This window comes from Erpetoichthys calabaricus, chromosome 5 (genome assembly GCF_900747795.2).
Source record: "Erpetoichthys calabaricus chromosome 5, fErpCal1.3, whole genome shotgun sequence".
Classification (NCBI taxonomy): domain Eukaryota; kingdom Metazoa; phylum Chordata; class Cladistia; order Polypteriformes; family Polypteridae; genus Erpetoichthys; species Erpetoichthys calabaricus.
This window is the reverse complement of record NC_041398.2, coordinates 100,382,137-100,454,225: the sequence shown is the minus strand read 5'-3', so window position 1 is coordinate 100,454,225 and position 72,089 is coordinate 100,382,137. Positions and strand designations below refer to the sequence as shown.

Below are 72,089 nucleotides of genomic sequence, written 5' to 3'. Positions count from 1 at the left end.
TGCATAACAATGTATTTGAGGTTACTTGAACAATATTTATACATGCAATCTAAACAGAAGTTTGATGTCCTCAGTGCATTTGTCTCAAGAAGATGATGGATTTTATATACTGATGATATCAGAAAAGCATAGAACAAATATCATTCCATGCCATATCACACACAGCCATGAAAAATAGAGGCTGCGGAGACTGAAATTGGTGCCTTAGTTTTTAATCCCTTTTCCTTTTCACATAGTATTTTTCCCTCTGTTTTCCTGTTCTTTTCCTCTTACCTTTCCCAATCTTAAGTGCCTTTCTTTTCTTATCCTTATCTTGGTTCTGTAGATTAGATGCCCTTGCCCCGTCCCCCATCCCCATTATTATCATTACTAAAGTTGCAAGCACATACCACATATTGTGTATATAACATATTTTATCAGCGCAGTTGCACATTTTATACATAAGGACATAGACCCAACCTGCATGAAAAATACATCTTACAAACAGAGACTAGCTTTTTGCAGTGCTTTTACCATGTACCATGTTGTGACCTGCAGAGGGCGCTCCTGCTGCCCAAACCAAACACAGACAGACGCAGGACACAAGTGCAACGCATATGCTTTTATTTTTTTTCTTTTACCCATGGGAAACTGGGGAAGGCGTACAGCACAGTAGCAAGCACAGTCTAGCATGACACACTCTTTTTTCTCTCTTTTTTTATTCTCTTTCTTTTTCTCCACTCCCCTGGCAAGCTTCATCTTCTCCCACCTGAGTCTGGCTCCCTGAGTAGTGGCCGCTGACTCCTTTTATAAAGCACCCGGAAGTGCTCCAGATGCTCGTTGACCCTTCTTCCGGCAGCACTTCCAGGTGAGTTGGAAGTGCTGCAACCAAGGACTTAGCAGTAGCTGCAGCACACCCTGGCCATGCCCACGGAACCCAACAGGGCTGCGCCAAACTCCAACTCCCATGGAGACATGCGGGAGTCCGAGGCACCACTGCAACCCAGGCTGGATGCCACCTAGCACACCAGGGGAGGTAATGCTCTTGGTATACTACCTCCTTTGCACAGAGGCATCCCAGCTGGTACATCATAATGCATATACAGTAAGCAGAGGCAAAGGCAGAATTTAGTGAAACTAATCATTGGAAATAGGTATTGCTAACTAGCAAATCACAAAACATATGTTTCTCTGTTTGTATCCTAACATAAAGTCTTAATTTTACTAAATTGCTCAACATTGGCATATAGTTTCAGGATAAAATCCTGCTGAAACTGTTTGAATGTGACACACCCTTGCAACATGTGTTATAATCTTACAGAATGTATCACTTGTATATTCTTTTATTTCACAGTTGTTAGTCTGTTAACTCACAAATGTTAGTCCACAAACACTCAACCACACCTTGAAATTGATGATGAAGGACAAAACAACTGAGTATTAGAGAACAAATACCACTTAACGTTTAATTCTAGTTCAACTTCAGGCATCAAAACAAGCAGTCATATAGACATGAAACCTTCACTATCATCATTATTATCATTATCAAAACAAACTTCTCTGGTACAACAGAAACATTTTAAGGCAATTGTTTTTTCTGTTGATATCTGAAGGCTAGAAGGAATTTTCTAAATAGCATGTTTAAATATGGTGTCAGACTACAGCAGGGATTAAAGCTAGACATTTGTATCTCATATCTTTCATATTATTTGCAAAATTAGCCAAATAAACAATTTGTTTCCATACATGCTCCTTCTTCTACTGCTTTATTTCTGATAGCAGAATAGTACAGCCAGTTCTTCATTATATAAAAGACTAGCTGAAATACCCAGCATTTCCCAGCATTTTAATTGTTTGATAAAAATACAATTTTAAAAAAACACAACTTTAAAAATAAAAATAAATTAACAAACAATGAAGAACCCCTATATGTGCTTGTCTTGCGGTCTTGTATGTATTTTATCATCCAGTTGACACTCGGAACTGGCCAACTCCATTTAATTTCAAAAGGGGCGTGGCGGTGGTCAAACATAAAGAATGCTGGCAGTCACCTCTAGTTCGCCCTCTGGTGGTCATTCTGAGTTTCAACTGGATGATAACGTGCATACAAGACCGCAAGATCCCCAAACGGGGTGGGTTAGGGTTGATATCACCCTTTTTAGTCGACCAATGAGAAACATGTGTACCAAGGTTCATGAAAATCTCTCCAGCCGTTCAGAAGTGATGCTGGAACATACAGTACATACATACACACAAACATACATTGACTTTTATATATATAGATGCTGAACTTAACCTACAGTTATACCCTTTTTTTCTAGTTTGTCTGTGAGTGTTAATATTGTGAATGGACCTCATTTCACACCTGGATTTTACAGACTTTTCAATCTTCAGGCCATTCTCCAAGTTGCCTTTTTGTTCTAAAATTTTGGGGAAGGTTGCTTTTCTACAACTGCAAACCTTTTTAAATGAAAATGGCATTTTTAAAGTATTTCAGTTTGGTTTTAAGGCCCACCACAGTCTGTACTTTTAAGGGTTCTATACAATCTCTTATTAATAAATGACTCTGGGGATACTGCTGTCTTGTTGGTTTTATACCTAACTGCAGCATTTGATACAGTTGATCATGACATCCTTATTACCTGTCTTGAGCAGTATGGGGGGTATTGAAGGAACTTCTTGGGAATGGTTCAAGGCATCCCCTCCTTTAACCGCCACCTTATCGTGGTGGAGGGGTTTGCGTGTCCCAATGATCCTAGGAGCTCTGTTGTCCGGGGCTTTATGCCCCTGGTAGGGCCACCCAAGGCAAACTGGTCCTAGGTGAGGGATGAGGCAAAGAGTGGTTCAAACCTTCTATGATGAATGAAAACTTTGGATGGTGTTTTCCCTTGCCCGGATGCGGGTCTCCGGGGCCCCCCTCTGAAGCCAGGCATAGAGGTGGGGCCCGATGGCGAGCACCTGGTGGCCGGGCCTGCACCCATGGGGCTCAGCCGGGCACAGCCCGAAGAGGCAACGTGGGTCCCCCTTCCCATGGGCTCACCACCTATGGGAGGGGCCAAGGAGGTCGGGTGCAGTGTGAGTTGGGTGGCGGCCAAAGGTGGGGACCTTGGCGGTCCGATCCTCGGCTACAGAAGCTGGCTCTTGGGACGTGGAATGTCACCTCTCTGAAGGGGAAGGAGCCTGAGCTAGTGCGCGAGGTTGAGAGGTTCCGGCTAGATATAGTCGGACTCACCTCGACGCACAGCTTGGACTCTGGAATCAATTTCCTTGAGAGGGGCTGGACTCTATACCACTCTGGAGTTGCCCCCAGTGAGAGGCGCCGAACGGGTGTGGGTATACTTATTGCCCCCTGACTTGGAGCCTGTTCATTGGGGTTTACCCCAGTAGACGAGAGGGTAGCCTCCCTCCGCCTTCGGGTGGGGGGACGGGTCCTAACTGTTGTTTGTGCGTATGCACCGAACAGCAGTTCGGAGTACCCACCCTTTTTGGAGTCCCTGGAGGGGGTGCTAGAGGGCATACCTTCTGGGGACTCCCTCATTCTGCTGGGAGACTTCAATGCTCACGTGGGCAATGACAGTGAGAACTGAAAGGGCGTGTTTGGGAGGAATGCCCCCCCCCCCCTCCCGATCTGAACCCGAGCGGTGTTTTGTTATTGGACTTCTGTGCTCGTCACGGATTGTCCATAACGAACACCATGTTCAAGCATAGGGGTGTTCATATGTGCATTTGGCACCAGGACACCCTAGGCCTCAGTTTGATGATCAACTTTGTGGTTGTGTCATCGGACTTGCAGCCACATGTCTTGGACACTCGGGTGAAGAGAAGGGCGGAGCTGTCAACTGATCACCACCTGGTGGTGAGTTGGCTTCGATGGTGGGGGAGGATGCTGGTCAGGCCTGGTAGGCCCAAACATGTTGTGAGGGTCTGCTGGGAACATCTGGCAGAGCCCCCTGTCAGAAGTAGCTTCAACACCCACCTCCGGCAGAACTTCGACCACATCCCGAGGGAGGTGGGGGACATTGAGTCCGAATGGGCCATGTTCCATGCCTCTATTGTTGAGGCAGCTGACCGGAGCTGTGGCCATAAGGTGGTCGGTGCCTGTTGTGGCGGCAATCCCCGAACCCATTGGTGGACACCGGCGGTGAGGATGCCATCAAGCTGAAGAAGGAGTCCTACAGGACCCTTTTGTCCTGTGGGACTCTGGAGGCAGCTGATAGGTACCGGCAGGCCAAGCGGAATGCGGCTTTGGTGGTTGCTGAGGCAAAAACTCGGGCATGGGAGGAGTTTGGGGAGGCCATGGAGAACGACTTTCGGACGGTTTCGAGGAGATTCTGGTCCACCGTCCAGTGTCTCAGGAGGGGGAAACAGTGCAGTGTCAACACTGTATATGGTGGTGATGGTGCGCTGCTGACCTCGACTCAGGACGTTGTGGGTCGGTGGGGGGAGTACTTCGAAGACCTCCTCAATCCCACTAACATGCCTTCCAATGAGGAAGCAGAGCCTGGGGACTCAGGGGTGGGCTCCCCCATCTCTGGGACTGAGGTCACCGAGGTGGTCAAAAAACTCCTTGGTGGCAGGGCCCCGGAGGTCAATGAGATACACCCAGAGTTCCTCAAGGCTCTGGATGTTGTAGGACTGTCTTGGTTGACACGCCTCTGCAACATCGCATGGACATCAGGGACAGTGCCTCTGGATTGGCAGACCGGGGTGGTGGTCCCCCTCTTTAAGAAAGGGGACTGGAGGGTGTGTTCCAACTACAGAGGGATCACACTCCTCATCCTCCCTGGAAAACTCTATTCGGGGGTCCTGGAGAGGAGCTTCCATCGGATAGTCGAGCCTCGGATTCAGGAGGAACAGTGTGGTTTTCATCCTGGTCGCGGAACAGTGGACCAGATCTACACCCTTAGCAGGGTCCTGGTGGGTGCATGGGAGTTTGCCCAACCAGTCTACATGTGTTTTGTGGACTTGGAAAAGGCATTCGACCGTGTCCCTTGGGGAATCCTGTGGGGGGTACTCCGAGAATATGGGGTACTGGACCCCCTGATAAGGGCTGTTCGGTGCCTGTACGATCGGTGCCAGAGCTTGGTCCGCATTGCCGGCAGTAAGTCGAACCCGTTTCCAGTGAGAGTTGGACTCCGCCAGGGCTGCCCTTTGTCACCGATTCTGTTCATAACTTTTATGGACAGAAATTCTAGGTGCAGCCAGGGCGTTGAGGGGGTCCGGTTTGGTGGACTCAGGATTGGGTCACTGCTTTTTGCAGATGATGTTGTCCTGTTTGCTTCATCAGGCCGTGATCTTCAGCTCTCTCTGGATCGGTTCGCAGCCGAGTGTTAAGCGGCGGGGATGGGAATCAGCACCTCCAAATCCGGACCATGGTAGCGAGATCCTGCCCCAAGTGGAGGAGTTCAAGTATCTTGGGGTTTTGTTCACGAGTGAGGAAAGAATGGAGCGTGTGGTCGACAGGCGGATTGGTGCGGCATCCGCAGTAATGTGGGCTCTGCATCGGTCTGTCATGGCGAATACAAGCGGCTGAAATGAGTTTCCTCCGCAGGGTGTCTGGGCTTTCCCTTAGAGATAGGGTGAGAAGCTCAGTCATCCGGGAGGGGCTCAGAGTACAGCCGCTGCTCCTTCGCATCAAGAGGAGTCAGATGAGGTGGCTCGGGCATCTGATCAGGATGCCTCCTGGACGCCTCCCTGGTGAGGTGTTCCGGGCACGTCTAACCGGGAGAAGGCCCCGGGGAAGACCCAGGACATGCTGGAGGGACTATGTCTCTCGGCTGGCCTGGGAACGCCTTGGGATTCTCCCAGAAGAGCTAGAAGAAGTGGCCGGGGAGAGGGAAGTCTGGGCGTCTCTGCTCAAGCTGCTGCCCCCGCGACCCAACCTCGGATAAGCGGAAGAGAATGGATGGATGGATGGATGGTTCAAGGCATACCTCACAGGCAGAAGCTTTTCAGTCAGCTTGGGCAATTTCTCCTCTTCCTTGACGCTTCTCACCTGTGGGGTCCCTCAAGGATCTATTCTTCTTCCTTTTTTCATTGTACACGTTGCCCTTAGGATCCATTTAAAAAAGAAAAACAATGTTTCTTTTCATTGCTATGCAGGTGATACATAGATATATCTTCCACTAAAACAGAGCAAAAACATTTACTTGAACCCTTATTGGAAAGTCTGAAAGAAATTAAAATATGGATGTCACTAGTTTTTCTTAGTTTAAATGACAAAAAAAAAGAGATTATGTGTTTTGGATCTTCGGTTCTTACTTGTGCTCCTGCAAGTAATCTTAGTCCTTTGACATACCACTGTAAATCCCTCGCAAAAAATCTTTGCATGATTTTTGATAATGCCCACTCTAATTTGATAAACAAGTTAACATTATTGTTAAAACCTGTTTCTATCAGCTCAGGATACTAGCTAAAGTCAAGCCTGTTCTTTCTGCAGATGATTTTGAAAAAGTAATTCATTCTTTTGTCCCTTCTCAGCTTGACTACTCCAATTCATTATACACTGGAGTTAAACAGTCATTGTTTGCTGGTCTTTAGCTAGTCCAGAACGCTGTGGCCAGGCTCCTAACAAGTACATGAAAACAGAATCATGTCTCACCAATTTTAGCTTCTCTTCACTGGTATTCTGTTTGCTACCAGATTGAGTTTAAAACTTATTGTATGTTTTTAAGTCTATGAATGGTTTGGCCCTCCCTTGTCTTACTGACCTCTTGCACTCTTATTCCAAAGTTTCGACTTAAGCTCAGAGGGAACCATTCTTTTACAGTAGATGCCCCTAGGCTTTGGAATAGTCTACCTTTTTATATTAGGTCTGCATCATATATTTATATTTTGGGTTTACAATGGATAGAAGAACTACAGTATGTCCAAACAGGGTACTTATGTGTTCTGATTCTTTTGCTGTCTTATAGAACATTATAATGGGTAATTTCTTTACCAAGCCCAGACTTGCTACTGGAAGTGAATAAGACATTGTACCGGTTGCAGAATATGGGTCTATGTGTTAGTTTTTTATGGGTCTCAGCACATAAAGTGGTCAAAGGAAATTAAATAGTTAATTTGGCAAAAAAAAGCCACTAAACATCCTTTTGTTCATTTGAAGGTGACATTTAGTAAATCAGAAAGAAAAAGTCAGGTGAGATTAAAAAATCAATAAAATGTGACAAAAAAATGTGAGACATTGATGGTATGGGAAGATATATGTATAGGATACAAAGCAGAGTTGGATCCATGGGAAAGATGGGCAAAACGGGAAGGGAAAAAATTAAATTAACACACCTGAGAATTGGATACACTAGAGGACAGAAAGATATGGAAGAAGATGATCCGCTGTGGCGACCCCTAACGAGAGCAGCCGAAAGAAGAAGAAAAAGAAGATTAAATTTTACACTACCAGTAACGGCATACTGCACGAATACACTTGACCATACTCCACTGACCCTTGACCTTGACCTTCACTGACTGTATATGTGTACAATGATTTAAGATATGAAGAGGTAGGGGAAGTGATGGCGAAGGTGGTAGGGATGAGAATGGTGCCCGTTCGCATGCGCCGCACAGCGGCCCTGCTGGCCACTGCCGAGAGTTGATTCTACAATAAAATAAAAATGAAGAGAGTAATAATTCCAAAACTCTTCGCTTTTAATATAAAGCTATAGTGCAGCGTTTCAGCGTAGTATATGTGTACCAAATTTCAGGCTACGGGTTATTTCATTTTTGACCTTGACCTTCCTGGATTGACCATTTGACCTTAGAGGTCAATCATCACCCCGAATGTGAATAGTAGACATCACATAGTATATGTGTACCAAATTTCAGGTCAATAGGTCAAATGATTTGCGAGCTACAGGTGATTTAAAATCAGGGACAAATGGACAGCCATGGTAGTGTATTATATAGGGAGATTCAAGACAGGACAGCATCAGTCTGAAGTATGCAGATCATGTAATCAATTAGAGACAATACAGCATATTTTATTAGGGTGTGTGGTATATAAACTGCAATGAGTTTAATATTTTAAATCCCTGGGAATGGATAATTTGATATTAGAACAAATATTAAATTATGGAGATCAGATTCATAGATTCAATTCAATTGAATTGAGATTCAGTTGATTCATAGATCCTTATTCTGTTATTTGAAAACTATAGAGTTATTAGAAAACATTTAATTAGAAAATATAGGCATTTCTAGTTATATTTTTTATTTTCCTATTTCTGCATCACACTCCAGTCCAGTTGGTGGCAGTAATGCACCTTAAATTGGTTTGCCAACTGCTATTAATCAAAAGAAGAAGAAGAAGGTCTGCACCAACTTTGGACACTTTTAAAGCCAGTTCAAAAACGCATCTTTATGCCTTAGTTTTTCAAACTTACTTGAGAATACTGTTTTTTAAATTTATTTATATATTTTGGTATATTTATTTACTGTCTATATACAACTATTTATTGGTGTACTGTATTTATGGAAACTGTATAGTACTTTGGTCAGCTTATGTTGTTTTAAATGTGCTCTATAAATAAAACAAAATTTACTTGACTTGATTAGTAGTAATGTTGTCCCATGGACAGTTTATAGAGAAACTGTTATGTTCATGTCCAGCCAACATGCAACACATTGACACTCTGCTACTATCCATCCATTTGCCAACCCGCTGAATCCGAACACAGGGTCACGGGGGTCTGCTGGAGCCAATCCCAGCCAACACAGGGCACAAGGCAGGAACCAATCCTGGGCAGGGTGCCAACCCACCGCAGGACACACACAAACACACCCACACACCAAGCACACACTAGGGCCAATTTAGAATCGCCAATCCACCTAACCTGCATGTCTGTGGACTGTGGGAGGAAACCGGAGCGCCCGGAGGAAACCCATGCAGACACAGGGAGAACATGCAAACTCCATGCAGGGAGGACCCGGGAAGCGAACCCAGGTCCCCAGGTCTCCCAACTGCGAGGCAGCAGCGCTACCCACTGCGCCACCGTGCCGCCCACTCTGCTACTATGATAAACTAAAAGATTTTAAAATATAGAAGTTCATTTTAATTATTGGAAAGTACATATCAGCTTACCTGATTTGCTCCTTTCCTTTGTTTCTGTGTGTGGATAAATGGAAGATCGATCTATTTATAAATATTTACATAAGGCAAATTTATGTTCTTATGACCATCTTTAAGCATAAATCACAGTGACCTATGAATTATTGATTATATTTTCTGTACACAACAGTTGATACAATAAATGATTTTTAAATATGTTGTACATAACTAACAGCATCATTATGAATGAAAAAGCCAAGTCTTGCTTGAGAGAAATGTTGGCACAGCAACTAATATAATTCAAATTACTATTTACAAAGGATCAAATTACAAAATTAGATCCTCTATGATCAGGAACCTTTGTAACAGTATTTCACTGGTTTCAGCTTAATGCCAACTGAGGTGGTGCACATTTTGTTATAAGACTTCATCCTGTATCAGGCTTTGAAATGCCTTTGGTGATTTTTTTCTTCCTTATCATACGAATTCCTTTTCATGAGAAAACCATAAAAGGCTTAAGTTGCAGAATGCAATACCACAGCAAAGGTTAAGCCTTGTACACAGAACTCTGGTTATACTGTAGTACGAATGTCAGGAAATGTAAATGTTTTGGAAGTATTCTGCATAATACAAAAAAGAAAATGGTAAAATTATGAAATTAAAAGACTTTTTGCTCTGTAGACAGGTATAGTGTTTCTTATTCAGAGTCGGCTGAATTTCATGTGCTTCTTGTTCAACCACTGAAAGGCCCTTTCTAAATGCATAGCAAGATGTCATGCATGGGGGTCTGAGGAATCACTTTACAGACTCTGATGAGGTCCGCAGCACCATGCTGGGATGAGAAAGGGCACTGTGGCTAACAGTTTCATCTCTTTTCTTCCCTGTAGTGCCAACAAGACTCCCAGTGAGAGCAATTATTCTCCACCCACTGCATCTTAAGAAGCCCCACCTTTTCTGGTCGAGACGATATAAGACCAGTAGCTCCCAGAAGATGGTAACTCATTTTTGGGAAAGCATTCCTGAATGATGAATCTCCTCAACAGTGACTTGCTCGAGAGAGCCAATCCTTCTGACAAGCCTAGTAGGTTATGTCGGCAGTTATTCCGCCTGTTTTCTGTTGCACCACAACAAGCTCATTTGTGTTCTGTTTTTTTACTTTGGCAGAAGACGAGGAGGCCCGCCTGTCACTCCAACTCCAACTTTTCTTCGGGTCTCCTCTTGTTTCTGACAAGACCCTGCTCACTGTGGTATTATTGACCATGTGTTGCATGTACTTTTAAAATTAAACAGGCACTTATTTATTAAACATACTTCTTACCTGATGGGATTGAGAGGCTTGGAGTAATAAGATAACCTGTGAAAGCAGTTGAAGAAAACTTGTTAAAGAGATCAAAAAAGTCAGTTGCAGTTGCAAGGCATTTATATGTTCTATTTTATCTCAGTTGCTATTAAAATGGGGTTAGGACAAATGTCAGTACTACCTCTTAGCTCCAGAGTCCTGTGTTAGAAAACCAATATAATCATTATATATTAATCAGTCTTCTGTCAAATGTGAAAGCTCTGCTCATGCGTGTTGGGTGCTTGTGTGTTGTGTTGTGTTGTGTTCTGTACTTTACCATTCCTCCTACTTCACAAAAACATACAGGTTAGGATAATTGCGAGTTTGAGCACATGTGTCCTGCAGTGAAGTTGAACAATATCTGGTGCTGGTTCCTGGCTTGTGTCTTATACTTCCACAGTGAGGCTTAAGCAAGATTTATAATTTTTGTGTGGATTGCTTTTAAACAACATATATACATTTTATTTTGATATTTTGCTATCTGCATGGTGGTATGGTATGTCACATGGATAGCTCATGGATCCAGTGCCCCAGATTTGAATTCTACACCTGTCATTGTCTGGGCTGTTTATCCTTTGGGTACTCCATTTTTTTCACCTAGATCTCCAAAGACATGATTGATAAGGTGTCTGGCAATTGCTATTTGGTCTGAGTGTGGGTTCTGCAATGACGTAGCACTCTGTCCAGAGGGCTGGGATAGGTTCAGGGCCTACCCCGAACCTGAATTACTTTAAGCGGACACAAGAGTGATGCGTGAGGAGAACTGATTATCTGTGAGTTCTTTACATAACTATGGTAATAGTAAGAACATGAAATTATTTGAATTCTATCAGACTGAACCTATTTAAATGCAATGAAATTTAATTTGGAAATTTTAGGCAGTTATAGATAAGCCACTAACAGTTTTTAAGTCAGTTTTTAAGTTTTTATAATAGGTTTTAAACACTGAGATGTTTCTTGTCACCCTTTGTAAAGAAAACTGTTTCTTTTATATGCATTCTACAGATGTTAGCTATCTTAATTTTATGTAACCTGAATTCGTATTTCAAAAACAATAAAACAGGGAAAATGAAGAAAGCTGAGAAGTAAAAGAAAAAAATAATAAAACACCTATTAAAATGTCAAATAGCCTGTTAAATTCTATTTTTTTAAACTAAACCCCTGCGTACAGGTTGTTATTAAAGCAATTATTAAGACTTGTTTCAAACTGGTAGTGAAATTATCCCCGTGAGGTATTTTCCTAATGGTTCTATGTCAAAGACAAATAATAACACTTACTGCTGCAGTTGGACTGCATGCTTGATTCACTGCAATGAAAAAAAATACAAATGACTGAGTAATTTACGCCCTATACGTTTCATCAGCTTTTGCCAATTATTTGTGTAGTTAGTCATCTTTGTGTTCTATTTTTAAGTATAGTCAAACACTTTTCTAATTATTTTACAAGTCATTCAAGTATGTATATCACACTATTGCTTACAGTATTTACAATTTAAAATGGCTTAAGATTTTTTTTCCCTTGCATCCATATCAGAGCTAAACAGTAGACACAATTTTACAAAATGAGTGTGTGACCCATATCTTTTACATTACCTTTTTATCATATGGAAGCAAGCATAAAGCAGGAAAAACAAATGTTTACCCAGGTTTTGACAAATTTAAGCCACCCCTTGCCATAGGCTGTATCTGCTTATAGTTGGCAGGCAGGATGGGCATTGAGGTAGTGCAGTCACAGTTTGATGTGAGAGAGAATATGAATGACTTGGAAGTCAAATGGGAGAATGGCTTTATACTTTTGGCATAAATCTGGTTAGAGGGCAGCTGATTGAGACACTTCAATAGGCAGAAAGGGAGTCAAACCTTATTAGCCAGGCCCTGAGAGGCAGCAGAGAATTGTTTGCTGTTTGTTCCTTTGTTACTTTGACTTCTTTCAATGATTATCTGTCCATTGTGTATATCTTTATTCTGTAGATTTGACAAGAAACTTGACTTTGTACTTCAATGTTTATATAATGAACAACCATTTTTGATGAAGAATAATGTTTTGATGTTTTTGTTCCAGACATGAGCGGCATACATATTCTAAATTCTTACTTGTTTAATTGCACATATGCAAAAATCTTAATTCTGTGCTTGACCATACTTAACACAATGGACACATATCTTTTTGATAAACTTAATTATCTGCATCAATCTAGTTGAACATTATTAAGTAATTACACATTGCACCCTCTAAGCTGCATCAGTCATCACTCTGGCACAGGGCTGTTAAGGGACCTCTATAAAATTGACTTTGATAAGTTAAAATGCAGTTGGTCTAAAACTAACAATGCAGTGCTTAGATAGTGCAGACTCTATAAAAAGTTACTCTTATGATTAATTAATTACATTTACATAGTGCTGTTCTAACCTATTAAAAGTGCTTTACATTGACAGTGGGAAGCCTCTTCATCCACCACCAACATATAGCATCCACCTGGATGATACAACAGCAGCCATTTCTGTGCCTGTATGCTCACCACACATTAGCTATTAGCTGGTGAAGGGGTGAGACAGATAGCCAATTAGAGACAGAGGATGATTAGGTGGCCAAAATGAGAAGGCTGTGGTGGGCAATTTACACAAGATATCGGAGAACACCATTTTTTTTTTTAAAGACGCACAAGGATCTTTAATGACCACAGACAATCAGGACCTTGGTTTTATATCTTATCCAAAGGATCTCACTAATTTTTACAGCACAGTGTCCCCGTCAGTGCATTGTGGCATTGGGATCCATACAGACCATGGGGTAAGCGCCCCATGATGACCTCACCAACATCACTACCAGCAGCAATGCAAGCTTTTCTAAGAGTCTTCCGTCCAACTGGCTGGGCCCAAATGTGGTAGATTCCTATTCTTAAGTGCAGGTGGTATGGCTGCTATAGACAGAGTGTGTCCTTTATTAGGTACATTTGCTCATACTCTAACTCGCAGATCATGTGGTTGTACTATATATACAACATTTTTAGTTTATTGATATTTGTCCAAACATTAGAGTGGAAACAGTGCTTGCAGCAGCAGAAAGACTGGGTCAGGTATCACTTCTGTTAAATAAGAACAGGAACATAAGACTACAGTCAGCATTAAGTCAAGAAAAAGTGGATGACTGAAGATTGACAAAAATGTTGCTTAGTCAAATAAATCTTGATTTCTGATATGCAGATTATATTGTGAATATTTGGCGTAAACAGCATGAAAGAATGTAATCTTTCTGGTTTGTATCAACAGTGCAGACTAGTGGTAGTAATGAAATGGCATAAATGCCAAGAGAGCATCATTTAAATAACACAGCACATTTTTGTTCCCGACCATACACATACCTTTATGGATAGTCTACACATTTTTAGATGGAGTTTTTCAAAGGGATAAATCACTGTGTCTTCAAGGATAAATTATCTCAGGCTGGTAAATTCTTCTTACTCCAGTGGGCTGCACAGTCTCCAAATCTCAATCCAGTTGAGCACCTATGGGATGAGGAGACACAAGGAGCAATGGGTGATTCTCAGTATGTACGTCTATTCAAAAATTCTGAAGGTATTGTGTGATGCTATTGAGTCAACATAGATCAAAATCCAATGGAGTATTTATAGTACCTTACTAAATCTATTTATAAAAAAATCATGCTCCTTTGAAGGCAAAAAGGGGGTTCTAACCAGTAGTAGACAGAAGTACCTAATAATGTGATCAAAGAGTGTGTTAACAGAGATTATATCATAATGCAATCCCAACTCTAGATCTATGAAGATTAGTACCTACTTTTTATAACAGCAAAAGCTGTTTTCAATTTGTGTATCACAGTTAAACTGCTTAAAAGCTAATCAAATTCAAAATACCTGCAGTATGATACTATATAGTCTGTATTATTCCAGATGAGCTCATCTGTTGCCACCAGTCAAAACATAATGCCCTGAGCCATCTATTTACATTTTTTATCCTAGTAAAAGGTATAAACATGTTACAGTATCTCTCCTCTATGTGAGGTGGGAATATTGTTCTGCATATCTGAAGGTGATGCAGGTAATTTTTGACAGTTTGTTTCTATGGCTCCAAAATGCTAAACTCTAATTGCACTTTATCCTTTTCTCTCACCATCCTTTCTATGTGGTTTCTCCAAGGTTATATGAGCTTCACATCATTTTAAGACTCTGATGAGATTGTTTATACATTATGTAGATGTCAATCACTGAAAGGCAGCTATTAACAATACTAAGTAAGTAACAATAAGTAACAATAATTTCAAAAAAAACATTCTCTTGGTCTGATAATATATTTTAGGTATGTGTGCAATTGTAGTAAATAGAGAGATAGGACTTTATTTGTCCCATAAGGGAATTTATCTTTTACAGAAGTTCAACAAATATAAAAAATATCATAACAAACAATAACCACCCTCAAACACATATAATTACAAAAAGACAAAAAGAAAACTGCTGACTTTGCTTAAGAGCATGTCTTGACACACTTTGCTGAGTAATTTATTAGCTAAAAATACTCAATGATAGTGTGGCAGAGAATGATGTGCAGCATTGTTGATAATGCTGCACATTCTCTCATCAGTTTTGGTCATCAGGTTGTCTTCATTCTCTCCTTCACTGGTACCTCCAGCCGGTTGAGAGTGCATCCCATAACTGAGCCTGCCTTCTTAATCAGCTTGTTGGTTCGTTGGGCTTCTCTTGAAGTGATGCTGACAACCTAGACAAGTACAGCATAGAAAATAGCACTTGCTATCACACAGAGTTATAAAACGTGTGAAGTTATGGGTATTCTACTCTTGTCCTGGAGGTCCACAGTGGTTATAGGTTTTCATTCTAGCTAGTTTCATAATTAGAAGTCAGGCCTAGCAGATGATGACACTTGGTGTTTAATTATATGGCACGTTAGTGCTTTCATTCTTCCAAGACAAATCTTTATTACATTGTAGATTTTTCATTTTCTGAAAACATATCCTTAGGTTTTGTGGTTCGAAGCAGATTTGTACCTATTGGTCCTTCCATTCTCTTTCATTTATTTCAAAACACTGTATTAACACTGATGCTTCATGATGCATATATGCAGGATTAAATGGAAGCATGATAGCTAGAGAGCCAGTGGTTTCTTTGTCATGTGCACCTCATTATTAACTGATAGATGGGTAAGGAAACAGGAAACAATTAAAACCTTAATACAGCTGTTTAAAACTAAAATTAAGGGTTCTGAATAGTAACAAATGATTTAATTAAAACTAAGCCCAAAAAAACATAATGCTTTACTAGGAAATAAATGAGCTCTAATCAAAAGTTTGGCTAAGTCAAAAACCTGCAACCACTGTGAACCTCCAGAACTGGAGTTGGGTACTCCTTGTGTAGTGTATGTCACTACCCTCAGTATATGATCGTGAAATTGTACCTCTTGAACTCAAGTATCATTCTCTTTAAACTTGGTGGTACTCCTGCAAGCAGTTTGAAAGTGATGAACTCAGGGGGTATATGGTTGCTATCCACAGCATGAAGTCCATGGTGATACTGGTGAAAATCATTGGACTTTTAACAACATAATATATACTTGGAATTCTTTTAAAATCTGAGCATCATTTATTTCACTGTGAACAATTTAAATATGTAGCCAATTGGCTTAACCCCCTGCAATTTAGAGCATCTAGCCTCGTTTATGATGCTTTTAAAATACCAGGAATCTTATTTCCTGAGGTAAAAATATGCTAGAACATATTTTTCAGTTTGTTATTCATCTCTGTTGTGCAAATCACATTGCCATCGATGTGAAAGTCACTTTAATTATTTTAGATGCAACCAGAAACCACTGGCTTCGTAAAATCTGAACTCAAACTCTGTAAAGTAGTTTACCACTCCTAGACTAGCACTGTTGTCAAGGACTTTTTGTCTTTAGATGGCTCCATGTTCTTGACATGTTCTGGCTTAAGGTGAGATTATATTATATGACTTCTGCTTGGAGTTGATGTTGTCAAATTTGATAGCAGTTTCTGATCTTGTCACTGGAGTAATTAAATCCACAAGACTGGAAATCACTGGGGATGTCAAATTAGATGTCTACATGATAGCTTTCCAGAACAGTTTGACATTTCCGAAGTGTTTTGCATTGGCTGCTTTTTCTGACAACAAATGACATACTGCCTGCCAATCCCAACTGCAAAGGATTTACAGGTAAGGCAAGTTCTGACACAATAACAGCTCTATTTTTATTTTTTCTGTTCTACTGGGGTATGTAAAACACAACACATCACACAAACAAGCCTCTATTCTGTCTTCAAGGTTCAAAATACCTGTGTTCCTTATTCCTTGTCACTGCATTACCTGCTGAGAGCTCATTGGTTGTCAGGTGTTATGCACACATAGCCCACCCCTATGACTTCAGTCAAAACTTTGTCAGGGTGAGGAGCAGACTAGTTGGACTAGTTGCCAGGAATGTTACATTACGGGATTGCAGGTCATGGAACATGCCATGACTTCTTCTGGGTCATGAAAGATTATGTAAATGAAGTTTACAACTGAAAAGTCTTGGGAAAATGGTAAAATGATGTTTAACATACCATTGTGATGGTCGTTTCCAGGACTTACTTGTATTTTGTGGCCCAATAATAATAATAATAATAATGCATTTTATTTATAGGATCCAATATCCTTACTAGTATGCATGTCTGTGATATTTTACTCACTCTATCTTAAATGTGCCATTATCAGATATTTATAGAGGGTAACGTGGCTACGTGATTGTTTTATTAAACAATTTCCCTGCTTGTCTTGCACAATTTCTCCACTGCATTAATAGCATAAATCCAGTCCTTGTGTCGTGTATCTAGGTGAACGGACCTTGTGCTTGACATTAAGGTCTAGGTAGATTATCCAGTCATCATGAAATAGTGCAACATCCAAGAAAGCATTTAAAAACTCTCCCTTAATTAAATTTGGATACAGTGTATTTAATGATCATATCTAAACATGCATTCTGTGGAGGTGCAATATTATCTTCAAAGTAGACATTCACGAATATTTACTGACTATATTTTGCATTGTAACATGATTGCACATTTAATAGCCATCCATCCATCCATTTTCCAACCCGCTGAATCCGAACACAGGGTCACGGGGGTCTGCTGGAGCCAATCCCAGCCAACACAGGGCACAAGGCAGGAAACAATCCCGGGCAGGGTGCCAACCCACCGCAGGACACACACAAACACACCCACACACCAAGCACACACTAAGGCCAATTTAGAATCACCAATCCACCTAACCTGCATGTCTTTGGACTGTGGGAGGAAACCCACGCAGACACGGGGAGAACATGCAAACTCCACGCAGGGAGGACCCGGGAAGTGAACCCAGGTCCCCAGATCACCCAACTGCGAGGCAGCAGCGCTACCCACTGCGCCACCGTGCCTCCCCATTTAATAGCCAGCTATTCTAAAATGGAATATGAAACTTTTAATGCCATATTGTAATTTACTCCTTATGCTTTAAGTGGACTGTAGGGGGCATCACCGAGCCCCAAACCACAGACCTAACCTCACAGACACAAATCCCAGGTCCAAATATGAATTTATTTTTAACAGAATACCTCAACAAAGGATTCTTTACATAGCTCTCACAACCACAATACTATTTGTTTTTTTGGTTTTTTTTTTCTTCTCTGCTCCTCTTCAATAATTTTTTCCTTCCCTCACACCTGACTCCAACTCCCTGGGTAAGGGCAATAAGGGGAGGTTCAAGTACATCCAGTGCCACCACATTGCACCAAGGAAGCACTTTCGGATAAGGATGAATATCCTTAAAATAAGGAATCATCCTCACTGGTATCATCCTCTTCTGTTACCTCCCAAAAGCAGTACAGCCACCCACCGAGACTAAAACTCTCATGGAGACCTGTGGATGTGTACATGAGAAATACACCAGAGAGATGCTGCACTTTATTGTGCTGGGGGAGCTCCCAGGCCCTGGAGGCATTCTTCCTTTATAAAACCCTCCTGGCCAGGTAAATTACCAACTACACTGGCCAAGATGTCAGCAAACCCATGTTCTCTATGACACTTTGTATATCATGGAAGGAAATTACGTCAGTCATTGTATCATCAAAAAGAAGATTTTCATTACTCAAGTGGAAAAAGTGGCCTTAAACAGCCTTTGAAGTCTAGAACCTGAGCCTCAAATATTTCAAAATTCAACATCTAGGATCTCAGTCCTAATCAGTTCCTTGAGTCTCCCAGACCCTTTTCAGTAAGGAGCATAGTAGTTTCTTTTAATGCAAAGTTGAAACACGTAACAAGGTAAAGTTCTGTCTGTCTCACTTGCTACATGTGAACTGCAGGTAGAACTGCCAGTAATCATTTTTATCTGCTCTGCCCAGGCCATTTGTCTAGAAGAGGTTAGGCTACTCATCATTTTGTTCATCCTCACTGAGCACTTCTGGTGGCCTTGACTTCTGGTGTCTCTCCTAAGTGTATTCTTTAGCAGCTGATTTCTGATTCTTACCTTGGAAAAGAGAAGCACATATTCTGAATTCTTTGTCTCTTTCTCCAGGCACTCCCTCTGCTCATAGCCATTATGTCAAGGGTTGCAGGACTGAAAAATAATAATACTTTTAAACTAATGATTCTTATTCCTTGAGCAACCATATCTAATTTTAATTTAAATCCAATTTGAAGTATTTTTTACAATATTAAAAATTTGTCAAAGTTTTTGTATCAGAAATGTTTCTCAGTCATAAATAAATTTTATGACTGCTCCACGATGCAGCTACAGCATATATAGACTCTTCCTTCTGTACTGTCATGGGTGTTCATACCTTATGCATATATTCATTCATAATAGACAGATCTTGCAAAAATCCATGTATATGGTTGAACAGAGCTAGAGTTTTTATTGCCAATAGTGAACTATCTTAGAAAAAGCAATAGAATCTGTGATGCAAGTTATTTATGAGTCACACTCAAGCACAACTGTTAACCACAAAGATTTAGAGTTAACAGTCAACCTTTATTGACTGTGAAAAGTAACGTGAAGTAGATGTACCTGAACAAAAGGGAGAATATCACAGCTACATAACGTACAACACTGTCCACAATAGGGTAGCTATAGCTATATGTAATGTTATGAGCCTTTCTAAAAAAGCAGGGACACATTAGAAAATGGTGTTCCAGACATAGTACACATCACCACCCCAAGTCCCATTGTGATGTCCAAACAATGTGCATATTGTTGAACACCCAAAAAACATTATGCTATCAAGATGGACAAGGTTTTTTCAGTGGTTCATCTGAAGGAGTTGGGGCTCTATACATTTGATGGTTTATTGATATTAGAGATGCCTGCTGACCTTGCTGCACTGTGTTATACTTTGGCTTGCCTATTGGAAAATGAGTGCACCCTCTGTAATTAATTGGCTATTTGAATGATCAATGAAGGGGATATCGACAGTATTTTCAGAGTCCAGCAGGAGTAGACTGACTTTCTCACATTTATTTTATCTACTGTGTCAGGAGAGGGTGACATTGCTGCATCACTCTAACACCTGGAATAATTTGAAGGGTGCCATAATTATCAAAAATTCTGATCTTATTATTTTAATCAAAACACAAAGGGAGGGTAAATACAAAGGAGAATTCAAACTGAAATGTCAGCCAAAATAATAAACTTGGTGCCTCACAGAGTGTTTCTCAGCAGTCTTAAACTCTCAGCTACTTCATTCTTTTCTCTCTCTCTCTCTCTTTTGCTTTCTCATAAACTTGGCAGCAGTTTATCTTTCACTATGTCTTGGCTTCCACAGTCCTCCTGACTTTCTCTCACTTGGGTAATGTTTAAATCCCATAAAAGGATTACTTTCAGCCATGGTTCCGAAATACCTGAGTAGTGTGCCTTCTTTGGCTACAGAGACACCAAACTAGAAATGACTCTAGTGATTTATGGGGTTCTTGTATCCCTGAGCCCTGTGGCGTAGCCTTAAAGATCATGGTCTCCAAGTTAGCTAGCATATTGCTCATCAAAGGGAAACTTGCCCCCCCCCCCCCCCACTTAAAACAAAGATTATGTACTACCTCTTAAGGATTTTGCAAGTTACATCAGATTTTGTACTTAATTGGGCAAACGTAACCCCAGCTTTCCCTTTTTACACCAACTACTGTCCAAGAACAAGCCCTGTCTCATGTCTTTCTTCTCCCTATGAGGTACAGTGTAAGGTGCCGTAGGTATACCAGAACAATGAAGAAATGTCATAAGCTGTTTCTCTAGTTGCAACTGTTGCCAATACTTTCACAATCACTTACAATCCAAGCACACCATTTATTAGTATTTTATTAATTTTTAAGCTCACACCTTTTATTTTCTCCCTTCTTTATCTTTTCCACCCTCATAAATTTATTCATTCACTTTGTACACATGCTCACCCTAAGGATGCTTTATACCTTTGGGGAAAGGAAGAGTGTCCAAAGAAATTCATATCTATGACTATTTTAAACTTTAGAGACAGAACAACTTCTTAATTTGTAGATTGTCAGCAAAATGTTGGCATTGTTATTTAGCTTTGCCATTCATACTGAATAGTGAAATGATTCATATGAAATGTAATTTATGGCAAAACTTAGAGTTTAGTTACTCAAATAAATCTGCAAAACAAATTGTTTTTCACAATCAGCAAAAATTGTGCTGTCACCACATACATTTTCATCTGATGTGCAAACTTTTTTAACTTGTGCAAGGAAATTTTATTTTGGTACAAAGGGTGGAAAAAACACATGTCAGTTGCAATAATCCAGTATCTATAACACTGGGTTATCTATAACCAGTAACGGCACACTGCAGAATACCCTTGACTTGAGCATTCATAGTTTTCATACTCTTTCTCTGTACATTTAGCATTCGTTTGCTCAGAAGATGATGCGCCTGCTGCTTCTTGAGCAGCTCTTCTTTTCTCCACTCTAGCGGCCTGCTTCTTCTCTTCTTTCGTTGGCATCTTTTTGCATTAAAACTGATTAAGTCAGTGTTTGTGTTGCAACTACTTAGTATATTTTCTTTAATTTTTCACTTAACCTGGCACTTAAGTCTTCAATCTGCTTCAAGAATGATTTAAGATATGAAGAGGTAGGGGAAGTGATGGTGAATGTAGTAGGGTTGAGAACGGCGTCCGTATGTATGCGCCATACGGCCACCCTGCTGGCCGCTGCCGAGAGTTGATTCTACAATAAAATAAAAATAAAAAGAAGGATAACCTTGGAGGTCAATCATCACCCCAAAATGCTGATAGTAGATGTCACATAGTATACTGTATGTGTACCAAATTTCAGGTCAATAGTTCAAACGGTTTGCAAGCTACAGGTGATTTAAAATCATGTACAGACAAATGGACAGCCATGGTAGCATATAATATACTGTATAAAGAAAATGACGCTTGGGTGCTGCCTCTGACCCCCAAATGAGAGGTGTAAAGCAGAAGGCAGGCAGTGTTCAAGGCAGATGATCATGCATAGAAACACATGGATGGAGCCTTGGAAGTGGCAACAACATTTGGGGACAGCCAAGGGAGAAAACAGTGTTTTTTTTTTGTGGAATAACTCTTAGTGAGCAACAATCCTTGCTTTCCTCACCAAATGACTTTAAAAATCCCTAAAAATCATTTTAGTAAGGTTCATGTTTTGCAATTGCAAAACTACATGCAAAATGAATCACTTTCACAAAATGGTATGCAAAATGAAACTCTGCTGTTTCAGTCCTCACTAGTCATTGCCAAGCTAGAGATCACATTATGAATCACATACCACCACCAGGTATATGCACTGCCAATCTTGAATTCAAGAAGAGAGTTCAAATCTTTTGACTATTGTGAGTTAAAGGTGAGTTAAAATTATATTACACTGAAAGTTCATCCAAACATATAGTACGAAGGTCAAAGTAGAAAAAGATCATATTAGACCGGCGGTTCTCAACCTGTGGGGCACGCCGTAACAAAAAAGGGGGTGCGAACATGTGAAAAAAGAAAACAAGTGGTGTATCAGCAGCAAAAAATATAGGAATAAATTTTATTAGGGTTTCAAAAAAATGTTAGGGGGGCACGATTAAAACTGTAATGAAAACTCGGGTTGCAAATACTTAAAGGTTGAGACACGCTATATTAGACATAAAGGCTCACTTAATATTATTCTTAACTGAAATAAGCATGGTGCATACTGTATTTTAACAGTCATAGCCACTTCTGAATCGAATAAACGTTAATTATTCCAATCTGATTACCCCAACTTGGCACAAGACTATCCAAAAATCTGGCTTATCATACAGTCTGGTATGTTAGAACTGAGATGTTAGAAACCTCATATATAAACCACAACTAAATAAGCCATCATTAACACTTAAATTTAAGATGAGCTAAGTGCTTTAAGCTATGATTTTTTTTATAATCATTACCCATATTTTGGTAGTCCCTTTTATCGAAGGTGACCTACAACATTTGAGACAAAATTAGCTGCATTTGTGTGTGTGTGTGTGTGTTTTTTTGTGCTTTTCCAATCGAAGCACAGGCAGGTGAAATGACTTGCTTATGATCACTGCATCAGTAATGGGATTTGAACTCGCAGCATCAGGGTTTGAAGTCCAAAGCCATAACCAATGTGCCACTTTCACTTTACTATAAAAGTCCCTATTTCCTTAAAGAGAAAAAAAATTCTTTTGTTTTTAATTAATTTTATTATATTACATTTTTGCATCTAACTGAATTAAACGCAAACAAATTAAAAATATAATTTTTGGGTTACTAAATATCCTTATTTTTTATATACAGCTAAAAAGTTGAAATTATTTAGTAGAAGACTTTGGTAAATTTGAAAAAAAAATGTTTAAGTATATGCAACTGTTTTTTTTTTTTATTTCATGCGGTTTAATGTTTTGTATATTACTGTCTTAGATTTTCATTAAGTGCACCTAAAATGTAATCTTAGGTTTGAATACAAAAAGTTGCTTTTATGATTTTGGCCATGTGACAAATTTGTCACTTTATCAAAAACTAATTAGCATAAAGCAGCTTTCACAACCACACAAAAGCCATCACACTCAGAAAGTTTACTAACTTTAACTTTCTTTTCCACTACACCATGGTGTGAGAATCGCTTCAGATACCCTGCAACATGTTGCCAGCAAAAGATATGGTCTGTTATGCATAATACCCTACTTAATACAAGTATAACTTGTCGGGACAATTACTCCAAAGAATTTCAAAACATTTTCTAAGAAACAAAATTGCTCACAGATAGAAAACCACCCCAACTTATTTATCATTAAAATTCAAAAATAAACAGCCTGGATAAGAAAAGTCTTCCCCCTCGCAACATATTGCACAAAGTCATCATGTCAATTAAACATAAAAACCCATTCATTTTAAGTTAAATCAACTCAATTCAATGCCTTTTGGGAATAAGGGCATGCCATTTGTAAATATAAAAAGATGTTCATTTTGACTAAGATTGACAAAAGATAGAGGAGTACTGTCAACAGTCCTGAGACTGATTAAAAGAACAAAACCTGATGTCTTTGTTTTAGTGTCAACTAATTGTGGGACAACAACAAGACTTTTGTCTGTATTGCTAGGGAAAACTATGTAATGCCAGCAAATATGCAATAATTCAATGCAGATATTTAAAGAACACATCCCCATAAGTTTTTTTATTGATATTAAATCTAATTATTTAAAAAATTGTATTTAATTTAATGCTATTTTTAACATGGTTATGGGAGTACAAAACAGCTTCTTAATAAATACTTCGACCAAACAAAATGCAGAAATGGTAATGAAATTATTTACATACTTTCTTGATTAGATACAAAACAGCACATAGATGGGACTCCTTTCCATTCCATTGAAAATGCAAATTCAGGGACAGGAATGTTAATCAATTTAAACATGAATTTGGAGTACTGTGCCAGACACAGCTTACTGACCCTGAGCAAATATACACTTCAACTAACATCTAGCTCCTCTCATACTAGCTTTTCATACTAATACTTCCAGGATGGCAATTTGCACAGTCAACCCATTTTGAAATATGGTTTGAACCAATAGGTCATTTGCATAACAGTGTGGGGGACATGATTAAGATAAAGTTATGGCAAAGCCACTCAGGTTGAGTGATTGGTTATTACATATTACAACAACAATGTTTATTTATATACCACATTTTCATACAAACAATGTAGCTCAAAGTGCTTTACAAGGTGAAATATAAAGGAAGTTAAAATATAAACAAATAAGCTTATAATATTATACAGTATACAGCGTGGTCCAGATCTAACTATGCAGCTTTTAATGCAATGCATTAGAATAATTGCATAGTTATATCTGGACCACCCTATATAACAAAGAAACAGGTTAGATGGCCAGGAGGACAGAAAAAAAAAAACTCCAGTTAGACTGGAAAAATAAATAAAAACTAAATCTGCAGGGGTTCCAAGGCCAAGAGACCACCGAGCCCCAACTGGGCATTCTAACTAACATAAATGATCTAAATCAGTCTTCATGGTTTTCAGGCTTTACATAGAAGAATTTGATGCTGATGCTCATGTGGACATCTGGGTCACCCGCCATTCAATGTACAATGGCAGGGGGCAGCATAGTGCCTTGATCAGGTGGTGGTTGTGGCACAGATCGCCACAGCAGAAGAACTGGAAAAAACAGCAGAGAATAGTACAGATTAGTACAGAACTGCAGAACCCAGAGGAAAACGATCATTCAATGCCAATAAAGACTAATAGAGTTACAACTAAAGTGTAGCTATGAAAAAGCCATTTAAAAATGATGGGTGTTTCGCAGTTTTTAAAATTGCATTAGCCTGGTGAATTTCTATTGGTAAAGTATTCCATATTTTAGATGCGTAACAGCAAAAGGCTGCCTCACCCCTTCTTTTGAACTTAGCTCTTGGAATTATAAGCAGACCTCTATTTGAAGATCTGAGGTTACAACTTGGAGTGTACGGGGACGGGCATTCCAAAAAGGTTATTTATAAACCATTGGTAGCATTTTAAAGTTAATTCTGAATGACGCAGGTAATCAATGTAACGACGCTAAAACTGCTGAAATGTGCTCAGAATTTACCAAGCATTCAAGCATTTGCATACAGTTTATCCAGGCGAGTCATCTCCAATAACTACAAAAGTTAGTGGTGGAGCATGGAGTGAAATCCTAGTGCTAGTACTTTAGCAAAATATTTAGTTTTTGGGTCATTCTGCACACATTATGTTAACTATATACGTTTTGAAGAATTTTGCATATGATTTATTGCTTGGAAATAAGTTTATCACCACTACTATTCTCCCAGTACACCACTCCTACTTTGCACATTCATTCAAATAAATGTTCAAAATATTGGAAATAGATAGATAGATAGATAGATAGATAGATAGATAGATAGATAGATAGATAGATAGATAGATAGATAGATAGATAGATAGATAGATAGATAGATAGATCTTCTTGAAGTTGACCCTGCATCATATTCTCAGATCATTTTCTGAAGACAACCAAAACCTCACAGTGTCCTGTTAGAAGTTCAGTTCACTTCTTTATTTTGGTACATGCCATGTAGTTTATTTAACTTTTTTCCTGTTCATTTTTATGAAGGCAAAAATCTGTTTTAAATTTAAATCTTGCCCTACTAGATTCAAAGAGAAAATAAGTTAATTTATCGCTTTATTTTAAAGTCTTTGAGAGCAACTTTAGTTCTTATGTAGTGACATCTGATATAGATAAGTTATTAACTTGGTCCAAACCCAAGCCATTTCAGATCTCAGCAAGATGCATATTGTACGCTAAAAAGATTCAAAGTGAAAGAGTACATTTGATACTTTCATGTGTGAACCTTTCTAATGAAGAAACTTTGGAAACAGCAGGTAACGTACCCTGTGGAATAAGAAGTTTGGCTAAGAACCAGGAGGGAACCATTTCAACGCCTGCCATTAACTTACTTTACTACCCTGAGAAAGTTACCAAACTTCAGCAGTGAACATAAATATCGGATATTAACTGTGAAGTACCAAGCATGGAACATTCAAAATGTATCAATTAATTAATCAATTAATTATTATCTATTAATTTGTGAACAGGGGACATTTTCTAACATGGAAGTATGCATCAACTTTTTTGCACAAATTTCACCAACAGGTAAAATAACATGGCACTTCAATCCACCACTTTTCATTTTCTGTCCCTCACAGGTGGCGCAGGTATTGCTGCTTTGCAGTAAGGAGATTGTGGGTTTGCTTCCCGGGTCCTCCCTGTGTGGAGAGCGCTTTGAGTAGTGAGAAAAGCGCTTTATAAATGTAAAGAATTATTGTTATTACTGTACGTTTCCTCCTTTTCTTTTTTGTCTAGTGCTTGGTGTCATTAAGGTTGCAAAAATTGTGAAAAAAAACAATTAAGGCATTTGTACTGTTTAGGTATAGGTGATTTTGTACCCTAGTGTAATATATTAGGATATTGGGTGAGTGAGAGAAATGTTTATTGCATGCTATTCTCACCAAGCTCATTCATCACTTTCCAGAAACCTTGCAACAAGTGAGAAACTCATACTGGCGTTAATGACATCAGTTTTGGGAGGGGGTGAGAGACCTTGCATTAAAGGGCTGGGTCTTTTGTAAACTGAATGTCAATAAGCTCAAAGAAAAACAATAATAACACGAAAAAAAAAATGTAAAAAGGCAAATACTCAACATCAATCAATCATTTTCTGAATCTGCCTATTCCAGGTCAAGATTTCAAAGAGTCAGTGCAGTGGCATGAATGTCTCAGCATATAAATATTTAAAGAACAACAAATAAATACGATATTAGGCACACGATAAAGTAAAAGAAATACACCTGTTTTTGTATATAACTGACACACGGTAACACATGTATGTGGATGTGCAAAGGCAGACTGCTGCATGGAGAAAACTGTAAGGACCCATTGTTCAACTTGCGTGTCAGAATTAATATTTTCAGGGAACGCTCATTCATGCTTCAAAACCAAGGGGTAAATTTCCTTTTTTCTTGCTAGGCAGTTGTGTTTAAATATGATGTCCATTTATTATTAAGGCACATCAGCTCCAACTCTTTGTGGTCTTGAAATGGAATAAGTGGGTTTAAGTGATAGATCACATTTAGGCACACCACTAATATAATTTATATGTGTAGTTCTTATTTATGTATATGTTAGCGCTACCGTTTTGTTGGTATTTACTGTATACGAATACTTTAAAGTCTATGGAGTGTTTAAGGTAAGTAAAAAAAACGGAAATGGATATAAAAGTTTTTAATTGTTTTGAGGGTCGTTGTAAGCCTCAGGAGATATGTGTTGAAAGCAGGAGGCTGCTCTGGACAGGGACCCAGCTTTATCGCAAGGGGCATTGAAGCACACGCATATTATTTAATACTTTTGAAAACGACTTTATCTATATTTCTAAAACCTTCTTCTCTTGAACATATATTTTGCCAGTGATTTCTTTTTGATATATTTGAGTCGGCATCGAACATCTGGCAACTGTAACCTTGTATAGACAGACGTGTGTCATGCAATGTAGACCCTCGGCTCCCGACGCGGTGACAAGATGCCTGCGCTAGTTTCTTCGGTCCTCAGTGTGTGGATAGTCACGGCAGACTCTGTCAAACTCTTCTCACCGGAGCAGAACGCCATGGAAACACGCCTATTGTCTCACTTAAGCTGCATTTTAAAACTCTGTTCATATTAAAATCATTACCATGTCTAACTCAAGAGTGCGAAGAGAAGCGAGAATAAAGTTGAGGAAATGTCACTTACATAAAATCATTACGTGAAAAGAGTACGTATTTTACAAACCAAGTGGGAAGTCTCTCGGTGGAGTTCATGATGTAATATGGGTGTGTTAAGGTCGAGATAATGGTGTCATTACTGCAGTTTACTGCACAGGGTGTGACACTTCGCACCCACACTGTGCTCTTAGTAAGCCTTTAAGGTAATGGACTAATCATCGTGGCTTCCAAGCATACAAAAGACATCTAATTTGTTTCCTTGTTCATTTTTAAATAGTAACATTCCTACGGGCTGTTTCAAAAACACAGATTTTCATTGTTTAGATATTATAATTTGTCCATCATACGTGCGCATTTAAGAAAGGTATTCAGAAACATTGCATTTTAGCAATGATAAAGTAAACCCACACTCCATTTTAATCCACTGGCTGCTATAAAAAATATTGTTGCATTTCTTTTATATAAAGCGTTTCATTTATAAAATAAGCATATTGATGTAGAACTTTAAAGCTGCATTTCGGAAGGAACTGAGTGCGCACTGTCACATGAAATAAAACTTCATTCGCTAGAAAGTTTCAGGGTTTTCCTGTGTTCTTAAAAATATACATTAAAACTACAAAATGCGCAACTAATGCATAACAATAATTCAAAATAAGTTTTATTGAAAAAAAACGCACTTTTCTGTTCAAGCTTTGCAAGTCTGTATCAGATTATTACATTTCGAAAATTAAATAAACACGTTACATAAATTAAGAGTGTGATCTGGCACTTTTGCAAGTATTTTTTTATTCAAGATCTTCATTTTAACTAGCGTGTACCATTTTTTTTTCTCGTTGTACTTGTTACATAAAATCGATGGCTTTTCTTGACATTTTTGTCCAAAATTGTGCTGCGGGTCCTCAGATCGAATCCGCTTGGACTTGTGGTGAATTCGTTCTTACACCCCAAATATTACTTTAATCGATGTTACTAAATTGATATCGCATGAATGCGTGGGTATATGTGTATGGTGCGTGAGTGTTCCCCGCAATGGGCCAGGGCCTCGCCCCGGGTTTGTGTCTGTCTTGCATCTCTCGCTGCAACAGAGTGTTCCAGCCCGTATGATTCTAAACAGGATTAATCGCTTTAGTGTAAGTGGATGTTTGATTCTATGAGATAAGTGATTTTCTTTATAGATGAGTGAACGCTTTATTATTATTTAGTAATTATTTATTCGACATTACGCAATGCGCAGGTAACAGTCGTTAGTACAAATATGTAAGGTCACCTTGAATGAGATACAGTCGGTTTCAAAAACAAACGTAAAAACAAAGCAGTTTCAGAAGAGATCGTTGCATCAGGTTAATTAAACGGGTGATGTATACATGTGCACTATCTATAAAATTACCTCATTACTTTCCCAGTAGTACTTCAAATTAAATAGATATAGTTATGTTTTGAAGTTATAATTAAATAGTTTACAGCATTATGGAACCTACACTGTGACTCATATGGATTTGCTTTTGGGTCAACATAGACGTTACCGTACATAATGACGCGAATAAGCACATTGGGATAGGATTCAGGTTTTGATAGTTGTTTAAAATCGGCATGCAACTATATAAATGTACCTTAAAAATAAATTTCCGTTTTATGGTCTCATGTTTCGGGTATGGTTTAAGTAATTTATTTAAAATTCATCCTCGTCCAAGAATTCCCCTCAAAAATTAAACAGAACGCGGCACTGATTTCAGTAATTGTAGTTCCATTTCAATTGCATGCCGTTAAAAACATTATTTCTAATATATTTCAAATGGCAAATATACCAAATATTATTAAACGCTGTTTTATTGGATATGATCCCCTATTTCAAGTTCTTTAGTAATTACTCATTTTTTGTTTGTTTTCTTTCATCTTCGATTACTTTTGTATCAAAAATGATGGTGAAGATAGCGACGACAATATTGATAATAAGTAGTAATAGTAGCGCACCTGACGAAAGCAGAAACAGCCGAAACGTTGCGTCTTTCACCTTCTTTGCCTTTCAGCGTGAAAATAAGCTCATTTTGCGCAGCTGCACGCTGACGCAGTCCTGCACTAACTCTTATAGATAAATAACACCAAAGCAAACACATCACTGTAGGCATCGAATCACCTAACGCAGTAGATCATTCTGGTCCCGTTTTAAAAGGTTAATGGCACTATACAGTGTGCATCACGAAACATCCTCTGCTAAGATAGATAGATAGATAGATAGATAGATAGATAGATAGATAGATAGATAGATAGATAGATAGATAGATAGATAGATAGATAGATAGATAGATAGATAGATTTATGTAAAAGCAACACAAGTATTGTTTAGTAAAGATAAAACATACTAAACTCGAATTGTCCATTCCAAAAAATCATAGTTATCTCGCATGTCTGTGAATTGCCAATAATTCGGCTAACCTCTGTGGACCTACATAGCAGTAAAATTATTTGAACTGAACAGGTACGCAGGAAAAAAATGCACTGGAAAATATCAGAATTAGACCTATGATTTGGAATCACGGTTAGTAAACCAACACAACCGTTTGATTGGATACTTTGCTTATATTTACACACATTGGTTTATCCGCTGATTTTTAACTTTTACTTCTGAACACACGGGGTCGCCCTCATTGTTTGTTTTACTTTTGGCAGTACAGAAATTCAACGTTAAGAGACCCAAAGTTTACAGTGCCAGTTATTCACGATTAGATAAACTAACACCTAAAGAAAAACTTTAGAAAGTGACACATTTTTTTCTCATTTAATATTCCAAAACATTATGTTTTATATGAATCTCCGCAGTTAAACATTGCAAGACACGTTTTATATGACGTGAAACAGCATGCAATTTTGTTTACATTAAAGACCCCGTTAAAAGAAACATTTGAACAGTAAATTAAATGGCGTGTACTGCTTCACATCCTGTAATCTTAAAACAAACCTCTCACATAAATAAAGCATAAAATAGAACACATCTTATAATTAATATCTTATGATGACAACAGTTTGAAGAAACATTGCATATCCAATACCATTGTGAACACGGAATGGTAAAACAGTTTATAAAGAATATTCCATTCATCTATCTTCTCATAAAAAGGATTTAACTGATGACGGGGTGCCGGGGCCTATCGCAGCGCTATTCAGTGTTAGGCAGGAACCGAACTTGGACGGGGCGCTGCTTGTACAGGACGGGGCCTCCATTTGTTTTCTCTATGATACGGTGGCACGTCAGAGGTAAGCAAAGTACATAAGCTCTTTTCATTAATTTTCTTTGGGTCAAAATGTTAATCGATTTTATTATTACATTCCTAAAAATGTGCAGCTCTGTAACAGGATTAAATCTACATTCACATATGTTTTGTTTTAATCTTCGAACAAATGTATTCAATGTTAAGAGAAGTTGCATAAAAACCCAAGATGCATGTGTTATTAAATGATATTCGTTTATATATTTTAGTTTCAGATTAGAGTTCTTATCTATAAGAATGACATATTTGTGTAAACGAGTTCAAATGCTTCTTATAGACATCTTATAATATTGGATACTTGCATTAACACATAATTTCAAAATGCTAAGAAGTTTCATAATTATTGATAAGAATGATTTTAGGCAGATACAGCACCTTAATGATGCATAGTGAGAGAAAAATATATTCCTGCAAATTCCTATTATTTATCAATTCGCAATTTCATACACTATTACACAGCATGTACTTCTTATTATCATCAATTTTATCCAAGAAATACACTGTGTCAATTATAATCAACATTTCTCCTCATCATGGTTCTGGTTTTGATCGTTTTTAATAATAAATACTTAAAAACTTGTAAAAACAGCATTTTAAATGTAGCCAGACTGAAGGGTTTACACACTTAAAACACAGATTAATTAAAAAGTGCGCAGAATAGAAAAGACACTTTGACTCGATTAGTTTAGGTATCCCGTGTATTTCAAAGGCTACATTTAAATACCTTTGAAACGTACATTTAATAGAGATGGCCAATAAAACCGAACACATTCTCACATTCAAAAGCTTTAGTTAAAATCCATTTTTTAAACTCTCGGTATGAGATATTATGCATAAGTAAGATGCTCACATTCTTATTCTTATGATGTTATAATTTTACTGTAAATGTTTTTGGTTTTTTTGTCTCTGAAATAAACGAGTAAAGCGAAAGAAGAAAACGAGCATTTTGACTGTTTTAAATTAAGAATGATAAATGCATCCTTTAAAAGTTCTACTTGCTGAATGCACTCTCTGACACGGAATAATTTAACTGTTGTGGTAAATTTTCCACTTGTAGAGCATATCAAGAGTATGAAGGAAATAAAGCTTCTGGGTGAATATCTTGGTGCGCAAAAAGCAAGTGTTGCCGAGCGGATGTCATTCACCAAGATTTAACGTTTTGAGCGAGAAAAAGGAGGGGAATTTAGTCATTCTAGTTTGTTGTGGCTCTCACCGTCCGTGGGGCTACATGGCGCCGTCGACCTGCAGTTAAAAAGAAAACAGTGATTCTCACCGCTAACTACCCGTTGTGATCCTTAAGATGGTAAAAACAAAAGTGAGTTTTGTTTGCTCTCCAGCCTCAGGCAAGAAAAAGAAAGGGTGATCCGTTCTTGAAAAGAACCGACAAATCCTTTTTTGCTCCTTTGTGTGAACTTTTCCTATTCAGCTAGGGCGTTCATCCGTGTGATTCTCAGCTTATTGTCATTACTTATTTATTAATTGTTCTCATCTGTGTGTAATTGAGCAACGCAGGGCATAAAGACGAAGGAAGGGCAAGCGGATGGAGGGAAACGGGAGTCACTTCAGAAATCGTTGTGACAGTTACGCGTGACTGATAACAGCCTCTTCCAGGAACCAGAGAAGAAACGAAATGTCCCGTGCAAGCCGTGGATGATGATGATGATGCGCTTTCTGTCTTTCTGATTTCTTCCTGGTTTTGGTACTGTCGGCTTGCAGCTATGGCGGGGTATCTCCCAGACATGGATCAGAATACGTTTTCTTTTTCAATAAATAAACATAATCAAGTCAAACTCCTCGCTATTAATCGTTGAACTATTTATCACAGCGCATTTCACTTTGCTCCTTATAGAATGAAAAAGCTGGTCAAATCTTCTCAATAACTTAAGTGTGCACTCATTTTTTATTGCATTCAAAGTAACACAAAGGCAAAGAAAGCAGCAATGAAAAAGTAATCGTCTGCATGTGTATTCAGGGTTAAGTATGCCTGCATTATAAGAAGATAAAGAAGATATTAAAAAGGGTTACTTCAAAAGGTAGTCAATCAGGAACTGTCCGAGTGTTTATGAATTTAGTTTATTGAATTTGCTTTACCTATAAGTCACATAACAAGACAAAAAAAAATGAAGACATCTATGACGTATTTAAAGCTTTCTTTTTCCTTTTTGTAATGTTTCATATGCAGTATACCTCTATCTGTTCCCCCACTCCTACACTCGGACTTAATATGGTTTACGCTGATAGCGTGAAGTCATTAAGATGCGATCGTTATGAGTATATAGATAAATTTTAAGTATTTTTAAAATGTGTTGTGCTTGGCGTGTAATTATAAAGCAGCATGTTGTTGCTTGATATTGTATTTTTGTGTGATGCATGAAAGGCACTTTCTTACCGCTGGAAGGACAGATTAAAGTTTCACAGTACAGAACTGAACATAAAAATGTATCAAGCTAATTAATGCTCAAAATGTGAAACAGACATCATGAACAGGGCTGACTAGAAATCATTCATTGAGCATCTAAGGGTAGTTCTAAGCCTAACGCGTGGGTCAGTATTGGACGTTGATGACCGACAAAAGAAAGGGCGCAGTTTCTTGATTTGGATTACACAGTAATAATACTCAGGAGTGATAGATATACTGTAGCTGAAAAAAAGAAAAGCTTATAGGTATAGCTGCGTTAATTGAGCACTGAAGCCCTCATTGACATTTTAGGAATGATAGAAGTTCCGCTTTGCCCCTAGCTACAGTCTAAGTGGAGCCACAGCGCGTCTGCAGAAGATTGCCTTTGCTCATTACAGCAATTATTTTCCTCTAACTTAGCCTCAGCCTAAAAGTTTAAATTGCTGGAAATTAAACCACCAAAAGAAAGAAGAAGAGGGGGAAAAAAACTTTGTAATTAGTTTGTGTGATGCTGCTATTAAGGCTCCGAGGGCTAAATTACGCTGTATTTTAAAGTATTTTTACCCATAAAAGTAATAATTACCCGAAAGCAAACCACCTAGTTTATGTTGAATATACATTAATTAAAACGTGTCCCAATCTCAACGTAATGAATATCTGTAGCCCGCATTCCTTAGTGAAGAATTACAACACCAAAATGTATCCGTCCTCTGATTAAAGTATAGTTTTAAATACTAAGCTATAAACAGTTTACTTCTCAAAGAAAGATGGAGAGCATTTCCTCGACGTCAAAGTGACACTTTTTGAACCGTTTCCTGAGGATTGGTCAGGTCTCATAAGCGCAGGGGTTCAAGCGAGGCTCTGCCCCCCGGCACTATTATCTATACCAGAGCAGACAGGGTTATGGAGTCCAGAGGCTGCGCGCAATTCGAAGTCGTCGGTCCCCGGGAGCTCGTCAGGCGCCAGTACCAAACCTGAGTGAGGGGGGGTGGGCCTTCAAAGCAATAGGCACCAGCTGTAGAAATACTTCAGTTATGTTCCGTCAAATTAGAAATGACAGAGTAAATACACAGTGCAACACCTAAGCATTGCAATTAGAAGCTCAATGGGCGTCACTTAAAACTTTTTGTATTCCTGGACTGTTTCATTACCTTTTTTGTCAGCTTTCAAACAATACCTTTAGCTGCATATTAAATTAATTTGCTGTGTCAAAGACATCCAATTGCGTGTTTAAAAATAAGCAAATAGTTGGATCAGTGTACTTACACCGTGTTTTTTTTTTTTGAGTGAAGATAACAAAAATACAATGTAACGTTCAGTATGACAGTATCATTGCAATTACACACACACACACACACACACACACACACATTCTATATATATATATGGTTGAAATAGTTTACATGCCGTGAATATATATATATTTATATATATATATATATATATAGAGAGAGAGAGAGAAAATCACAATATTCATACAAAGAGCAAAAGGTAATAAGAAATGCAAATTCTAGAACTCTTTCTTTAAAAGCCATGGGTACATAAGGAGCCTTCGTTTCCAGGAAACGTGTAAACAAGAATCTATAACCTGTTGCATAGCATATTGCTACTTGAACGTTACTTTTAGAATTTGTGTTTGTGTTTATGAACTGTTAGAAATTAACAACGAAAATTTATAAAAGTTACTCCTGCCGCCCCACCCCCAAAAAAGGAAAATGACAATGCATAATATTAATAAAATTTCCTTTATTGTTAATTTATTTAACAAATATAGTCAATATAAATGATAATAAAAATTTCAAATATACATTATATTATAGTACACAAATCCCTTCCAAAGGAAGCAGTGAAATACATACATAACAGACTGTGCTGTTAAATATACTTTTTTTTTCTTTTAAACAAAGAGCATTGGATTATTTCTGGTGTATTGTCTGTCAAATTAAACAAAAAAATAATGAAGCCTCCTCGTTGTTTTATGCATTGAAGGAAAGCCCCGACATTTTAACAGACTAGTTGTTTCCAAAACATGTTTTTCATATAAAAATGCAGATGCCGCAGATACACTGTTTATTTTCCATGTTCAGCTGTGAATGTGTGGTGTGGATCCAGATGAAGACAACCGAATAAAAGTATTGGGAGTTGGAAGCACAAAAGTTACGGCAATCAACAGAAAAGGTGTATAAAGTGTAACAGGACATTTATCGGTTGATACTTCAGACTTAATTATCAGTCTTAATATTCAGTATCTCGCGTTAAATACGTATCTGATCTCAATAACAGAGTCAACAATGAATTCCAGGATCAGGAAAACGTTTCGAGAAGATATGCATTGGAGGTATTTTCGTCTTCAATGGCTAGCCTTTTCCTTTAGGCCAGGTGATACATGCTGTATCCAACGTGAGCAGCATAAAGTCCCATGGGAGACACGGGGAGGGAATGTCTCTGGAATGCATGTGATGCTCCGTAAAGTGAAGTTGCTGGCACTGGGGTACCAAGAGGAAAGGAAATTCCAAAGGCTGGTGGTAACATAGGCTTGGCTGCCATTTTTAGTTTCTCCAGTTCTGCTTCTTGCAGCCTTTTAGCTTTTGCCCTCCGGTTTTGAAACCAGATTTTCACCTGCGTTTCTGTCAGATTCAGAGAGCTGGAAAACTCGGCCCTCTCCGCAATGGACAGGTACTGTTTTTGTCGGAACTTCCTCTCCAATGCCAACAGCTGGGAAGTGGTGAAAGGAGTCCGTGGCTTCCTGTTTGTTTTATGCTTTCTCAGTGGACATGCTGGGGGGCTCAGGCGTCCTGAAAATAACAATAATAAATCGCATATGATTAGATGTTGAGATCACAATAACGACGTACGAAATGTATTTTTGTCCTAATGATGATTAAGAGAAAGGGCTGTGCACTTTGGTAATCAAAAACTAACAATTGTCTGGCTAAACATCACATGTTCAAAAAATATTCCACAAAATATGATTACTAATTTGTGAATAAGTAAGACTTTCATTCATCCATCCATCCATTTTGTTAACTGATACTAATATATAAGAAGAAGAAAATGATTTAACTCTTTTTACTTTTATTTGCCTTATTCCCTTCACTTACTTTGGCCTGGTCATACAGTTTATCCCCAACAAAACAAAAATGTACAGTATATGAACATCTTAATAAAGTTGTCAATGTAAATGGAGGCTCATATTTATCACATTGGGACTTTTTTGATTGATTTACAATGGCTACTTTATTAGCAGGCTGAAACAGTCATTCACGTTTATAACGTGATTAACTGGACTGCTCAAATGTTTTAACTTTTTTGTTTCGATATCATTAATTGATGAAGAAAACCAGAAAGACGTTAGATCCTACAGTACTTCATTGTAATACAACGCAGCTAATTTCTTTACACAACCGTCGTCCCATTAATATCCTAGGACTACAAACTGGCCCTCTTTATACTAACATATGTAAGGTAAATAACAAACAAATGTTAAATTTTGTGAAACTTACTAGGAGGCGGTGGCGAGAAACGAGAGCTCTGTATCCACGCATTTCGTTCTTGACTTTCCGGGCTTTCGGATTTGACAAGTGCGTCCTCGGGCATTTTGATTAGTCCTCCGACAGAAAACGGCGAGTTGATAGTTAAGGGGGACACCGGGGTCTCTGTGCAGCTCCGAGTACCCGTCCTGGGACTGAGAGAGTGCGAAGTTCCTGCGACAGTTGCGCCATCGGTGCATGACAAGTCTCTGGAAGGTTTTTTATCTGCCATCAGCGCCTCGACGCTGAAGGGAAGTATAGAAACTTTCGGCTTTTCAAGCTCCTCGTCTCCTGCCATGTGTAGATTAGTCTGCATATCGTTTCTGTTCAAGACAACGCAAGAAGAGTCTTCTCCCTTACGACAAATTGGTAGAGAAGTCATTGTAATACTAGGGGCCATGCAGAGTCAATCCTTTCCGTTTGTGGAGGTCAGCAGTTCACAAGAAGCTTAGGTCTGATCGAGTATAGCAAAATCCTTACCGTTTCAGAACATTATCATGTTTAGTCAACACGGCGCCCAGAACTCGCTAATAAGGCAGATGTCTGAGAGGCGCTGTCCAATGAGCTTTCAGTGGGCGGGAGAAAGGTCCTGCCAGTCATGTTCCGCTCCCCACGAGCTGTCACAGTAAGACTGGCGTCTTGAGAAAGGCTCCGGACCAGCTATCGATTAATTGCGTGTTTTCATGTTTACTTTAATAACAGCGCAAGGCTGGCAAATAGCAATTGCCTGATGTAAACGTATGTGTAATGCATAGGTCAATGCTAATAAAAGACGGTTACGCGTAAGTAGCATTATTATTATTATTATTATTATTATTATTATTATTATTATTATTTGCAAGTTCAGTGAGTGTGACTCTGATTGTGTGCGCAAAAAGCGTGCCTTGTCATTTACCGGGCATCTTGTCCAGTGCTGATTTCTGCCTTTAGTTAATTGTTTACGGGACATACTTCCAGGAACCCATGCAATCTTTTTATTATTATTATTATTATTATTATTGCGCATTTGACGGAGTCCTTTATTCAAAATAACCTACAAGTTTATGATGCACGACAACTGTTATTAGATTTTATATATAAATTTAGAGCACAGAGAGATTAAGTGATCTGCTCAGGGTCACACAGAGACTCAAAGACAGGAACAGAACCAGTAACCTTAGGGTGTAATCCAGTGCTTTTTGTTGTTATACTATTATTATTATTATTATTATTATTATTATTATTATTATTTGACGAATGAATAGATAGATGAATAGTTTTTTTAAAGGTCACGCAAGCCTGTTCGCTGGACTAGGTTACGCAATGGCAGGTCTATTAGCCTGCTGTTCTTTAATGCGATTGGCCCCTTGCTGACTAACGTTTATTGATAGCTGCGGGGCTCTAATCTCATAGAAACACACAAGCCCTCGCTGTCATTTAAGGGTAATTATCTGGTTTGGAGGAGGGACTGCGGAATATTATTTTTCCTTTGATTAGTTTACATTAAAATGATGTGCATTTCAATAGGTAAAAGAATAGTCACTGAACAGAGGTAATGAAGCTGGTAACACGCATTTAGTCTCCTGTAAACATTGGCAGGCTAGACCAATAAACTTAAAACGTAACAAAAGCTAATTTGTGGCATTCAAGTATATGTCCAACCATGTGAATCTACTTTCCTTCCTATCTGAAGTGTTCTATGAATGTTCGCATCGCCTTGCAATCAAATATCCTTAAAATGCAAATGAATTCCGAAGAGGGAGGTGTATTTTGTTTAGTAGGAGCCTTTCAATACTTTGCAATCATTACAATCTTAAACACGTCTAATGTGTTTTATTTGCGCGTATAAATTAAGTACATAAAGAGAAATGACTAAATTGTCTTCTTGGAGGATTTAGTACCTTCTCAGGGAAGCGCCTGCATTGCTAATTGCTAAGTATAAACAATCTGTCACGATTAGTCAGTGCCTCTAATAGGCAGACAAGTTATGTTGTTTTTAGGCGCCAGCAGCGGTCTGATCAAAGGATTCAACTTCAGGGAGACTATTGAAAAACTTTAACCCGCATCAAGAGAGCAACCCGCCTTCTTCTGCCCGCCCTAGCCTTGGGACATTAGGCTATTCAGCCTGAAAAATTAGCTTTCTCAGCCGATCGCACGCCATTTTCTAAGTCTTTCTAGGCTCCAGTTAAATAATTGTAATGGGAAAAAAGTCATCCCCGTGTAAATACAGACACTAGTGACCACGAGGGCCCGTCGATGAAACACGTTTAGAAATGCAGTCTACATATCTCTGCAAATAAAGTCAGCTGATTATAGACTATAATAGCAGCACCGTAACAACAAAAGCAGCAATAATAATACTAATTATGATAATGGTGATGATTATTTAGTTATAATGCAGTCTGTATATTATTACAGACAGTGGGTAAATATACCTCACAAACGAACAAACATGTCATGTTCTACTTGTTCTGTAACAAAAACACTTCACATGTAACGCCGCATTATTTGTAAAGCGTAAGGAGGTGTAGTTATTTTTAAAATAGTAAATTTATGACAGAGGGCTTAACTAATAAAAGTAATTTCACTAAAATACCCAACCCACATTAATATTACGTCACCAATGTCACTGCGTTAAGTGATCATTGCAAATAGCTGCAGGAAATAGCAAACGCATTCGTAGCAAGACTAAAATGTGTGCTTTTAATGGTTGCTTTTTGAATCAGAACAGTGCTAACTGCAAATGCATGAAGCAGTTTGATTAATTCAGTGCAGTTTTATAGAAAGACAACTCCTTCATTCTTAATGAACAGTGAAACTTTATCCATCCTTCCATCTACCCATTCTGCGAATTGTGATTTTTAATTTCTCATTCTTTATTTTATTGTGCTCTGCCATCCTGTAAGGACATAGAGATACGACTTTAAAAATCTTTTAATTGAAACACTTTTTTTGTGCTCACTTTGTATCGTTCATTTTATAATATTTTCACTGCGAGGGATATGAGCGTTGTAAAGTGTTATTGATTTATAATATTTTAACGGAATGACTGTACAGTCAGTACAGTGAAGCATTACCACACATTAGCTAATTACAGGAAACGCTGTAGACGGTATAATGCAGTGCGGCTCAGTTCTACAATAAAGTATTTAAAAGGTATAGGTTTCTCTTGAGTCACTACACCGCTAATTCCTGCAGTGTGTGGCAACTGGAAATTTAATTCTGACGTGTAGATATAGTAAGTTATCTACTATACTAGTGTTTGCGCAAGTGCCCTGTTTGTATTGGGTAATGTGAAGCCCAGTAGGGCACTGGCGCTGCAGAACAATATTGGGCAATTAGCATCCCAAACAGTTCCTTTTAATGCAATGAAAGCGCCACGCAAAGCCGATTACCATAGCGTTTTATTTCAATTTCAATACAACAAATGAGGGTTGGAGTGAAATAGAAAAGGAATGTATGCCACTTGAGAGCTTTGTTTGACTTTATAAACTTTAGCTTTGATTTGGTGTGAAGAGGCAGCGAAAGGGGACAATATCCTTTTGTTCAGTTGGCACTGAAAGTTGTCCTAAGTCTTTTCATGCAGCCTGTCAGGTTTAACTTTAAAGGCTTAAAGGACCACGTAAAGCATTCAGAGTCAATGAAGAAGGCTAAGAAGAAAAGTTATGTTTAGACAATTAATAGTATCATGACACTGACGGGAGAAAATATATTTCTGAAACAAATTTACAGCACGTTCTCTTGTTAATAAATATACGCGACGACCACTCAATAAAAATATCAAAGCACGTAATTTATTCAGGCTGGCCACTATTGGTCATTCATTTTCCTTCAACACTGCTGACCCAAAAGTATGATAGCTCTAAAGTATTTCTGTTAAAATCTTTGTCTCCATGGGACCCTATCTCTTTAAGCCAACAGATATGCGCCGCTTTCAGAGGAATGCGCTATTTCAAGTGGCCGAAATTAATTTGAACGCGACATTATGATGCACTTGGAAAAGATGAAAGAAAGGGCTGGCCGTCTCCTCCAAGATCTCTATAATTATAGATAATATATCCTATTTCAAAGCAATTAGCTCAATCAGGCGTAACGAGGCACTTTGCTGCCAGGGAGTAACAATGCCTTACGGTTATTTAAGCCTCAAGATGTCAAGCTGACTCCAAGGCCCTCTGGCTTGCCTAAAAGTCTTGGCTCGGCTGGTATTTCCATGGCAAGCAGACGCTTTTCTTTGGCAGTACTCGGTATCATTAATAATGGGACTTATTATGTAGCTAAGTCGTTAATAAATGGGTTTCAAAACGCTTGTAGGATTTTCGGGGAAAAGAAACTTACACGACATCGATATCGGTATTGGTTGATTTGCTGTGCGCGGGGCTGCTTGGTGCTGCTTGGTGCAGCGTTTCGGGCTCGCTTAACTATATCCGGGCCTATGTGATGCGAGAAAAGGGGCCAGGGTGACCATCGTGACGTGCGAGGAGCTTAGCTTAGTTAAACAGGGGGAGACCAGGGGCTGTTGTTCGTTGTATTCTGTATGTATGGCGTTATACATGATTTTTTGGTTGGTTATGCTTTATTTGTAATAGCATAGATTATAAAAAGATTCCTTTTATTTATTTTTTTTTGCTCGTTTAAACTTTTTAAATAATCTTTATTAATGGTTAAAAGGTCTGCTCTATATAAATACCATATATTTTTTTTTTTATTTGTATTTTCATTTTCTGAGTCTACCGATTGCAATACAGAATTACAGGATCTTGTGGAGTAAATGGATGGTGGAACCTACCCCAACAGCATCAGCTGCAAGGCAGGATTTGAACCTAGGACCACTGGAGCATTACATTTGGGCTAACCAATACACCACTATGCCAGAAAAATGTTTTATTGAAATGAAGCCTCTTCGTGTTTATGTAAAATTTAGGATATCAAATAAATTTTTTTTTCAGATCATAATTATTTAGCACCTAGGAGAGTGTGACATCTAAGACACAAAAGTCTTGCACATAAAGCATATTTTTTCTATTTAGCTGTGCTATTCTCAAAGACCATGAAGGCAAAAAATACGATTTAACTGTATTGTCTTATGTCATTCTGTATTTCGTGCATGCACTCTTAAACAGAAAGGTGCCAGAGTGGTTCTTCAGAGGAATGCCATTTTTGGTTCTCATCCACATGAAGGTTCAGGAAAGGACCATTATTATTTAGATCTGTAACAGGTAGCATAAATAAACATGAAAAGATGGTAACAGATTTGTGAAACAGAAAAGCGTTCGTGATTAAAATAAATAAATAAATTGCTGCGTACAATACCACAGATTAAGTTCAGGTTCTCCTGATCGGTTAGTATCCAGGTAGTCTACCATACATTAAATATTTTTGTCTTGTCCAAATACTAGGAAGCTTTTAAAAATCACATGCAAAGAATTTTTCCTAGAATTAAATGGGTCTTTTTTCCGACAATACTGGCTGTGTGATTACTCGTAGAACTAAAGTGCAGTTTTAAAACCGTTATTTTGTAGAGTGTGGTGTGCAGTTCAGTCTGAATAAAAAGTTGGAAAAACAATTTCACTAAATCTTCAGACTTCTCGCTCCTCTTTTCTCTAGATAAAATTATAATGTTGCTGTTATTTTTTTACCTGTAGATTCTTTTTGTGTCTAAATTTTGCTTAAACTTTGTAACTCAAGTGAAGTTTCACAGTTATTACTCTTGTCCGTTTTCCTAATTATTCAGGTTCATTGAGAGAAACTGGCTAAAAGTAACATTTTGTACTGGATATTTCAAACACTATATTTCAATTTTGATCATGCATTATAGAGTTTAGTTTATATGCAAATTCCATATAACATATTTATAATAAAAAAATAAAAAATTGGCGTTTAAACTGTTAATTCGTCATAAACGTCAGAACCAGTTACTGTGTTTATAGTTGTAAAAAACAATAAATGTTGCGCCCAAATATTTGTTGAAGCATTTTAAATCACTTGACATATGGGTCACGGCTACCAAATTGCCAGGGTGCAATCTGCAAAATTGAATACATTTCGTTTTATTTGTTTTAGTATTTTTAGTCACAAACATCCAGAAAAAAAGTTAATTAAACAATATGAGTGTTAAATGCGAGATGATTTAATTGCACGGTTCTTTCTTTCTTTCTTTCTTTCTTTCTTTCTTTCTTTCTTTCTTTCTTTCTGTCACACTTCCATTATGTGTATCGTTCTGTCCAGTATTTATAAGACACGCTTATCATACATTTCGTTAATTCATTGATAGGAGATGATTGTTTTGATGTTTTTTCAGTATTTAATACTACAGAAGCATTTTGCACACACTAAATTATTTTTTTTTGCGATAATGGTGAGTATCAATTTTTCTCTTAACACTTTATGGTAATATCTTCAATCTATAAAGTGTAATCTAATTGTTTTTGATGATTTATGCTAAGCTTAAGTTAATAAATAATAATATATTTTATTTATATAGCGCCTTTAACCCCTTGAGTGAATCTGCGCTTTGTAATAAGTTTTGTGACATTTTATAAACTTTTTTTTTTTTTTTCATCCTTTGCGAAGATCGCATTCATAAAAATCACCTGAATATTTTAACTAAGCCTACGTAGTCCGTTTAAAATGTGCCCCGGATCTTGATAGTTCTACGAATTGTGGTTTGTCATTCTGCTTTCCTGCCTAGAACATGTAGGCTGTGACCAGTACGAGTGTCCCACACTGCAGATTTCACACATCGGCAAATGTATTCCAGTTCATCGTCCTCACAAATAACTGGGACAAAGAGAAGTCAGCGTTGCCTCTGATTCTCATTGTAAAACTATTTTTTTCTTAAAAAAAAATTATATAATATATAATAATATATTTACATTTACTAGAGGTATTTTCCCTAAAATAATTGGGATTTAAGATCTAATTTTAAGTTCTGATGAGTTATTTATATGACCAATAGTTTGATTTCGTGTCTGAAGTGACCTCATCAACATATTCAAATTAATTGCTTCGGTCGAAATGTGATTTACACATTTAAGTATCTGTAATAAAATACACTTAGCAGATTGTGTTCTTACACGTTTATGAGTAGCACGTTGACTATTACACCTCAGATCGGTATGTTGTGCATTAATGATTTTTATTTGTCCTTTTTTTTTAGGGAGATATTGGTACAAATAAACCTGTAAAAAGTAGAGGTTTATGAAAAAGTGAATTGGACGAATTTAGTTCAGATGTTATTGGCAATCACAAAACTAAAGGCACGCTCCACTGTGGTTCGAGTATCGCGTTAAAATTAAAGATGTGTTTATGAAGCTCTTATAAATTTTTAAAAAGTAAGATTAATGCGGCTGCAGAGGAGCCTATGAAAAGCGCACTTAACATTTCATAAGTTAGCCTTCTGGAGTTCGTAAGAATACTATTGGTAGTCATATATGATTGTAATTATTTTTTTTCCTTCTGTAGTTCTTTTCATGGGTCGTTAGTTGCTACAATGGGGTTTCAAATAGTAGAATATCCATATTATTTATATTATATAATATATATTACTGTCTGAGGAAGGCAACTGTTTAGGACTGCAGTTAATTACAGTGAAAACCAAGTGAAAGTATACGTGCAAACGTTTCTTTTGCAAACTTGAAATATTATTCAGCCTTAGTGTTTTTAGTGTTCGAGATATGACAGTCTCCGTTAATAGTATAACTTTAAAATTAAGCTGAGAAACTCTTTTTAGATGAATTGGGTTACTCATAACTAAACTTAATCGTACTCTTGGCTGCATTAGTTTGTTCCTGCTTTCCTTAATTCAGTCATTATTTCATCGTTTCTTTCTTTCCATGGCAAACGTTTAAATACATAAAATAATAATTCTTTTATCATCTTTATTTTTTCCCTTTCATATTAAGTTAACGTATTGTACCAGATTGATGAAGCTCTATCTTTCCACTCAGCCTTGGCAAGTATACATTTAATCCTTTTCCTCATTTTATAGTCTAGATGTCTTAGTATTGACGAGGAGCTGGAGTATTTACACCTAGCATGTATTTTGTTTTTAACCGTAGAATTGAGTAAAACATGCGGAATCACAGAAGTCATCTAATTATCAGTCATCAGTCTATAATAAATGTCGTAATTTCCAGCTGCAAAAAGAGCGTATGTTTTAATAAGGCGAGATATGCCCAGTTTTAGGGCGATTTGAAGGGACGAGGCGTAAAGATGTTTGAAATTTCGAAACTCTGTCGGGCTCATTCATCACTTTAATTATTTACGCGCGATCTTTTCAGTGAGGGATAACGCTGATGAGTCTGTAGGGACTAATATAACTGTTGTGACTTTAAATAAACGCAGCACTGTACCTTTAGGTCGAATCCGTCTGAAAATGGATGAGAAATGTATTAAATATTACCACAATGAAGGTATATAAAGTTAATGAGTGGTATTGACTGAATTAGGCTTTTAGAGAATATAAAGCTGAATGAATTATTGGAAACCTAGTGTTACATAAAGAAAGGAGCTTTGGTTCCCTTCGTCAATAAATACGTTTCCCCAACCCAATATCGTTGAATCTTTAAGATATACTGTATATGCACTCATTCATATACACACACAAGTCCAACTTCTTTAGTTCGAATCCTATCTGCACGTTCTCACTTTATCTGTGTGGATTTTCCTTCGGGTGTTCCGGTTCTCCCTTCATATCATATTTGCACTTTAAGTTAATTGGCCATTCTAGACTAACGCCACTTCCAAGGTTGGTTTCCTGCATCCCTAAATTGGATCAAGCAGGTTTGAGAATATTATGTTATTATTGTCATCAATTCGTGGATAATACCTTACAAAAACAAAAATCAATTACAAAGCCCTTAAATGATTTTAGAGACCGCTTGAATATATACAACAAAGTCGTCGTTTTGAAGTTACCAGTACCCATCTAAGTTTCGGTTACGATAATTGTTTTCATGGTGATGACTTAGTTAATAACGAAAAGTGCCATTAAAAGTATTATTTATAGTCACATGAGATACATAACATTTTTAGACAAATTCAATATGATAATACAAGATAAGATTGCAGTTGTGCTGTAAATAAAAGAAGGTCTTTAATAAAGTATTATTAAAATCACACATTCTGCTTCTTGTATGTGTAAAACGTTTCTGGCAAAGAATAGTTTACAGTGATTTGAAACCTGTGAATTTGAAAGTTCTGTAAATAGTACATTTACTTTGCAAACTATTAGCCAATCTAACCACTTATAATGAGACAGAATAATTTACATTCATTTTAAACAAAGCAGTTAGTCTTAATTTTAACATCTTTATATGATGCATCATTTTAATAACTGGTTTGTAGCTTTAATATCCTATCTATCTATCTATCTATCTATCTATCTATCTATCTATCTATCTATCTATCTATCTATCTATCTATCTATCGGAAAGCTGTCCTAATCTTAATTCTAATAAATTGTACACACAACTATACTATAGTGATACTTTTCCTTGAAATGAATGCCTCTGAAATTCGTTGCTTGCCATTAGAATGAATGTTCTGCTTGTTAAATTTGTTTTACAATAGCCTAAAAGGTCATGATTCACATTGAACACATACAGTAAACATTAGAGCCATTACTTTCTAATAACCCCAGATAGTCTTTAACCAACACGTTCTCTGAGTCAGTGATTCAAGGGCACATACTGTACTGTATTAGTGCTGGAATTTCAATAATTCATTCAGCTTTGCTGATGCAACAGTAGCTCTCTGTGGTAAAAAAAAGGGGAAAAAAAAGCAAGGGGGAGCAATGAGACAAGGTCCAATAGTTTAGAAAAGAGGATAAATCACATTAGTTTGGTTTTTTAACAGTTGTCATTAAAAAAAAAAAAAAAATATTTGCTACACTGGAAAGTGTGCTAATGCTGTTTAATAGAGGCTAGTTTTGACAGAGGAGCAATAACACACCCCTGATGTAACCTCAGAATTAACTGGGTAAAATGCAAAGGTTCTGCCTCCACAGTACTAGTGTACAGGCCAGCCATGATATCCGACAACCTTGAAGGGATCCCGCGAAGTTTCAGGATGTCCCGCAGGGAGGCTCGAACAACTGAGTCGTATGCTTTATGAAAATCGACAAAGGCTGCAAAGAAACTCTACCGATATTGGCGTTTGCGCTCCATGAGAACCCTCAGTGCCAGGATGTGGTCGATCATAGACTTAGTAGGCGTAAAACCAGACTGCTCCATTCGCTGGTAGGTAACCAAGTAATCTCAGATCCTATTCAAGGCAACCCTAGCAAGGACCTTTACCCGGCACAGAGAGTAGTGTTATCCCCCTTTAGTTGCCGCAAACCATGTGATCACCCTTCCCTTTCCAGATAGGGACAAGTCTCATTTTCCAGTCAGTTGGGTTGATGCCAGTCTCCTAAATGGAAGCAAAGATTGCTTGCAATTCCAGGAGGGCAGTCTTACCACCAGCCTAGAGAAGTTCACCCCGGTTACCACAGATCCCTGCAGCCTGCCCTAGCCTCAGCTGGTTCACCACCTGTGTAATCTCAGCGAGATTGTGTGGTTCACAGCTAATTGGAGGATCAGCATCAAGAACCGTGGACCCAGAGATATCCAACATCCTAGCCGGGGGATTAGCTTTAAACAGTTCTTCCTCCTACTTTGTTCAATGCTTGTATGGACTTGGTGTTTGTAAGATTGTGGAGTCCAGCAGCTGTGGGGCATCTGTTGATGAAGAAAGATTCACTGATCTTGACTTTGCCGACGATGCTGTGATCTCTGCGGAGTCAATTGAGGCTCTGATCGGGGCTCACAAGAGATTGAGTGAGGAGTCTGAGTGTCTGGTCTTGCAAGTGTCCTGGATAACCACCAAGATCCAGGCCTTCAATGACCTCTTAGGCACAGCCATCAGCTGTGTATCTGTCTGTGGAGAGAGTGTCAACCTTGTTGGGAGGTTTACTTACATTGGCAGTGAAATTCATGTCTCTGGTGTCTCTTCCTATGAAGTCAGTAGATGGATTGGGAGAGCATGGGGGGTTATGAGTTCGCTGGAAAGGGGTGTGTGGCACTCCCGATATCTATGCAGAAGAACGAAGGTCCAAATCTTCAGAGTCTTTGTGCTCCGTCTTGCTATATGGTTGTGAGACATGGATGCTATCCAGTGACCTGAGACGAAGACTAGACTCCTTTGGTGCTGTGTCTCTTCGGAGAATCCTTGGGTACCGCTGATTTGACTTTGCCCGAATGAGGCACATTACCTGCATTGTGAGGGAGCGTCAGTTACGGCACTACAGCCATGTCGTGCGATTCCCCGAAGATGATCTGGCTCGCAGGATCCTCTTTGTTGAGGACCCGAGTGGCTAGACCAGGCCAAGGGAACACTCACATAACACCTGGCTGCGGCAGATAGAGGGTCATTTCTGGCGGTTGGGACTGGACCATGTGTCTCACTGGGGGTTGCCAACCAGAATCCCAAGCTGTTTTGTTGTGTGGTGGGTGAGGCACCACGTTGTTCCAGTGCATGATCCCCAACCTGACCTGATTGACAGAAATGTCACTCTTGGCTTTTTCTTTTCAGTGTCACATGTTGTCACTTAGTAAATGAAGATGGTGCACACATGCACAAGGTGTTGAGTGTAAATTTTCCTTAGGCTGATGTACCACACCCTCTTAATTAATTCTCAACTCTATTAGGAATTCACATTTAATATTAGGAAAGATGATGTGATCAAACATTATATATCAAGTAATCCATCATCCTTCTTGTTATCTTCTTGTGTGTTTGTTGCAGGGCACACCCAAACATACAAAGTCACTTATACCAGATACCCACTCATTTAATCTGTACATCATTGAGAAGTGGAATCCGGAGCAGTGAAGTAACCGCAATGAAACATAAATGGTATGGCAGCACATTAGGTCTATTGTCATGTATGCTCTAACAGCCTGATTTCTCATTGCAGGACATTCATTGTTTGTGTGGAGCTTGTACACAGGCTCCTCCTACTTCTTAAAGACATAAACTTTAGGGGAGTTAGTGATTCCAAAATAATTATGTATGCTTGTGTGTGTAAGTATGCATCCATGATAGGTTGGTGTCTAGTCCTGCTGATTTTGCCTGGATCTTCCCTGAGAGTCCCAAATAAGGCACATTACCTGCATTGTGAGGGAGTGTCAGTTGTGGCACTACGACCACGTGGCGCAATTCCCAAGGGTGATCTGGCTCACAGGATCCTCAATGTTGAGGGCCCAAGTGGCTGGACCAGGCCAAGGGGATGCCCAAGTAATATCTGGCTGCAGCAGATAGAGAGTCATTTCTGTAGGGTGGGATTGGACCATGTCTCTGCCTGGGGGGTTGCCAACCAGGATCCTGAGCTGTTTTGACGTGTGGTGGGTGGAGCAACGTGCTGTACCAGGGCATGCTCCCCAACCTGACCTGACCTGACCTGACCTGACCTGACCTTCCCTGAAATATACTAAGGAGGTTTTTGGAATTAACAACATAATAACAATAATTTCTAACTCCAGTAACAACAATAATATTAATAATCATAATCTTCATCATATGGGAATTTCCCCTTGGGATTAATAAAGTATCTATCTATCTATCTATCTATCTATCTATCTATCTATCTATCTATCTATTATTATTATTAGCTTTGATAATCGATGAAAAAATCAACATCTTTTCATAACTGCCCATGATCAGTTCTACAAAGAGACATCAAATAAATTTATCAACAAGATACTGACCTTTGGATGGTTGTTGGGCTCTGGGCTGAAGGGCCAGACAGAGAGTCTCTTCATGGCAGCTCAGTTTCAGACACTTAATGCACATTAAAATCAGAAAAATATTCTAAGGATGGATTTTGATATCAAGTTCTGGATATGCCAGCAACAAGAGGAGCGCATCACTAATATCAGTGCTGGGTGATCCGTGCTAGTGCCAAAAGAATACACTTAATTGACAGAGTCAGATAGCTAGCCACCTGCTACCTGTCCATGAGCTTGACCTCTCAATACCAGGTCATTGGTACGATCATCAGCCTGAAAAGGTCATGAATACATAGAACACAACCATTATGAACATTGGCTATGAACACTAAACATACCATTAGGGCACAAGGAGATGTCTACGTATTGACATAGCCATTTTAGATGACACAGATATCTTGGTGAAAAAGATAGAAAGACTTTAAGATTAAGATTTCCCACATGTTGAACACAAAGGCTTGTGTTTCTCCAGTCATAGTCAGAGCACTTGGAACTGCTCAGATAGGTCTCCAAAAATATCTCAGTGGACTGCCGAGTAAAGCAAGTGCCATCCGGGTGCAGAAGTTTGCTCTTCTGGGAACTGCCCATATATTTTGTAAACTTTTGACCATCAGGCAAGACCTAAGGAACCTGGTGCATTCCCACCAACACAAACTGAGAAATAAAGAAAGATGATTATTATTATTTCTAATAATAATAACAATAATAATAATAATAATGCTTTATCAAGACCAGCATTGAGATAGAGAAGAAGAAGCCATTGCAGATATCTAAGCAGACTTTCAATAAAGATGTGTCCAGCACAAACCTGCAGAGTTCAAGGCTCACATGAAAGAAATAACACTTGATTAATAATTTATCAGCTTTAGTCAACTCCATAGAACATAATAAAGAAGCAGGTCAGAGGAGCCACTTAACAACAGGCTGTAGATCACTTGCTTTACATGAACATGTTCAAAGAGGTGACCAGTTACACCTACTTGTCAGAGTAATGCAGCTGAAAATGTAAGTGTCTGACAAGTGATGTGAGCAAAGACTAAAAAAGGTCATGAGCTCCAGTAAGTGTGGTACCACAGGAGCATGCAAATAGACCAGATTAACGAACCACCATAGATGATAATCTAAGCACTGTTTTACAAGGGAAAAATGGAAGAGAGCCTGCCTACAGAACATTATATCCCACTCTTATAATGCAAACTTTAGCTGAAAAGTCAGCAAACACAAGCATACAGAAACTGAAGCATGAAAAACTTGAAATACATATCAAAGCATTACACCAGAAGCAGTATGAGTTGAATAAAGAAAGGGGTTCAGCAGTAATCTCAAGATACTTCTTGGTGATCTAACAGAATTGGACGTGTATATGATTACACTAATGAGGACAGAAAGAGTCTGAGATATGCAGATTGTTCATGAGCGAGACATTCACAATACAATGCGACAAATAGAGAAATTGTTTTATATCTGGAGATATAATGATTATAGTATTTACTTTTGTTTTTTCATTTTTTTCTTTTAAAATGAAATAGCATGTTTCTTTTTACATATATTTAGACAAATACTTAAAACCTTATGGTATTGGAGTGAACATTACATTTTTTTAATATTATCAATATTATTTAGGGAATAAGTTAAATAATTTTTGTCTGTCAGACCTCTGCCTGTGTGAGTTAATATGTGTGAAAAATAGAAGGTGCATGAGATGTCATGGACACAGTACCTTCTGTACTTCATGTTTTGGTCTTAAACTGTGACTGCATGGTATTATACATATTTTATGAAAAGCCAAACGTGTAGAATTTGACCAATAATCAAGAAGATTTTTTCCCTTATTATAGCCATACCTTACATGGTATTGTATCCAGAAGATTAAAATTATTTGTGACAAAGGTTCAATAAAGCAGCTAACAGACCTATTACCAGTAGAGCTTATATTTTTTATGTTACTGCTGCGTTTGCCAAAAAAGAAATTCACAATTTTATGTCCATATAGATTACTTAGATTTCAGGAATGCGGACTAAAGGGAATGTAATTCACATCTAGTTTTAAAGGTTAAGAGAGTTAAAATAACTAATTAGAAAAGAATCGCAGCCCAGAACGTGTCAGATATTAAAATTTAAAGTTGCCACTATGAGTTAACTTTTTCAGTAAAATAAAAAGGAAGTGTAGTTATTCAAAGTCAGAAAAAAGCACCTAATGCTACTACTGTCCTTAGTACTTAAACCTTGTTTGTTTAATACTTTATACAGTGAAACTTTCTAACAGAAGTATTCACTGGGAAATAAGTGCACAGTTTTTTTAAACTAAGTTACAATTAATATTAAATATTTTTGTAAAGGCTTATAGTTCAATGGCACAAGGTGGAAGCTTTCTTTTAGCATGTTGTTAATTGGTAGATACAACATGTAGAAGTTACATTTCATGTCTTGCAGCTCTTCAATTCTGAATTAAATGCTTGCTGTAGAATCAATAAGTGGTAGGTGAATGTCTTCCATATGCTCATGTGGGTTTACTGTGTGGATTTCATCTTTTTACATATTTGAAAGACAAGGTGTTAGGTTGAAATAGTCATTCTATAACAGATAATAATTGACTGCCATCCCATTCAGGGTCCGATGCTTCCTTGTATGTTTCTCCTGTGGTGGACTCTGGCTCTCTGAATAAAAATACACACACACACATAACTTGTACCTGCTTAATCCAATGCAGAATTCATGTTCTCTCCCTTTTTCTTAGCATTTTCTCTAACATCCCAAAGACAAGTGTGTTACGTTAACAGTTGAGAGCTAATTGGCCCCATGTAATTATGAATGTGGATGAGTGGGCCTGGGAGGAACCTTGTGACTCTTCTAGGATTGGCTCCTTTTCCTCAGTGTTTCTGGGATAGGCTTTGAACCCTAAAAACCCCTGAACTGTATTAAGTTGGTTTGAGGAAGTTATGTTCTAAATGTTTGTCAAGAAATTAGTTAATATAAACATTCACCCGATCATTTTTTCCAAACCTGCTCATTCAGGTCACAGTCATGTACAAAGAAGGCAGGGACCAACCCTGGATACATTAAAACAAATGAATTGCTTCATGTAATTAAATATTTGTATGTATTTTATATACACAGTATATTTTTAATTATGTATGTTATGTTGCTTTTTGTACAGTATTTATTTAATGTTATGTTTTATTTTAACTAAATGTGTACAATGCTCTGAGCTTGTAAATGGAAATTGCTTCAAATAAGAATAAACTGAATTACAAATTGAATTGCATATTCTTCCTTTCTGTGTGCTATTCTTTTATGGGGACTGGCACTTCATTTCACACCTAAACACATGAAGCTTAGAGTGATTGGCAACTCCAAACTGGTTCAGCTGATATACCGTGCTCTACGATGGACTTGGGTCCAATCCAAGAGTGGTTGCATCTGATATAATGTGCCTCCCTGACACTCTGTAGTGGATTATGTGAAATAAAAAAATGAATGAATTAAATAAAAATTGAAATACATATGTTCTCAATATAAAAATGATCACAAGAAAAAGCAGTTGAGAATATGAGATAATAATAATTATTAAACATTAAGCAGTCTAAGCTTACAGTAATGATTAAAACCATTATTCTCCCTTAACCTATCTATTTTAAGAACCCACACAGTCTACTTTTTGGGTCACAAAGACCACAGGTCTATTCTTTCAGCTGCAGTCAGGAGCTAACTCTGGATGGGACACATGCTTATACAGTACATCAACGCCCGCCAGCCTTTCTCATGTATCATTAGGATATTGGAGAGCACTGAAATGCTTCAAGAAAAAATCTGTAGACGCAGAAACTTAGGAACTTCGCACAGAGAGTGACCAGTGAGCTGCACTCATCTCTGTGCCACAGTGCTGCGTACACAGTGCAGAAGATTTGAGTTTATTATAATATAGTGATCCTTGCAATGGAGATGTGTGTGACTCGAGTTTCATGTAAAAAATTGGCAAATCCTGCTAAGTGTTTATGTCTGCAGAGCATTATGTGTCAATGAACTGACAGTAAGCTCAGATGGCCTAGGCTCTGGTCATCAAAGATTGCTGGCTCGGAATTTACCTGCTTATGCTCCATTAGCAAAATAAAATGTGTAAAAACAACTTCATTATATATCAGAATTTTTATATTTCTTCAAATGTTGTTAACCACATGAAGGAGTTATACAAAATAAAATTGTTTTTATTCCCTAACATTAGGGTACTTAGGTACATTATAAAGCTAAAGAATAACTCCTTTGCCTATTTGGCCTATCACTGATTTATTTATGCGTGTTGATGTTAATGAGCTTCTCCCACATTCCAAAGTCATTCTCTAAAATAAACTGATTGACATTTCTAAATTGTCCCAGTGTGAATGTAGGCGTGAATGTATAAGTGTCTGCCCTGTGACTGAGTGACAGCTCATCAATGGAGAGTCCTATCCTCCACATATTGCTTCAGGATTAGTCTCAGAATAATGATATGTAGGTCTTAAAAATAATGCATGGTGTTATTCTTATGATGTAATCAATGTGATGGTAACTTGCAATATAGTGTATGTAATAGTCACTTATAGCTACAGAATACAAAAGCACCATTTGTTAAGGTTTTTATTTGTAGCAGTAGGTGACTGATAGATAAAGTACAGGTAGTCCCTGTGCCTTTTAAGTCTTATTAAAATGAAATAAACCATCTGTTAAAGTTCTCTTACATAGCAGTAACCGACTAATAGATGCACTATTGGCAGCCCTTACTCTGAAGTGTCACTGATGCTTTTTAAGCCTTATTAAGATTAAATAAAGCATTTGTTAAGGTCTTGTTACATAGCAGTAACTGACTAATTGATGCACTTAAGTAGCTCCTGTTTTAAAGTGTTACTGATGTTTTGAACTGATTAAGGTTTGTTCAGCTAAAGCACACTTTAATTGGTCTTTTCATCCATTCATTTCCTTATCAGTCGGATCCATTTTACGAAACTGGAAGCTATCCCAGCAGAAATGAGTATCCGACGGGAACCAGCTCTAGATGAAGCGGCAGTTCATCACCGAGAGCACACAAAGAAAGCCACTTTAGCATTGGAGTAATTTAAAAATGCCAATTGAAAGATGCCACTTCTGTATTGGAGTAGTTTAGAAGTACAAAATGACCTCATGACATATTTTGGAGTATGAAAACGAAAACAGTCACTACTTTAAGGACAAGGAGAACTCCACACTAAAATAACCCAGCCAACATGAACACTACACAATTTTTAAAATTTAAAACTTGATCTGCTGTCAAACTATATTAACATTATTCAGTGTAGTGATTAATATGACCACAATTTTCTGTTGGTTCTTATGCTTTTATTATATTTTTTTCTCTAACAATCTTATAATGTTGAAAGGTGCATTGACTAGATTTAATCTGTCTATTTTATAACTAACTTATCCACTTAAGAGTAATGTAAACTGTACCACCAGATGCAAGGTGAGGAACCTGTTACAGATGTGATGCCAGTTCTAGATTTAAATGTTAACTTGAAACTTTTAAAGTTACTACCTGATGATTTTCTTTATTACTGCATACTGTTTCAATCTGAATTTCTGCTTACATGTTTCTTTAAATTGCATATACATTGCCTATAAAAAGTTCATCCCTTAGAAGTTATCACATTTTATTATTATACAACATTGAATCACAGTGAATTTAATTTGGCTTTTTTGACACGGATAAACAGAAAAAAAAGACTCTTTTAAGGTCAAAGTTAAAATGAACTATTTTAAATTAATTATACATATAAGACACAAAATATTTGATTGTATAAGTATTTAATAGATGGACATTTAGCAACCATGCCAACCTTGAGCATGTGGACAGATCTCTTTATTAGCATGCATATGGGGACACTGCACTTTTTCTCCATTCTTCTCTGTAGGGCTGCTCAAGCTCTGTTTGAGGTGCATTGGGATCGTGAGTGAATAGTCTTTGTAGACTGAGATCTGGACTCCGACTCGGTCATTCTGGGACATTAACGTTGTTTTAAAGTTATTGCTGAAGAGCTTTGGCTTTAAGGTTTGTTCAGCTAAAGCACACTTTAATTGGTCCACCACTACCTACTCAAAGCACCATGATGTCCCTACATTGATGGATTAAAGGCCAGAATTCCATGTAATCGTGATCATCAAGTCCTTCCATGAAAACCTTGAATACAATGAGGACTGATCATTTATGTTAGGTAGAATGCCTAGAGAGGGCTGGGCGGTCTCATGGCCTGGAACCCCTGCAGATTTTATTTTTTCTCCAGCTGTCTTTTTTCTGTCTGTTTTTTGTTTTTTTCTGTCCTCCCTGGCCATCGGATCTTACTTTTATTCTATGTTAATTAGTGTTCTCTTATTTTAATTCTTACTTTGTCTTTTTTCTCTTTCTTCATCATGTAAAGCACTTTGAGCTACATTATTTGTATGAAAATGTGCTATATAAATAAATGTTGTTGTTGTTTATGCTTGAGGTTGTTATCTTTCTGGAAAACAAATCTTATCCCAACGCACAGGTTTCTTACAGACAGCATCAGGTCTTCCTCCAGGATTTCTTGACATTTTGCTGCAATTATTTAACTTTTACACTCAAAAGCCTTTTTGGGCCTGCTGTAGCATCCCTACAGTACGATGCTGCCAACATCATACTTCATGATGGGGATGGTGTTTTTTGATAAAGTGCAAGCTTTGGCTCAATTTTAGTCTCTTCAGACAATAGACCCTTCTTCCAAATGACTCTGGAGTTTCCTTTCTGGCAAACTCTACCCAACATGCCATGTCTGTTTCTTTAACAGTGGTTTTCTCTTTGCCACTCTGTCATAAAGCTAGGACCGGTGTTGTCTGCAGAGTCTGTCCAATCTCAGCTACTGTAGCTTGTAATTCCTTTAGAGTAATCATAGGTCTCTTGCTGGCCACTTTCACTAGTCTTCTTCTTGCACAATCACTCATAGTTGAAATGCTCTAGGCAGGATTACAGCTGTGCCATACTATTTGCATTTTTTATTGATAGATTTAAAATTTAAGATTCAAACTAAAAGAAAAGGAAGTTCAAATTAAAAGAAGTGGGAGTTTAGGGTGATGTTTTGAGATGGGTGCAGAATTGGCTCAGACGCAGGAAGCAGAGGGTGACGATGCAAGGAACCTTATTAGAATTGGTTGATGTTCCAAAGGGGTCAGTGCGAGGGCTGCTGCTATTTTTAATATATACTTAAATGATTTAGATAGGAATATAAGTAATACGCTGATTACGTTTACAGATGACACCAAAACAGGTGGATTGACAGATAATCTGTAATCCATTAAATCATTACATAAGGACTTTGACAGCAAACAGGCTTGGACAGATTTGTGGCAGGTGAAGTTTAATGTCAGTCAATGTAAAGTATTACACATAGGAAGTAAAAATGTTAGGTTTGAATACAAAATGGGAGGTTTGAAAATCGATAGTACAACTTATGAGAAGGATTTAGGAGACGTAGTGGACTATACACTATCAACTTCCAGACAGTGTTCAGAAGCCATTAAGAAGGCAAACATAATGTTAGGTTATATAGCACAATGTGTGGAGTACAAGAACAAGGAGGTTATGCTTAAGTTTTATAACACACTGATGAGGCCTCATCTGTAGTACTGTGTGCAGTTTTGGTCTCCAGGCTACAAAAAAGACATAACAGCACTAGAAAAGGTCCAGAAAAAAGCAACTGCAGGTAAAATTCCGTTACAACAAATATCTTTACAATAAAATTTTCATTACAACGAAGTATTTTCATGGTCCTGACAGTTTCCCCATATGACACAAGTCTATAGAAATCTCATTAAAACGAAGTACATTCAGCAGGTTTTTCATTACAACGAAGTGCCCAGAAAGACCTTGAAATGCCAGAATGAATCATCCACAGAGCAGTTAGTTCTGTGGTCGCAGCTCAGTTGGTGCACAACAATCTCCAAACAGAAACATTGTAAAAAAATTTTTCTTTCTTCGGACTTTCCTCATACTGTTTTTTTTTTTTTTTTTTTTTGCTGTTTTTGATTTCGGTGGTTTTCAGAGATACCTGTGCTTTTTCCTCATCAACATTTGAAAACATCAATTGGAATTTAACTCATTGTCACCCTCCTATAACAGTTTATATTAGGAAAAAAAAGCTTTAAATTTTTGCAGCTCTCGATTGCAGCAAAAAGAAAAAAGATGTTGCCAGTGAATTCAGAACTGCTGCATTTGAAGATGCAGAAAAGCAGCCTTTATGTTGTTCAGTGATGATTGTTCAAGAAACATTCCTATTAATGCGACACTCATTCCAGAAAATGTGAGGTTTCTAAACTCTCTTGGGACCTCCCCTAACTGGACGAAACGCAGAAGAGCGTCCCGAAGTGCGATCACCACGTCTGTGGGAGACTGTTTATCTGTTGCCGGGGCAACAGCAGGCTCACATCTGTGCCGCGGCTCTTCACCAAAGCAAACAGAAAAGATCTTGATGGGTGATGCAAGGAACATTGTAAATGCAGGGAACAGGATTACTTGGCCACTAAGTTTGCCACGACCCTGCCTGACTGCTGTGTCTGAGTATAGGAGAGTGGCAGATCCCGCTGCAATAAATAACTGTGCTGTTCCTGTTTCAAGCTGAATAAAGCTGGTTTTGCTAAAGTACTGAGACTCAGCCTTGTGCCCATGGTCTTTTAGGATTTGCTTCTGTGGTGCATCACTGCACCGCTGTGAGCCTGCTGTTTCCCTGCCCCGACAACGGACAAACAATCTTCCACAGAATCGGCAATCGCGCTTCGGGACGCACTTCAGCGTGACGTTCCCGTTGGGTGGGGGGGATCCCAAAAGAGGTCAGAAACCTCACAATATGAAGAAGAAGAAAAGGATGATTTGGCTTCTGATTGATAACTGTGCTGCCCACAACATGCTTCCACATTTAGATAATGTTCACGTTGAATTCCTCCCACCCAATTGCACAGCAGTGCTTTAGCCATTGGATTTGGGCATCATTCTCACCCTGAAAGTGTATTATCGCAAGGAAATGCTGAGAAAAATTCTTGTCAGCATAACTTGTAGACAAGATTAAAATTAACGCAAAAGAAGCTATTAAAATGATTGCAAACGCCTGGACGCAAGTTAAAGAAAGCACTATAGTGACAAATACAGAATCTCATTACAACAAAATAGTTTTTAGGTCCCTGGCAGTTCGTTATAACAGAATTTTACCTGTAGGCTCATTCCAGGGCTATGGGGGATGAATTATGAAAAAAATTAAAAGAGCTGAGCCTTTTCAGTTTAAACAAAAGAAGATTAAGGGGAGACTTGATTGAAAGATGTTTTTCAAATTTTGAAGGGAATTAGTACAGTGGATCAAGACTGTTATTTTAAAATGAGTTCATCAAGAACACATTGGAAACTTGTTAAGGGTAAATTTGACACAAACATTGGGAAGTTTTTCTTTACACATAGAACCATAAACACTTCGAATAAGCTACTAAGTAGTGTGGTAGACAGTTGGACATTAGGGTCTTTTAAAACCAGACTTGATGTTTTTAATGAAGAATTAAGAGGATAGGACTGGTGACCTTTGTTTGTCTGAATGGCGTGTTGTCGTCTAAATTGTTCTGATGTTCTAATTTAGCAACACGGATATTTTCTTGTCTCCATCACCTGACTTGTGCCTTTCAATCTTCTTTTCACTGAGTTGCTCAGAGTGTTCTTTTCATCTTATTTTTATAGGTTAGTCCACCATACTGACTTACCACAAGTTGGACCTTCAAGATAATCCCTTAACTACACACAGGTGATCTCCATTAAACTAATTATGTGACTTCTAAAACCAGATGGCTGCACCAGTGATAATTTAGGTGTGTCATATTAATGAGGATGAATACTTATACTTGTGTCTTATATTTGTAATTAATTTACACCACTTTGAAGAGATCTGTTTTTACTTCAACGCTAAATTGTCTTTTTCTGTTGATCAGTGTCAAAAAAGGCAAATTAAATCCACTGTGATTCAATGTTGTGTAACAATAAAATGAAAAACCTTCTACGGGGGTGATTATAGGCACTGCATAGAGTATTTTTGAGATTGTGGTAATTGTTATTATTGTAAGCTTCAAAATATGGTCCTGGGTGAATCCCAGAAAACCCACTTAGATGAACAAACAAGCCTGCATTTGAGGTGTCTACCCTACAATGGATTAAGCAGGGCTAAAACTCTTTGTCAGGCACCAAAGCTGACACTTCTGTGGGATAGGTAGGCTTCACTTAGCCTTTTTCATTCTCTCAAGGGCTTTCCTTGAAGTAATTCATAAAGGAGATTTGATTCTGGAAAGTTTGCTTTTAAAACAGATTTGTAAAATTCATACAAAGTAGTATTTATTACTATAGCAAATAGATGATGCCTACATTTTTACAGTATATTATGGATTGGAGACATTCTCAGTGTTTGTTATAAAAAAAAAGAAAAACACACTACCTTTAGGAGAACAACACAACCATAAAAGATAGAAGCATGAAGCTTACTGTTGCTATAAAATAAAACCTTTAGACATTAAGAATATTATATAGTGTTCTTATTTGTATCAATTAAAATGCAAATTTCTGTTATTATAGCTGTAAATCTTTCCTCTAACTAAAAAAAAAATCATAAAAAGCAAGGTGGACTTCTAAATTTGTGTTGGTATTCTAAGACTGCGCTGTGTCTACCTCCAGCAGGCTACTTTCTATGTCTGTTGTCACAGCAACTAGTATAGCATTTAAGAAGAATTTGGTTCAATATTCAGAGCCTCTGATCTTTGACAGGCTTATAATGAGGAGGCAGGACTTTAATGCTGATTAAAAAATAATAAAAAAATGCAAAGAGTAACAGTTGTTTTTTATGTTATCCAACAGGTCAGCATCAAAAGTAGTCAGGGAAACTACATGCAGAGAAATGCAGGCACTTTTTAAGACCAGTGGAAATTAAACACAACAGGGAAACACTGTCTTGAAACCTTTAATTGTCCACATAAATATTCGGTATGATTTGCAGTTGCTTAACAGTATTGGGCACACATGTAGACATTTAGTTTTGTCAAGTTCTCACATTTAATTCACGTATTTTTTTCACAATAAAGAAAAAGTACTGTAATTTAAATAGTATTCCTCTTGAATTTGGACATTATGTGGTCATCTTGTTATTGCTGGTCGGTGAGTATATAATAAGAATTGGTGTTCGTTCAATGATAAAAAGCAAATTTAAATGAATGTTATCATAAACCTCTTTTAACCTCAAACTGAGAGAATATGCATATTAGTCTATGATGGACTGTGATGTGCGCCTGATGCTACCTTGCTAGCTGTTAATTTCCCATGATGCTATGTTTGAAGTAAACAAGTTAAGAAAATTGGTTAATAGATGAATACCAACATCTTGCATCTATTGTATTTCTTTGAATTATGTAATGTTAAGTGAAATAATTACGGCAGGCAGTGTGGTGTAGTGGTTAAGGGTTTGGACTTCAAACCCTGAGGTTGTGGGTTCAAGTTCTTCTACTGGCACTGTGTGACCATGAGCAAGTCACTTCACCTGCCTGTGCTCCAATTGAAAAAACAAAAGAAATGTAACCAGTCATGTCTCAGATGTTGTAAGTTGTCTTTGATAAAAGTGTCAACCAAATAATATGTAATGATGATGATGATATGACAGAGCCTGTCTCAGAAGCAAGACAGGAACCAGTTCTGGATGTTATGCTACACAGAAAATCATAATTATTAGACTGTATAGTAGTATAACAAAACAGTCTCAAACCTGCTTAATCCAATTCAGAGTCATGTGGAGCTGGACTCTATCCTAGCAACACTGGGTGTAAGGCCAAAAACAGTATGGGACAGGGTGGCAATCAATCACAGGGCTAATACACATACACAAGGGACAATTAACCAAAACCTGCACATGTTTGTGGATGTGGGAGGAAAACTGGAGAAACAAAACCCTTACATTTATCAGGAGAACATGCAAACTCCATGTGGACAACACACAGTCATGGGTTTCAAATCTAGATCACATAATCTGTGAGGTAGCAGCGCTACCCACTGCGCCACCGTGCCGCCCACATAACATAATATAATATAACATAACATTTCTAAATTCCCCTAATCCCATTAGTGAATTATTTGGGGGGTTCAGCATATGCTAGCAATACTGGTGTCAAAGCCCACTACACTCATACTCACATTCACAAGAGCCGATCTGGAATCACTAACTATCCCAACACATTTTTATATTATACTGTAGGCTCTACCACATAAATTGGATTAAGGTTTTGAGAATGTCGCGTTTTATGGTATCATACATAAATATATAAATGCATACATACTTTCTCAAAGCCCCTTTCCAAATTTAGGTCATGGAGCATTCAACACAGGGTACAAAACATCTCTGGTTGATGTGCCACTATCTTACATGGTTTACACACAAAGGTACCAAACTGGCCATGAGTTGGATATTAAGGCATATTTTTGTATAGAAATCCATTTTAAAATTTCCACATATAGGAGACTTGAATTTATTACTGGGCATGCATAGTGCATCTGATTTGTAAGCTATATTTATAAGACGAAGTTGGGTTGTGACAAGATAAGAAGGAAATAAAAGCGAAAATTAAGGTGAACTCTTCTAAATTTAGATACTGCTGTTGATTTTAGCCAAAAGACAAAGAAGTGATAAAGTTAAAAATATTAAACACTGCAAGAAAGGTTTATCTCTTTCAAACAAATTTCATTTTGAAGAAATGTAGACATTTCATTTTAGAGTAAAGTTAATAAAACGTTCCCAAAAAAGTACATTTTGCATATAGTGTTAATTTTATGAGAAAATAAGAAAGGCACAAGTAGTGAATAAGTCGCAGAAATAATTCAAAGCAACAGAAAAGCTATATTTCTTCAAGCTATTTTCCCCCAGCAAAGGAAGTCCTTGGGGTAAAATCCATCAAGTAGTATTACTGTGTTCTATCAAGACTTACTCAGGGAAAGGGTCAAGTGGTCCGCTGCCATGCTGTTAGAGCTCATCGGAGACATATTTAATTTAATTAAGGCTGTCAGCGCTATTGATTTTGGCAGTTTCAATTACCACACTGTTATGGCTTCTGGATCTACTGATCTGTGATGAGCACTATCAGCACAAGCACACATGGAGGAAAAAGCCCTTTGTCTCCCTTAAAAGTTGACATCTCCTGCCACAGGCCATAACTTATTACTTTTATCCAGCCTAGCTCTCCTTCTGCTCCTCATAATTAATTTCTCATTAGACAGCTCTTTATTGTTTAATTTGTGCAGTGTATAATCAAATTGGGCAGATTAATTGTGACTGAATTTAAGGCTCATGAAAATAAAGGTTTTTAATAACGTACCCTTCAATTACTTTAGACAAGATAAAATAAAACACTTTAAGTGTTGTCAGCTTTTTGAGAAATAATTTAGATTGTTTAAAGAGCACCGGCTTTTAACAATCACTTATTAAACACTTATCACCTATATATTCTCTTTCCACTATTCCAATTACAAAAGTCTGCTATACAAATTCTTCTGTTGATTGATGCTTGGCTATAACTTGCTGCTACCTGCAAACTGTGAACTCCAGTAATAAAACAGGGCTCACCTCTCTTTAATTGTAGAAGCAATGTTCCTCTCTGTTGTTTTTGTAATTGCACAAATATGAAAGGCACTATATAATAAATAGATAGGCCACACTACAGTTTGTGTTTAAAGTAGTATGGAAGACTGAAATTAATACTAAATGGCAAATGTGTTTTTATACTTTTTAGCTGAACTCTTTTCTCATTTCCTGGATTTTTCATTTATCGTACTTAACATGTAAAGTAAATGCTAAACAGAATCAGCTTTCTAAATGATCCATTCACCTAATGCTTTTATGCATTACAGCTAACAAATTGCATGGCTATTAAATTGGTTGATCAGGGTCACACAAAGTAGCAGTCAAGGAGACTGAATCAGACCCCTTGGAGTTCACCATGCTTGCTGCTTTCTTAACTGAATCCTTGTCCAAATTTGATTTGTTTAAACAGAATCCTCTTATGTAATACTTTGGAGAATTGTGGCATTGCAGCAATGCTAATACACGTGTAGGAACTACCTGCAGTTATTTCAAAACATGGATCATAATCATAACATCAAACTATGATCATAATAACTGATTTTCTTCTTTCTGCTTATCACTGGTTTCCAAATAAATTTAGAGATGATTTTGATATCCTCCTCTAACATATAAAGTTGTAAATGGTTTGGCTTATAGAAATTTCTAAAATCTGTTTACCAGACCATTCATTACTATGACAAGTTGCAAGCCTCCTTCAAATTCAATAAATAAATCAAGTATAGGAAGGAGAGGCGTTAGCTAGTGGCTAAAAAACCTTTGGAATGATCTCCAAACCGATATTAGAGAAGCTCAATATGTTTAACTTTAAAATCAATGACAAAGACTTTTTACTTAATAGCAGAGATTTGCCAATGTTGTTCATGTCTGATTACAAAGTCTGTGGCACTTGATGTGCTTTACATTGTATTTCCATCCATCCATCCATTTTCCAATCCGCTGAATCTGAACACAGGGTCACGGGGGTCTGCTGGAGCCAATCCTAGCCAACACAGGGCACAAGGCAGGAACCAGTCCCGGGCAGGGTGCCAACCCACCGCAGTTACATTGTATTTAATGGGTCTATTTTCAGACACTTTATACACAATTTGACGGCATGGGTCTACAATGGATAGTGCTGTCACCTTACAATGAAGAATCCTGCATTTGAATCCCTCTGTGTGGAGGCGCAGTGTGTACATGAATGGGCTCTGCAATGAACTGGAACATTGTCCAAAGCTAGTCCTACTGTTCACCTTAAGTTTTCAGTTAGGCAATTGATTCTCTTGAAACTGATCCCTTTCAAAATTTCAGTTGGACTGACAATAATGACCCTATAAGCCAATACAGTGTATACACACACATTGTTTACAAATAGTATATACACTGTATATAAATTGTATGTTTCTTTTTTGGTTTGTATAGAAAATCTCTGCCATCATTTAACAAAATCCTCAGGGGTGTCACAATTAGAATCTTCATTTATTCATATTGTATTTTTACAATAAAATGCTCATTTTAGTACTTATGAGTTTTGCAAATATACATTTCTATACCTTTTCTTATATTTTGTATCCACCCACCCATTCACCCATCTATCTATCACTGAATGTGCTTAACTCTGACTTATATCAGAAATATACTGTAATATATAATTGCTGATATAATTAATATTTCAATAATCTGTTGACCTTGTGTGACCATCAAAAGTTCCTATTCTTGCTGTTTCTCAATTTGCTTGTTCCACGTGGCATGGCTTAGGAAATAAGCCCCCTTTAAACCCTTGCTTACATTTTAATTTGTTTTGGTCTTGTCTTCAAAGAGCTCTAATTTTTCTTTTTAGTAATTTGAGCTGAGGTGAACAATACTTTCACCAAAGTGGGCTGCCCAAGGTAATGTTACACGTTTCTTTGACCTTTTCTCATGTGCCCTCTCCTCTGTAGAAGTACTGAAGTCAAGTGTTTGTATATTTGAGCTTGGTCTGAATAGTTGATCTTTAGTCATTTAAATGTGTTTGTGTCCTATATATAGTAGTTACATGTCTGAAATTGCAAATTCAATATATTAACTGTAGCTGCACCATGATACATATTGTGGTGTTTATTGAAATTAAAATTTGATGTACACATTGTTTGCAAGTCTTTTTAGAAGTGACTTCAGAGCATCCATACATATTTGCATGTACAGTACATGACAGCTAGGCTCCAATTTTTGCCAATTACTGCTGACTTCTATGCTCTTAACACACCTTAAAACACAGTATTACAGTTTACCTCTGTAGTTTTATTGTTATGCATCACCATCATTAAATCTCAGCTGCTATACTGAAAGAGTGATATGGGATGTGGTATTGTTGCCTCACTTCACTTTGAACTTCAACTTGAATTCTGCCTGTGGGGGCTTAGTCTTTGGATTTGCTCTTCCCCCTCATGTTTTTGATTGTTTCCTCTTCTATATTGATAATGTCCAAATACAAACTTGATATAATCTATATACATTATATACATAACAGTAGTCTACGATAAAATCATGCAGAATTATTTAGTTCTACATATTAGCTTATTATTAAGTCTATGTTATCTGACTGCTTTACTAAAGGAGAGAGCTGAATAAATTCAGCTTCATTTACTAATTTCATACTGCCAGGCCTGGAGCTTTTCCCAGCAGGGTTTGCCTTGGATGGAGTGCCACACACACAGCCATGTTCTCTTCTATGGGTTGAATATAGAGTTTATAATGACACTAATATACATATTTTTAGATGCTAGAGGAAAATGGAGTACCTGATGAAAAACCCAGATAAACATGCAGACAGTTCCCTACCTTTCAAATGTCTGGACACACCCAGAAACTTTTGTGTTTTTGATAGAAATGTTTATATAGATACCATTAAATTGATTGAAACAATGTAGCCAAGGCATTGCAAGAGTTTAAATGGTTATTACTGCTTGAAATGACTGATTTGTAATTTATTATTGACATTTGACTGCAATGTCCCATTTTCAACAGCCATTTCTTCAGTGATCCAATAGTGAATTCCCTTAGCTTATCCTTAATTAGTCATGTATAAATGATAATTGGTTATTAGAGAAACATCTGCAATTGCAGTAGCACCTCTGAAGCCTATTATTTCACTTCGGCTGCGAGGTGTTGGCATTTCTACACTTTAGTTCTGGGCTCAAAAATGGCCAAAAAGAAACAGTTCACTGAAGAAATATGTCTGTCTATTGTTTTTTGTTTTTTTTTTGCAGAATGAAAGTTATTCCATGTAACAGATTGCCAAAAAACTGAAGATTTCATACAAAGATGCCTATTGCTGTCTTAAGAAAAGAGGACAAACTAGAACGAGCCAGGACAGAAAAAGAAGAAGAAGGTCCGGAAACCAGTGGAAACCAGGGGCACTCCATCTGCCCCGACCTGACACAGACAAGAGTTTGCCACAGTACACATGTTTATTCATGTGGGAATCACTTTTTGCTCACTCCAAAGCAGCACAGTACAAACACAAAAATAGCATAGTCTTTTCTTCTTCTTCTCTCCTTGTCGTCTGCTTCCACTCCCTCTTCCTCCCGACTCTAGCTCTGTGAATGGAGTGAGGCGGCTCTTTTTAAGCCGACCCTGGGAGTGTTCAAGCTGTCTCATTAATCAGACCTGGAATCACCCCCAGGTGTGGTTGAAGCTCCCTGTAGGGCTCTGCAGCTCCCCTTGGCGGTCCCCACGCAAACTCCAACTCCCAGCGTGCCCTGCAGGAATCCATGGTGCCACGGCGGCCCTCTAGTTTCCCGGGTAAGGGAGTGCCCTGCCGATACTCTCTCCCTCAGTCCTTCCATCCAGCTGGCATCCCGGTCAGGTAATGGCCACCTGTCACAATATATACTGTCACACCGTGTGCATGGGAGGCACCTAAAGGGCTTGAATAGTGACAATTCCATGTTTGACCAGGGGGTGGCAAGGTGCACTGATTTTTTCTCTCAATCCTCTGCAGACCATTCATGGGAAATTCCACAAGGCGCCAGGACCGGAAGTGACGTCGTCTGGGCAGGATGTGGTGTCATCATGGGTGCTGGAACCCTGTGGAATTTCCTGTGAATGGTCTGCAGAGGACTGAGAGAAGAAGTCAGTGCACCTCGCCACCCCCTGGTCAGACATGGAATTGTCACTATTCAAGCCTTTTGGCTGCCTAACATGCGCATGTGTGTTAATATATATATATATATATATATATATATATATATATATATATATATATATATATATACACGTCTATTTCAGCATTAGAAGTAACCCATTGGCTATCAATGAAAGATGAAATGGAGATATTTAGTTTTAGTTCTGTGAGTTTTCTCTTTCTCTTTATCCTGTTCAGCTATGCCATTTTCACACAATTGCACACAAACTTTTAATGTAATGTAATAGACAAGCCACAATTCATATTTATTTATAATGAACTGAAGATTAATTATTTTAGCATACCATAATTTACTTAAATTTACTGCTAAAGTTGTTTCATAGTGCTCTCTAATAGTGCTTTTTAATTGTAATAATTGTTTTTTGTTTCACCATCAGTAATTCTTTTCTGTTCTCTATCTCTTCTTGGCATCTGATGTGACTCATGGTTTTCCCTTGAGTAAATGTCATCTGTTTTCAGATATCATTCTGTCCAATTTGATTTGATTATTCTGATTTGCCCACAGAATGATCCAGAATGTGTGCTGACTGAAATACACACTTTTTTGTACTCTATATGTCCAAAAGTATGTGGACACCCCTCCAAATTACTGAGTTCAGGTGTTTCAGCTGTGTCCATTGATAACAGCTGCATAAAATCAAGCAAATAGCCATGCATTCTCCACTGACAATCATTGGCAGTAGAATAACTTGAACTGAAGAGCTCAGTGACTTTAAAAAATGGCACTGTCATGTATCATACTGAAGTGCATTGTGAGTAAAAATTCCCTATCCTCTGTTGCATCACAGAGTTCCAAACTGCCTCTGGATGCAACATCAGCACAAGAACTGTTCTGCAGGAGCTTCATGAAATGGATTTCCATAGCCAAGGAGCTGCACACAAGCCTAAGACCACTATCACAATGCCAAGCGTCAGCTGGAGTGGTGTAAAGCACATTGCCATTGGACTCTGGAGGAGCAAAAAAGTTTTTTCTGGAGTGATGAATCACATTTCACTCTCTGGCATTCTGATGGACAAATCTTGGTTCAGCAGATATCAGCAGAATGCTGCCTTCTGGACTGCATAGTTCGCAGTGCAAAATTTGGTGGAGGAGGAGCAATGGACTGGGGCTGATGTTAATGGTCTGGGCTAGGCCCCCTGGTTCCACTGAAGGGTACTAATAATGCTACAGCATACAAAAAACAGTTTAGACAATTGTAAACTTTCAGTTTGGTAGCAATAGTTTGAAGAAGGACCTTTTCTGTTACAGCATGACTGTGCCCTTGTGCACAAAGCCAGGTACATAAAGACATGGTTTGATGAGTTTGATGTGGAGGAACGTGAATAGCCTGCACTGAGCCCTGAACTCACCCCTACTGAACACCTTTGGGATGAATTGGAATTCTGACTGTAAGCCAGGTATTCTCGTCCAACATCAACACCTGACCTCACAAATGCTTTTTTTTTAGCTGAATGGGTACAATCCTCAAAGACACACTCCAAAATATTGTGTAAAACCTCCCCAGAAGAATAAAAGCTGTTGTAGCTGCAAACGGAGAGACAACTCACATGTGTTAATGGCTATGATTTTGGAATGGGATGTTCAACAAGCTCATATAGGTGTGACTATCAAGTGTCCACACACTTTTTGCCATGTGGTGTTTGTTCATACATATATCTACTGTATTGCTTTCAATGCACTGCATAATGTTTTTGTGTTTATGTTTCTTTTTCTCACTGTATTTATTATTATATAGTGCAAGAGGTCTATAGACTTAAGTGGAAGTGTACTTAATAATAAGTGGCACTGAATTGCATTGCTGTAGTAGGCTCTTCCTTATTGTGACTTTCAGTGGGATAAGGAAGCTTGAAAATGAATGAATCGATAAATTAGGTTACATTGTGTTTAATGCTATTCATTTCTAACACTTTACCTTCCATTGTTTTTTGTCCTAAAGGAATCTGCCACACACCATAGATTATCTGATGCTGGCTTTTTTTAATGCTTCAAAACTTTTTACACTGCTCTTAGTGAACACTCTTTCAACGATGTGACTCTAACTCCCCGAAAATCTTTTCTTTTGAAGCTTCATCTGTGGTCACATTGAGATCACCTTTAAAAACTCACCTTTTCTCATTGCATTTTTCATTGACTATAACTTTACATCGATTTCTAATTGAAATTTCTATCCTGAATTTTGTGTATTATCATCTCATAATGTCAATCTACTGTATGTTTGTGTTGATTTAAATAAACCTTACAGTTTATTTTTGGTCATTTATGAATAATTAAATTCTGTTTTATATTTTTCAAATGAATGTACAGCTACTGTTTGATCAAATGTTATGTTATCTGTTTTATGTTATATTATGTTGTGTCATATTACTTTAAATTTTACTTCTTTTTGCTTTGTGAAGCATTTGGGGATAAGGTGCCCTGGAAACTACTTTATATAAAATGACATTTTATTCATTGGTTGATGCAATAATTCATTGATTTAAATTTTTTTTTTGATTTTATTGAAATCACACAACATTCCATACAAACAGGTCAGATGCCAGTTCTTTTTGGGAACCACATTCACTAGTATAAATTACATGTACAAGAATTTAGGTGCCATGAAGAAGACTTTACAGAAGCTCTCTCTCTCTTTTGTTTACCTTTATTAATGTTTTTAAGATTTGGCCCCAGCCTTGTTACTATAAATTTTTTAATTAATTTTTAAAATTAAACCAAAGAGTTGCTGCTGTCAACACAGACCTGAACGCCAGCCTGTCTCTACTGCCTTTCACACAAGCTGCAAACTTGAGATATATTAAAGGATAAGTGTAAAAGATCTGATGGCTGTCTACATCTATAACATCTGAGAATGTAAGAGACTCAGAGAAATATTGGTCCAGTTCTACACAGCCATCATCGAGTCCATTCTGACCTCATCTAAAACTGTTGGGTATGGTGCTTCCTCTGTTGAGGCCACAGCCATCTGAAACACATCATCAAAGCCTGTGAAAGGATCTTAGGGCTGTAATGTACATTGTAATGCACATTGAAGTCCTATATGAGTTCAGGGTAAGGAAGAAGGCCGCAAAGGTCACTGCAACTCGTCACCTAAACAGTTTTTTTTCCATGTGCAGTTAATTCTTACTAATCAGGTCTAAGCTTCGATTTAGTATCTACAGTATGTATACCTGCACAGTAGACTGCCTGGACATTTTACTCCTACTACAGTATCTATTTATTTTTTTGTGTGTTGCCTTTGTATGCTGCATCACATTTTATCATTTTGTATTTTTTCATTTTATATTTTATCTTCTTTTATTTATTTTTTGTATACTGTGTTGTCCTTTATGTTATACCAATAATATCAAGACAAATTCCTAGTACACATTAGTACACTGATTCTGATATAAAGTGAGATATATGAAATATTTCTGTATCAACCTGGTAAAAAGACAATGACCATCACCTAAAGAGCTTTGTTATGCCATTTTGGAGGAGCTGCCCATTCAGAAATGGAAAAAACAAAAGGGCAAAGATCTGGAGTAAGGATAAAAATAAGGTGGAAAGACCTGACCACCATATAATGAAAAATGTATGATTGTTTTTGCATGAATTGAATAAACAGTTACATCTCATAGTGAGTTAGCAAATTCAGGTACTGTGACAGGGAACTGTTTTAATCTTCTTATTTCAGATTCTATTTTAAAGCTGGATGGGTTTCATCAGACTGATTTGGAAAAGCAGGAGATTTATGTGAATGAGCAATGATAAAACCTTGAGTTCAGTACAATTAAAACTGTGTGATTCAGACATTGAAATGTAGACTGAATCCGTTCATGGTTCCTCCCAGAAAAATAAATTATATCATCCTGATTTACTCACCCACAGAAATTATTCACTCTGTACCAATATCTAAATGATGAATCATTCTGAATGCTGGTGAGTTCAAACAAGGAAACAAATGTCAATCAGCACATTTAATCTGTGAACACTACAAGCTGGACCTGCTCTATTCACATGTTAATGTGCAGGTCTGAACTCATTTTATTACTACATACACCCTGTTATTGACAGCAAGAATTCTCTGTAATCCAAGCCATGGGTTCATATGTGTTCTAATGAGTTCTTATGTGCTTCTGGAAAACTTTAATTTCTTCTTGAGGACAAGTAAAGTATATTCTAGTCTA

General features: G+C 37.8%; 1 protein-coding gene across 1 annotated transcript; it reads right to left on the bottom strand.

The window, feature by feature from the left end:
• Window positions 1-35,543: 35,543 nt before the first annotated feature.
• Window positions 35,544-37,862, bottom strand: msx1a (muscle segment homeobox 1a). The gene is made up of 2 exons (XM_028801832.2): window positions 37,321-37,862; window positions 35,544-36,612 (listed from the first exon to the last, which is right to left on the bottom strand). The coding sequence occupies exons 1-2, from the start codon at window positions 37,745-37,747 to the stop codon at window positions 36,188-36,190; spliced, it is 852 nt and encodes a 283-aa protein (XP_028657665.1). The 5' UTR covers window positions 37,748-37,862; the 3' UTR covers window positions 35,544-36,187.
• Between the last annotated feature and the right edge of the window lie 34,227 nt (window positions 37,863-72,089).

Excerpts from the sequence above, each read along its gene's own strand:
- msx1a (XM_028801832.2), bottom strand. The coding sequence starts at position 37,747 with ATGGCCCCTAGTATTACAATGACTTCTCTACCAATTTGTCGTAAGGGA. Across the intron at positions 36,613-37,320 it reads TTTCTCGCCACCGCCTCCTA|GACGCCTGAGCCCCCCAGCA; the intron begins GTAAGTTTCACA and ends TGTTATTTTCAG.